Raw genomic sequence first — 71811 nt, forward strand, 5'->3', positions numbered from 1 at the left:
AACATGAAGAGCCTGAAAAGGTGTGAAATATATGAAGAGCTTCAAAAGGTGTCAGAAATGAGAGAGCATGAAACGGTCTGAAAAATAGGAGGAGGATGAAGGAATGTTCAAAAACATGAAGAGCCTTAAAAGGTGTGCAAAAAATGAAGCGCTTCAAAAGGTGTGAAAAATATGAAAAGCTTCAAAAGCTGTCAAAAAAGAGGTGAGCATGAAACGGTCTGAGAAATTGGAGCAGCATGAAGCGGTGTTGAAAAACATGAAGAGACTGAAAAGGGTTGAAAAATATGAAGCGTTTCAAAAGATGTGAAAAATATGAAGAGCTTCAAAAGCTCTCAAAAATTAAATGAGCATGAAACGGTCTGAAAAATAGGAGGAGCATGAAACGGTGTTCAAAAACATGAAGAGCCTGAAAAGGTGTGAAAAATATGAGAGCTTCAAAAGGTGTGAAATACATGAGAAGCATGAAACGGTCTGAAAAATAGAAGGAGAATGAAGCTGTGTTGAAAAGCATGAAGAGACTGAAAAGGTGTGAAAAATATGAGGAGCTTCAAAAGGTGTCAAATTATGAGGAGCATGAAAAGGTCTGAAAAATAGGAGGAACATAAAACGGTGTTCAAAAACATGAAGGGCCTGAAAAGGTGTGAAATATATGAAGAGATTCAAAAGGTGTCAAAAATATGAGGAGCATGAAACGGTCTGAAAAATATGAGGATCATGAAGCGGGTGTGAAAAACATGAAAAGCCTGAAAAGGTGTGAAAAATATGAAGAGCTTCAAAAGGTGTCAAATATATGAGGAGCATGAAACGGTCTGAAAAAAAGGAGGAGCATGAAACGTTGTTCAAAAGATGAAGAGCCTGAATAGGTGTGAAAAGTATGAAGAGCTTCAAAAGGTGTGAAATATATGAGGAGCATGAAACGGTCTGAAAAATAGAAGGAGCATCAAGCTGTGTTGAAAAATATGAAGAGCCTGAAAAGGTGTGAAAAATATGAAGAGCTTCAAAACGTGTCAAAAATATGAGGAACATGAAAGAGTCTGAAAAATAGGAGGAGCATGAAGCGGTGTTGAAAAACATGAAGAGACTGAAAACGTGTGAATAATATGAAGAGCTTCAAAAGGTTTGGAAAATATGAAGAGATTCAAAAGGTGTGAAAAATATGAAGAGCTTCAGAAGGTGTCAAAAATGAGATGAGCATGAAACGGTTTGAAAAATAGGAGGAGCATGAATCCGTGTTGAAAACATAAAGAGCATGAAAAGGTGTGAAAAATACGAAGAGCTTCAAAAGGTGTCAAAAATATGAGGCGCATGAAACGGTCTGAAAAATAGGAGGAGCATGAAGCGGTGTTGAAAAACATGAAGATCCTGAAAAGGTGTGAAAAATATGAAGAGCTTCAAAAGGTGTGAAAAATATGAGGAGCATGAAACGGTCTGAAAAATAGGAGGAGCATGAAACGGTGTTCAAAAAAATGAAGAGCCTGAAAAGGTGTGAAAAATATGAAGAGCTTCAAGAGGTGTCAAAAATATGAGGAGCCTGATACGGTCTGAAAAATAGGAGGAGCATGAAGCGGTGTTCAAAAAAATGAAGAGACTGAAAATGTGTGAAAAATATGAGGAGCTTCAAAAGGTGTCAAATTATGAGGAGCATGAAAAGGTCTGAAAAATAGGAGGAACATAAAACGGTGTTCAAAAACATGAAGGGCCTGAAAACGTGTGAAATATATGAAGAGATTAAAAAGGTGTCAAAAATATGAGGAGCATGAAACGGTCTGAAAATTGGAGGAGCATGAAGCGGTGTTGAAAAACATGAAGAGCCTGAAAAGTTGTGAAATACATGAAGAGCTTCAAAAGGTGTCAAAAATATGAGGAGCATGAAACAGTCGGAAAAATAGGAGGAGCATGAAGCGGTTGTGAAAAACATGAAACGCCTGAAAAAGTGTGAAATATATGAAGAGCTTCAAAAGGTGTGAAAAATACGAGGAGCTTCAAAAGGTGTCAAAAATATGAGGCGCATGAAACGGTCTGAAAAATAGGAGGAGCATGAAGCGGTGTTGAAAAACTAGAAGAGCCTGAAAACGTGTGAAAAATATGAAGAGCTTCAAAAGGTGTCAAAAATATGAGGAGCATGAGACGGTCTGAAAAATAGGAGGAGCATGACGGGGTTCAAAAACATGAAGAGCCTGAAAAGGTGTGAAAAATATGAAGTTTTCAAAAGATGTGAAAAATATGAAGAGCTTCAAAAGCTCTCAAAAATTAAATGAGCATGAAACGGTCTGAAAAATAGGAGGAGCATGAAACGGTGTTCAAACACATGAAGACCCTGAAAAGGTGTGAAAAATATGAGAGCTTCAAAATGTGTGAAATTCATGAGAAGCATGAAACGGTTTGAAAAATAGAAGGAGAATGAAGCTGTGTTGAAAAACATGAAGAGACTGAAAAGGTGTAAAAAATATGAAGAGCTTCAAAAGTTTTCAAAAAAATGAGGAGAATGAAACGGTCTGAAAAATAGGAGGATCATGAAGCGGTGCTGAGAAACATGAAGAGACTGAAATGATGTGAAAAATATGAAGAGCTTCAAAAGGTGTCAAAAATATGGGGACCATGAAAAGGTCTGAAAAAAAAGAGGAGCATGAAGTGGTGTTGAAAAACATGAAGAGCCTGAAAAAGTGTGAAAAATATGAAGAGCTTCAAAAGGTGTCAAAAATAAAAGGAGCATGAAATGGTCTGAAAAAGAGGAGGAGCATGAAGCGGTGTTGAAAAACATGAAGAGCCTGAAAAGCTGTGAAAAATATGAAGAGCTTCAAAAGGTGTGAAAAATATGAAGAGCTTCAAAAGGTGTGAAAAATATGAAGAGCTTCAAAAGGTGTGAAAAATGAGATGAGCATGAAAAGGTCTGAAAAAGAGGAAGAGCATGAAGTGGTGATGAAAAACATGAAGAGCCTGAATAAGTGTGAAATATATGAAGAGCTTCAAAAGGTGTGAAAAATATGGGGAGCTTCAAAAGGTGTCAAAAATATGAGGAGCATGAAACGGTCTGAAAAATAGGAGGAGCATGAAACGGTGTTCAAAAACATGAAGAGCCTGAAAAGGTGTGAAATATATGAAGAGCTTCAAAAAGTGTGAAAAATATGAGGAGCATGAAACGGTCTGAAAAAATGTAGGAGCATGAAGCGGTGTTGAAAAATATGAAGAGCCTGAAAAGGTGGGAAAAATATGAAGAGCTTCAAAAGGTGTCAGAAATGATAGAAGCATGAAACGGTCTGAAAAATAGGACGAGCAAGAAGGGGTGTTGAAAAACATGAAGAGCCTGAAAACGTTTGAGAAATATGAAGAGATTCAAAAGGTGTGAAAAATATGAAGAGCTTCAAAAGGTTTAAAAAATGAGATGAGCATGAAACAGTCCGAAAAATAGGAGGAGCCTGAATTGTGTTCAAAACATGAAGAGCTTAAAAAGGTGTGAAAAATATAAAGAGCTTCAAAAGGTGTGAAATACATGAGGAGCATGAAACGGTTTGAAAAATAGGAGGAGCATGAAGTGGTGTTGAAAAACATGAAGAGCCTGAAAATGTGTGAAATATATGAAGAGCTTCAAAAGGTGTCAGAAATGAGAGGAGCATGAAACGGTATGAAAAATAGGAGAAGCATGAAGTGGCTTTGAAAAACATGAAGAGCCTGAAAAGATGTGAAATATATGAAGAGCTTCAAAAGGTGTCAAAAATATGAGGAGCATGAAAAGGTCTGAAAAATAGGAGGAGCATGAAACGGTGTTCAAAAATATGAAGAGCCTGAAAAGGTGTGAAAAATATGAAGAGCTTCAAAACGTGTCAAAAATATGAGGAGCATTAAACGGTCTGAAAAATAGGAGAAGCAAGAAGCGGTGTTGAAAAAGATTAAGAGCCTGAAAACGTTTGAAAAATATGAAGAGCTTCAAAAGGTGTGGAAAATATGAAGAGCTTGAAAATGTGTCAAAATTGAGATGAGTATGAAACGGTCTGAAAAATAGGAGGAGCATGAAGTGGTGTTGAAAAACATGAAGAGCCTGAAAATGTGTGAAATATATGAAGAGCTTCAAAATGTGTCAGAAATGAGAGAAGCATGAAACGGTCTGAAAAATAGGATGAGCAAGAAGGGGTGATGAAAAACATGAAGAGCCTGAAAACGTTTGAGAAATATGAAGAGCTTCAAAAGGTGTGAAAAATATGAAGAGCTTCAAAAGATGTTAAAAACCAGATGAGCATGACACAGTTTGAAAAATAGGAGGAGCATGAAACCGTGTTCAAAAACATGAAGAGCCTAAAAAGGTTGAAAAATATGAAGAGCTTCAAAAGGTGTGAAAAATACGAGGAGCATAAAACGGTCTGAAAAATAGGAGGAGCATGAAGTTGTGTTGAAAAACAAGAAGAGCCTGAAAACGTGTGATATATATGAAGAGCTTCAAAAGGTGTCAAAAATATGAGGAGCATGAAACGGTCTGAAAAATAGGAGGACCACAAGTGGTGTTCAAAAACATGAAGAGCCTGAAAATGTGTGAAATATATGAAGAGCTTCAAAATGTGTCAGAAATGAGAGAAGCATGAAACGGTCTGAAAAATAGGATGAGCAAGAAGGGGTGATGAAAAACATGAAGAGCCTGAAAACGTTTGAGAAATATGAAGAGCTTCAAAAGGTGTGAAAAATATGAAGAGCTTCAAAAGATGTTAAAAATGAGATGAGCATGAGACAGTTTGAAAAATAGGAGGAGCATGAAACCGTGTTCAAAAACATGAAGAGCCTGAAAAGCTGTGAAAATATGAAGAGCTTCACATGGTGTTAAAAATATGAGGAGCATAAAACGGTCTGAAATATAGGAGTAGAATGAAGCGGTGTTGAAAAACCTGAAGAGCCTGAAGAGGTGTGAAAAATATGAAGAGCTTCAAAAGGTGTGAAAAATATGAGTAGCCTGAAACGGTCTGAAAAATAGGAGGAGAATGAAACGGTGATGAAGAACATGAAGAGCATGAAAAGCTGTCAAAAATATGAAGATCATCAAAGGGTCTGAAAAATAGGAGGAGAATGAAGCGGTGTTCAAAAACATGAAGAGCTTGAAAAGGTGTGAAAAATATGAGGAGCATGAAACGGTCTAAAAAATAGGAGGAGGATGAATTGGTGTTGAAAAACATGAAGAGCATGAAAAGGCGTGCAAAATATGAAGAGCCTCAAAAGGTGTTAAAAATATGAGGAGCATGAAATGGTGTTCAAAAACATGAAAATGTGTGAAAAATATGAGGAGCTTCAAAAGTTGTCAAAAATATGCGTAGCCTGAAACAGTCTGAAAAATAGGAGGAGAATGAAACGCTGATGAAGAACATGAAGGGCATGAAAAGGTGTGAGAAATATGACGAGCTTCAAAAGATATCCAAAATATGAGGAGCATGAAACGGTTTGAAAAATAGAAGGAGCATGATGTGGTGTTGAAAACATGAAGTGCATAAAAATGTGTGAAAAATATGAAGAGCTTCAAAAGATATCAAATGTATGAGGAGCATGTAACGGTCTGAATATTAGGAGGAGCATGAGGTGGTGTTCAAAAACATGAAGAGCCTGAAAAGGTGTGAAAAATATGAAGAGCTTCAAAAGATGTCACAAATATGAGGAGCATGAAACGGTCTGAAAGATATGAGGAGCATGAATCGGTGTTCAAAAACATGAAGAGCCTGAAAAGCTGTGAAAAATATGAAGAGCATCAAGAGGTGTCAAAATATGAGGAGCATGAAATGGTATAAAAAATAAGAGGAGCATGAAACGGTGTTGAAAAACATGAAGAGCCTGAAGTGTGAAAAATATGAAGAGCTTCAAAAGGTGTCAAAAATATGAGGAGCATGAAACGGTCTGAAAAATAGGAGGAGAATAAAGCGGTATTGAAAAACATGAAGAGCCTGAAAAGGTGTCAAAAATATGAAGAGCTTCAAAAGGTGTCAAAAATATGAGGAGCATGAAACAGTCTGAAAAATAGGAGGAGCAGAAGCAGATTTGAAAAACATGAAGAGCCTGAAAAGGTGTGATAATTATGAAGAGGTTCAAAAGGTGTCAAAATATGAGAAGCATGAAACGGTCTGAAAAATAGGAGGAGCATGAAGCAGTGTTGAAAAACATGAAGAGTCTGAAAAGGTGTGAAAAATATGAAGAGCTTCAAAGGTGTCAAAAACATGAGGAGCATGAAACGGTCTGAAAAATAGGAGGAGCATGAAGCGGTGTTGAAAAACATGAAGAGCCTGAAAAGGTGTGAAAAATATGAAGAGCTTCAAAAGGTGTCAAAAATGAGATGAGCATGAAACGGTCTGAAAAATAGGACGGGCATGAAGTTGTGTTGAAAAAAAAAGAAGAGCCTGAAAAGGTGTGAAAAACATGAAGAGCTTCAAAAGGTGTCAAAAATATGAGGAGAATGAAACGGTCTGAAAAATAGGAGAAGCAGGAAGTCGTGTTGAAAAACATGAAGAGCCTGAAAACGTGTGAAAAATATGAAGAGCTTCAAAAGGTGTGAAAAATATGAAGAGCTTCAAAAGGTGTCAAAACTATGAGGAGCATGAAACCGTCTGAAAAATAGGAGGAGCATGAAGTTGTGTTGAAAAAAAAAGAAGAGCCTGAAAAGGTGTGAAAAACATGAAGAGCTTCAAAAGGTGTCAAAAATATGAGGAGAATGAAACGGTCTGAAAAATAGGAGAAGCAGGAAGTCGTGTTGTAAAACATGAAGAGTCTGAAATCGTGTGAAAAATATGAAGAGCTTCAAAAATGTGAAAAATATGAAGAGCTTCAAAAAATGTGAAAAATATGCAAAGCTTCAAAAGGTGTCAAAAATGAGATGAGCATGAAACGGTCCGAAAAAAAAGAGGAGCATGAAGTCGTGTTTAAAAATATGAAGAGCCTGAAAAGGTGTGAAAAATATGAAGATCTTCAAAAGGTGTGAAAAATATGAGGAGCATGATACGGTCTGAAAAATAGGAGGAGCATGAAGCGGTGTTCAAAAACATGAAGAGCCTGAAAAGGTCTGAGAAATATGAAGACCTTCAAAAGGTGTGAAAATAATGAGGAGTCTGAAACGGTCTGAAAAATAGGAGGAGAATGAAGAGGTGTTCAAAAACATGAAGAGCCTGAAAAGCTGTGAAAAATATGCAAAGCTTCAAAAGGTGTCAAAACTGAGATGAGCATGAAACGGTCTGAAAAATAGGAGGAGCATGAAGCGGTGTTGAAAAACGTGAAGAGCCTGAAAAGATGTGAAAAATATGAAGAGCTTCAAAATGTGTGAAATAAATGAGGAGCATGAAACGGTCAGAAAAATAGCAGGAGCATGAAGCGGTGTTCAAAAATATGAAGAGCCTGAAAAGGTGTGAAATATATAAAGAGATTCAAAAGGTGTCAAAAATATGAGGAGCATGAAACGTTCTGAAAAATAGGAGAAGGATGAAGCGGTGTTGAAAAACATGAAGAGCCTGAAAAGGTGTGAAATATATGAAGAGCTTGAAAAGGTGTCAAAAATATGAGGAGAATGAAACGGTCTGCAAAATAAGAGGAGCATGAAATGGTGTTCAAAAACATGAAGAGCCTGAAAAGGTGTGAAAAATATGAAGAGATTCAAAAGGTGTGGAATACATGAGGAGGATTAAACCGTCTGAAACATAGGAGGAGCATGAAGCAGTGTTGAAAAACATGAAAAGCCTGAAAAGATGTGAAAAATATGAAGAGCTTCAAAATGTGTGAAACAAATGAGGAGCATGAAACGGTCAGAAAAATAACAGGAGCATGAAGCGGTGTTGAAAACATGAAGAGTCTGAAAACGTGTGAAAAGTATGAAGAGCTTCAAAAATGTGAAAAATATGAAGAGCTTCGAAAGGTGTGAAAAATATGAAGAGCTTCAAAAGGTGTCAAAAAAGAGATGAGCATGAAAAGGTCTGAAAAATACGAGGAGCATGAAGCGGTGTTGAAAATCATGAAGAGCCTGAAAAGGTATGAAAAATATGAAGAGCTTCATAAGGTGTGAAATATATGAAGAGCTTCAAAAGGTGTCAAAATGTGATGAGCATGAAACGATTTGAAAAAAAGGAGGATCATGAATTGGTGTTGAAAAAAAATGAAGAGCATGAAAAGGTGTGAAATATCTGAAGAGCTTCAAAATGTGTCAAATATATGAGGAGAATGAAACGGTCTGAAAAATAGGCGGAGCATGAAGCGGTGATCAAAAACATGAAGAGCCTGAAAAGGTGTGAATAATATGAAGAGCTTCTAAAGGTGTCAAAAATATCAGGAGCATGAAACGGCCTGAAAAACAGGCGGAGCATGAAGCGGTCTTGAAAATCATCAAGAGACTGAAAAGTTTGAAATATATGAAGAGCTTCAAAAGGTGTGAAAAATATGAGGAGCATGAAACGGTCTGAAAAATAGGAGGAGCATGAAGCGGTGTTTAAAAACATGAAGAGCCTGAAAAGTTGTGAAAAATATGAAGAGCTTCAAAATGTGTCAAAAATATGAGGAGCATGAAACGGTCTGAAAAATAGGAGGAGCATGAAGCGGTGTTGAAAAACATGAAGAGCCTGAAAAGGTGTGAAAAATATGAAGAGCTTCAAAAGGTGTGAAAAATATGAGGAGCATGATACGGTCTGAAAAATAGGAGGAGCATGAAGCGGTGTTCAAAAACATGAACAGCCTGAAAAGGTGTGGAAAATATGTGTAGCTTAAAAAGGTATTAAATACATGAGGAGCATGAAACCATCTGAAAAATAAGAGGAGCATGAAGCAGTGTTCAAAAACATGAAGAGCCTGAAAAGGTGTGAAAAATATGACGAGCTTCAAAATGTGTGAAATACATGAGGAGCATGAAAAGGTCTGAAAAATAGGAGGAGCATGAAGTGGTGTTCAAAAACATGAAGAGCCTGAAAAGGTGTGAAAAATATGAAGAGACTCAATACGTGTCAAAAATATGAGGAGTATGAAACGGTCGGAAAAATAGCAGGAGCATGAGCGGTGTTGAAAAATATGAAGAGTCTGAAAACCTGTGAAAATTATGAAGAGCTTCAAAAATGTGAAACATATGAAGAGCTTCAACAGGTGTGAAAAATATGAAGAGCTTCAAAAGGTGTCAAAAAAGAGATGAGCATGAAAAGGTCTGAAAAATACGAGGAGCATGAAGCGGTGTTGAAAATCATGAAGAGCCTGAAAGGTATGAAAAATATGAAGAGCTTCATAAGGAGAGAAATATATGAAGAGCTTCAAAAGGTGTCAAAATGAGATGAGCATGAAACGATTTGAAAAATAGGAGGAGCATGAATTGGTGTTGAAAAAAATGAAGAGCCTGAAAAGGTGTGAAATATCTGAAGAGCTTCAAAAGGTGTCAAAGATATGAGGAGAATGAAACGGTCTGAAAAATAGGAGGAGCCTGAAGCTGTGTTCAAAAACATGAAGAGCCTGAAAAGATGTGAATAATATGAAGAGCTTCTAAAGGTGTCAAAAATATGAGGAGCAAGAAACGGCCTGAAAAATAGGCGGAGCATGAAGCGGTGTTGAAAAACATCAAGATCCTGAAAAGTGTGAAAAATATGAAGAGCTTCAAAAGGTGTTGAAAAATATGAGGAGCATGAAATGTTCTGAAAAATAGGCGGAGCATGTAGCGGTGTTTAAAAACATGAAGAGCCTGAAAAGTTGTGAAAAATATGAAGAGCTTCAAAAGGTGTCAAAAATATGAGGAGAATGAAACGGTCTGAAAAATACGAGGAGCATGAAGCGGTGTTGAAAAACATGAAGAGTCTGAAAAGTTGTGAAATATATGAAGAGCTTCAAAATGTGTGAAATACATGAGGAGCATGAAACGGTCTGAAAAATAGGAGAAGCATGAAGTGGTGTGGAAAAACATGAAGAGCCTGAAAAGGTGTGAAAAGTATGAAGAGCTTCAAAAGGTGTGAAATATATGACGAGCATGAAACTCTCTGAAAAATAGGAGGAGCATGAAGTGCTGTACAAAAACATGAAGAGCCTGAAAAGGTGAGAAAAATATGAAGAGCTTCAAAATGGGTGAAAAATATGAGGAGCATGATACGGTCGAAAAAATAGGAGGAGCATGAAGCGGAGTTCAAAAACATGAAGAGCCTGAAAAGTTGTGAATAATATGAAAAGCTTCAAAAGGTGTCAAAAATGAGAAGAGCATGAAATGGTCTGAAAATTAGGAGGAGCATGAAGCGATGTTGAAAAATATGAAGAGACTGAAAAAGTGTGAGACATATGAAGAGCTTCAAAAGGTGTCAACAATATGAGGAGCATGAAACGGTCTTAAAAATAGGAGGAGGATGAAGCGGTGTTCAAAAACTTGAAGAGGATGAAAAGGTGTGAAAAATATGAAGAGCTTTAAAAGGTGTCAAAAATATGAGGAGCACGAAACGGTCTGAAAATTAGGAGGATTATGAAACGGTGTTCAAAAACATGAAGAGCCTGAAAAGCTGTGAAAAATATGAAGAGCCTCAAAACGTGTCAAAAATATGAGGAGTATGAAACGGTATGATAAATAGCAGGAGCATGTACCGGTGTTGTAAAACATGAAGAGTCTGAAATCGTGTGAAAAATATGAAGAGCTTCAAAAATGTGAAAAAAAAGAAAAGCTTCAAAAGATGTGAAAAATGCAAAGCTTCAAAAAGTGTAAAAAATGAGATGAGCATGAAACGGTCCGAAAAAAAAGAGGAGCATGAAGTCGTGTTCAAAAACATGAAGAGCCTGAAAAGGTGTGAAAAATATGAAGAGCTTCAAAATGTGTGAAAAATATGAGGAGCATGATACGGTCTGAAAAATAGGAGGAGCATGAGGCGGTGTTCAAAAACATGAAGAGCCTGAAAAGGTGTGAGAAATATGAAGACCTTCAAAAGGTGTGAAAATTATGAGGAGTCTGAAAAGGTCTGAAACATAGGAGGAGCATGAAGTGGTGGTCAAAAACATGAAGAGCCTGAAAAGCTGTGAAAAATATGCAAAGCTTCAAAAGGTGTCAAAACTGAGATGAGCATGAAACGGTCTGAAAAATAGGAGGAGCATGAAGCGGTGTTGAAAAACATGAAGAGCCTGAAAAGGTGTGAGAAATATGAAGAGCTTCAAAAGGTGTGAAAATTATGAGGAGCCTGATACGGTCTGAAAAATAGGAGGAGCATGAAGCGGTGTTCAAAAACATGAAGAGCCTGAAAAGGTGTGAAAAATATGAAGAGCTTCAAAAGGTGTGAAAAACATGAAGAGCTTCAAAAGGTGTCAAAAAGAGATGAGCATGAAACGGTCTGAAAAATAGGAGGAGCATGAAGTCGTGTTGAAAAAAATGAAAAGTCTGAAAAGGTGTGAAAAATATGAAGAGCTTCACAAGGTGTCAAAAATATGAGGAGCATGAAACGGTCTGAAAAATCGGAGGAGCATGAAGGGTTGTTGAAAAATATGAAGAGCCTGAAAATGTGTGAAAAATATGAAGAGCTTCAGAAGGTGTCAAAAATATGAGGAGCATTAAACGCTCTGAAAAATAGGAGTAGCATGAAGTGGTGTTCAAAAACAGGAAGAGCCTGAAAAGTTGTTAAAAAAATGAATAGCTTCAAAAGGTGTCAAAAATATGAGGAGCATGAAACGGTCTGAAAAATAGGAGGATTATGAAACGGTGTTCAAAAACATGAAGAGCCTGAAAAGATGTGAAAAATATGAAGAGCATCAAAAGTTGTCAAAAATATGAGGAGCATGAAACGGTCTGAAAAATAGGAGGAGCAAAAAAAGTTGTTGAAAAACATGAAGAGCGTGAAAAAGTGTGAAAAATATGAAGAGCTTCAAAAGATGTGAAAAATATGAAGAGCTTCAAAAATTGTCAAAAATGAGATGAGCATGAAACCGTCTGAAAAATAGGAGGAGCATGAAGCGGTGTTGAAAAACATGAAGAACCTGAAAAGGTGTGAGAAATATGAAGAGCTTCAAATGGTGTCAAAAATATGAGGAGCATGTAACGGTCTGAAAAATACGAGGAGCATGAAGTGGTGTTGAAAAACATGAAAAGCCTGAAAAGGTGAGAAATATATGAAGAGCTTCAAAAGGTGTCAAAAATATGAGGAGCATGAAACGGTCTGAAAAATAGGAGGAGCATGAAGCGGTGTTGAAAATCATGAAGAGCCTGAAAAGGTGTGAAAAATATGAAGAGCTTCTAAAGGTGTGAAATACATGAGAAGGATGAAACGGGCTGAAAAATAAGAGAAGCATGAAGTGGTGTGGAAAAACATGAAGAGCCTGAAAAGGTGTGAAAAATATGAAGAGCTTCAAAAGGTGTGAAATACATGAGGAGCATGAAACTCTCTGAAAAATAGAAGGAGCATGAAGTGGTGTTCAAAAACATGAAGAGCCTGAAAAGGTGTGAAAAATATGAAGAGCTTCAAAAGGTGTCAAAAATGAGATGAGCATGAAACGGTCTGAAAAATAGGAGGTTCATTAAGCGGTGTTGAAAAACATGAAGAGCCTGAAAAGGTTTGAGAAATATGAAGAGCTTCAAAAGGTGTCAAAAATATGAGGAGCATGAAACGTTCTGAAAAATCAGAGGTGAATGAAGCGGTGTTGAAAAACATGAAGAGCCTGAAAAGGTGTGAGAAATATGAAGAGCTTCAAAAGATGTCAAAAATGAGATGAGCATGAAATGATATGAAAAATAGGAGGAGCATCAAGTGGTGTTGAAAATCATGAAGAGGCTGAAAAGGTGTGAAATATATGCAGAGCTTCAAAAGGTGTCAAAAATATGAGGAGAATGAAACCGTCTGAAAAATACGAGGAGCATGAAGTGTTGTTGAAAAACATGAAGAGTCTGAAAAGTTGTGAAAAATATGAAGAGCTTCAAAAGGTGTCAAAAATACGAGGAGCATGAAATGGTCCATAAAATAGGAGGATCATGAAGCGGTGTTGAAAAACATGAAGAGCCTGAAAAGTTGTGAAAAATATGAAGAGCTTCAAAAGCTGTCAAAAATATGAGGAGCATGAAACGGTCTGAAAAACAGGAGGAGCATGAAGCGGTGTTGAAAAACATGAAGAGCCTGAAAACGTGTGAAAAATATTAAGAGTTTCAAAAGGTTTGGAAAATACGAAGAGCTTCAAAAGGTGTCAAAAATGAGATCTGCATGAAACGGTGTGAAAAATAGGAGGAGCATGAAGTGGTGTTGAAAAAAATGAAGAGCCTGAAAAGGTGTGAATTATACGAAGAGCTTAAAAGGTGTCAAAAATATGAGGAGCATGAAACGGTCTGAAAAATAGGAGGAGCATGAAGCGGTGTTGAAAAACATGAGGAGCCTGAAAAGGTGTGAAAAATATGAAGAGCTTTAAAAGGTGTCAAAATATGAGGAGCATGAAACGGCCTGAAAAATAAGAGGAGAATGAAACTGTGTTCAAAAACATGAAGAGCCTGAAAAGGTGTGAAAAATGTGAACAGTTTCTAAAGGTGTGAAATACATGAGGAGGATGAAATGGGCTGAAAAATAGGAGAAGCAAGAAGTGGTGTGGAAAACCATGAAGAGCCTGAAAAGGTGGGAAAAATATGAAGAGCTTCAAAATGTGTGAAATACATGAGGAGCATGAAACTCTCTGAAAAAGAAAAGGAGCATGAAGTGGGGTTCAAAAACATGAAGAGCCTGAAAAGGTGTGAAAAATATGAAGAGCTTCAAAAGGTGTGAAAAATATCAGGAGCATGATATGCTTTGAAAAATAGGATTAGCATGAAGCGGTGTTCAAAAACATGAAGAGCCTGAAAATACGTGAAAAATATGAAAAGCTTCAAAAGGTGTCAAAAATGAGATGAGCATGAAACGGTCTGAAAAATAGGAGGTGCATTAAGTGGTGTTGAAAAACATGAAGAGCCTGAAAAGGTTTGAGAAATATGAAGAGCTTCAAAAGGTGTCAAAAATATGAGGAGCATGAAACGGTCTGAAAAATAGGAGGAGCATGAAGCGGTGTTCAAAAACATGAAGAGCCTGAAAAGGTGTGAAAAATATGAAGAGCTTCAAAAGGTGTGAAAAATATGAGGAGCATGATACGGTCTGAAAAATAGGAGGAGCATGAAGCGGTGTTCAAAAACATGAACAGCCTGAAAAGGTGTGGAAAATATGTGTAGCTTAAAAAGGTATTAAATACATGAGGAGCATGAAACCATCTGAAAAATAAGAGGAGCATGAAGCAGTGTTCAAAAACATGAAGAGCCTGAAAAGGTGTGAAAAATATGACGAGCTTCAAAATGTGTGAAATACATGAGGAGCATGAAAAGGTCTGAAAAATAGGAGGAGCATGAAGTGGTGTTCAAAAACATGAAGAGCCTGAAAAGGTGTGAAAAATATGAAGAGACTCAATACGTGTCAAAAATATGAGGAGTATGAAACGGTCGGAAAAATAGCAGGAGCATGAGCGGTGTTGAAAAATATGAAGAGTCTGAAAACCTGTGAAAATTATGAAGAGCTTCAAAAATGTGAAACATATGAAGAGCTTCAACAGGTGTGAAAAATATGAAGAGCTTCAAAAGGTGTCAAAAAAGAGATGAGCATGAAAAGGTCTGAAAAATACGAGGAGCATGAAGCGGTGTTGAAAATCATGAAGAGCCTGAAAGGTATGAAAAATATGAAGAGCTTCATAAGGAGAGAAATATATGAAGAGCTTCAAAAGGTGTCAAAATGAGATGAGCATGAAACGATTTGAAAAATAGGAGGAGCATGAATTGGTGTTGAAAAAAATGAAGAGCCTGAAAAGGTGTGAAATATCTGAAGAGCTTCAAAAGGTGTCAAAGATATGAGGAGAATGAAACGGTCTGAAAAATAGGAGGAGCCTGAAGCTGTGTTCAAAAACATGAAGAGCCTGAAAAGATGTGAATAATATGAAGAGCTTCTAAAGGTGTCAAAAATATGAGGAGCAAGAAACGGCCTGAAAAATAGGCGGAGCATGAAGCGGTGTTGAAAAACATCAAGATCCTGAAAAGTGTGAAAAATATGAAGAGCTTCAAAAGGTGTTGAAAAATATGAGGAGCATGAAATGTTCTGAAAAATAGGCGGAGCATGTAGCGGTGTTTAAAAACATGAAGAGCCTGAAAAGTTGTGAAAAATATGAAGAGCTTCAAAAGGTGTCAAAAATATGAGGAGAATGAAACGGTCTGAAAAATACGAGGAGCATGAAGCGGTGTTGAAAAACATGAAGAGTCTGAAAAGTTGTGAAATATATGAAGAGCTTCAAAATGTGTGAAATACATGAGGAGCATGAAACGGTCTGAAAAATAGGAGAAGCATGAAGTGGTGTGGAAAAACATGAAGAGCCTGAAAAGGTGTGAAAAGTATGAAGAGCTTCAAAAGGTGTGAAATATATGACGAGCATGAAACTCTCTGAAAAATAGGAGGAGCATGAAGTGCTGTACAAAAACATGAAGAGCCTGAAAAGGTGAGAAAAATATGAAGAGCTTCAAAAGGGGTGAAAAATATGAGGAGCATGATACGGTCGAAAAAATAGGAGGAGCATGAAGCGGAGTTCAAAAACATGAAGAGCCTGAAAAGTTGTGAATAATATGAAAAGCTTCAAAAGGTGTCAAAAATGAGAAGAGCATGAAATGGTCTGAAAATTAGGAGGAGCATGAAGCGATGTTGAAAAATATGAAGAGACTGAAAAAGTGTGAGACATATGAAGAGCTTCAAAAGGTGTCAACAATATGAGGAGCATGAAACGGTCTTAAAAATAGGAGGAGGATGAAGCGGTGTTCAAAAACTTGAAGAGGATGAAAAGGTGTGAAAAATATGAAGAGCTTTAAAAGGTGTCAAAAATATGAGGAGCACGAAACGGTCTGAAAATTAGGAGGATTATGAAACGGTGTTCAAAAACATGAAGAGCCTGAAAAGCTGTGAAAAATATGAAGAGCCTCAAAACGTGTCAAAAATATGAGGAGTATGAAACGGTATGATAAATAGCAGGAGCATGTACCGGTGTTGTAAAACATGAAGAGTCTGAAATCGTGTGAAAAATATGAAGAGCTTCAAAAATGTGAAAAAAAAGAAGAGCTTCAAAAGATGTGAAAAATGCAAAGCTTCAAAAAGTGTAAAAAATGAGATGAGCATGAAACGGTCCGAAAAAAAAGAGGAGCATGAAGTCGTGTTCAAAAACATGAAGAGCCTGAAAAGGTGTGAAAAATATGAAGAGCTTCAAAATGTGTGAAAAATATGAGGAGCATGATAAGGTCTGAAAAATAGGAGGAGCATGAAGCGGTGTTCAAAAACATGAAGAGCCTGAAAAGGTGTGAGAAATATGAAGACCTTCAAAAGGTGTGAAAATTATGAGGAGTCTGAAAAGGTCTGAAACATAGGAGGAGCATGAAGTGGTGGTCAAAAACATGAAGAGCCTGAAAAGCTGTGAAAAATATGCAAAGCTTCAAAAGGTGTCAAAACTGAGATGAGCATGAAACGGTCTGAAAAATAGGAGGAGCATGAAGCGGTGTTGAAAAACATGAAGAGCCTGAAAAGGTGTGAGAAATATGAAGAGCTTCAAAAGGTGTGAAAATTATGAGGAGCCTGATACGGTCTGAAAAATAGGAGGAGCATGAAGCGGTGTTCAAAAACATGAAGAGCCTGAAAAGGTGTGAAAAATATGAAGAGCTTCAAAAGGTGTGAAAAACATGAAGAGCTTCAAAAGGTGTCAAAAAGAGATGAGCATGAAACGGTCTGAAAAATAGGAGGAGCATGAAGTCGTGTTGAAAAAAATGAAAAGTCTGAAAAGGTGTGAAAAATATGAAGAGCTTCACAAGGTGTCAAAAATATGAGGAGCATGAAACGGTCTGAAAAATCGGAGGAGCATGAAGGGTTGTTGAAAAACATGAAGAGCCTGAAAATGTGTGAAAAATATGAAGAGCTTCAGAAGGTGTCAAAAATATGAGGAGCATTAAACGCTCTGAAAAATAGGAGTAGCATGAAGCGGTGTTCAAAAACAGGAAGAGCCTGAAAAGTTGTTAAAAAAATGAATAGCTTCAAAAGGTGTCAAAAATATGAGGAGCATGAAACGGTCTGAAAAATAGGAGGATTATGAAACGGTGTTCAAAAACATGAAGAGCCTGAAAAGATGTGAAAAATATGAAGAGCATCAAAAGTTGTCAAAAATATGAGGAGCATGAAACGGTCTGAAAAATAGGAGGAGCAAAAAAAGTTGTTGAAAAACATGAAGAGCGTGAAAAAGTGTGAAAAATATGAAGAGCTTCAAAAGATGTGAAAAATATGAAGAGCTTCAAAAATTGTCAAAAATGAGATGAGCATGAAACCGTCTGAAAAATAGGAGGAGCATGAAGCGGTGTTGAAAAACATGAAGAACCTGAAAAGGTGTGAGAAATATGAAGAGCTTCAAATGGTGTCAAAAATATGAGGAGCATGTAACGGTCTGAAAAATACGAGGAGCATGAAGTGGTGTTGAAAAACATGAAAAGCCTGAAAAGGTGAGAAATATATGAAGAGCTTCAAAAGGTGTCAAAAATATGAGGAGCATGAAACGGTCTGAAAAATAGGAGGAGCATGAAGCGGTGTTGAAAATCATGAAGAGCCTGAAAAGGTGTGAAAAATATGAAGAGCTTCTAAAGGTGTGAAATACATGAGAAGGATGAAACGGGCTGAAAAATAAGAGAAGCATGAAGTGGTGTGGAAAAACATGAAGAGCCTGAAAAGGTGTGAAAAATATGAAGAGCTTCAAAAGGTGTGAAATACATGAGGAGCATGAAACTCTCTGAAAAATAGAAGGAGCATGAAGTGGTGTTCAAAAACATGAAGAGCCTGAAAAGGTGTGAAAAATATGAAGAGCTTCAAAAGGTGTCAAAAATGAGATGAGCATGAAACGGTCTGAAAAATAGGAGGTTCATTAAGCGGTGTTGAAAAACATGAAGAGCCTGAAAAGGTTTGAGAAATATGAAGAGCTTCAAAAGGTGTCAAAAATATGAGGAGCATGAAACGTTCTGAAAAATCAGAGGTGAATGAAGCGGTGTTGAAAAACATGAAGAGCCTGAAAAGGTGTGAGAAATATGAAGAGCTTCAAAAGATGTCAAAAATGAGATGAGCATGAAATGATATGAAAAATAGGAGGAGCATCAAGTGGTGTTGAAAATCATGAAGAGGCTGAAAAGGTGTGAAATATATGCAGAGCTTCAAAAGGTGTCAAAAATATGAGGAGAATGAAACCGTCTGAAAAATACGAGGAGCATGAAGTGTTGTTGAAAAACATGAAGAGTCTGAAAAGTTGTGAAAAATATGAAGAGCTTCAAAAGGTGTCAAAAATACGAGGAGCATGAAATGGTCCATAAAATAGGAGGATCATGAAGCGGTGTTGAAAAACATGAAGAGCCTGAAAAGTTGTGAAAAATATGAAGAGCTTCAAAAGCTGTCAAAAATATGAGGAGCATGAAACGGTCTGAAAAACAGGAGGAGCATGAAGCGGTGTTGAAAAACATGAAGAGCCTGAAAACGTGTGAAAAATATTAAGAGTTTCAAAAGGTTTGGAAAATACGAAGAGCTTCAAAAGGTGTCAAAAATGAGATCTGCATGAAACGGTGTGAAAAATAGGAGGAGCATGAAGTGGTGTTGAAAAAAATGAAGAGCCTGAAAAGGTGTGAATTATACGAAGAGCTTAAAAGGTGTCAAAAATATGAGGAGCATGAAACGGTCTGAAAAATAGGAGGAGCATGAAGCGGTGTTGAAAAACATGAGGAGCCTGAAAAGGTGTGAAAAATATGAAGAGCTTTAAAAGGTGTCAAAAATATGAGGAGCATGAAACGGCCTGAAAAATAAGAGGAGAATGAAACTGTGTTCAAAAACATGAAGAGCCTGAAAAGGTGTGAAAAATGTGAACAGTTTCTAAAGGTGTGAAATACATGAGGAGGATGAAATGGGCTGAAAAATAGGAGAAGCAAGAAGTGGTGTGGAAAACCATGAAGAGCCTGAAAAGGTGGGAAAAATATGAAGAGCTTCAAAATGTGTGAAATACATGAGGAGCATGAAACTCTCTGAAAAAGAAAAGGAGCATGAAGTGGGGTTCAAAAACATGAAGAGCCTGAAAAGGTGTGAAAAATATGAAGAGCTTCAAAAGGTGTGAAAAATATCAGGAGCATGATATGCTTTGAAAAATAGGATTAGCATGAAGCGGTGTTCAAAAACATGACGAGCCTGAAAATACGTGAAAAATATGAAAAGCTTCAAAAGGTGTCAAAAATGAGATGAGCATGAAACGGTCTGAAAAATAGGAGGTGCATTAAGTGGTGTTGAAAAACATGAAGAGCCTGAAAAGGTTTGAGAAATATGAAGAGCTTCAAAAGGTGTCAAAAATATGAGGAGCATGAAACGGTCTGAAAAATAGGAGGAGCATGAAGCGGTGTTCAAAAACATGAAGAGCCTGAAAAGGTGTGAAAAATATGAAGAGCTTCAAAATGTGTCAAAAATATGACGAGGATGAAACCCTCTTAAAAATAGGAGGAGGATGAAGCGGTGTTCAAAAACATGAAGAGCCTGAAAATGTGTGCAAAATATAAAGAGCTTCAAAAGGAGTGAAATACATGAGGAGCATGAAAATGTGTTCAAAAACATGCAGAGACTTAAAAGGTGTGAAAAATATGAAGAGCTTCAAAAGGTGTCAAAAATATGAGGAGAATGAAACCGTCTGAAAAATACGAGGAGCATGAAGTGTTGTTGAAAAACATGAAAATCCTGAAAAGGTGTGAAAAATATGAAGAGCTTCAAAAGGTGTCAAAAATGAGATGAGCATGAAACGGTCTGAATAATAGGAGGAGCATGAAGCGGTGTTGAAAAACATGAAGAGCCTGAAAATGAGTGAGAAATATGAAAAGCTTCAAAAGGGGTCAAAAATATGAGGAGCATGAAACGGTCTGAAAAATAGGAGGAGCATGAAGTGGTGTTGAAAAACATGAAGAGCATGAAAAATTGTGAAAAATATGAAGAGCTTCAAAAGGTGTCAAATATATGAGGAGTATGAAACGGTCTGAAAAATAGGAGGAGCATGAAGCGGTGTTCAAAAAAATGAAGAGCCTGAAAAGGTGTGAAAAATATGAAGAGCTTCAAAAGATGTCAAAAATGAGATGAGCATGAAACGGTCTGAAAAATAGGAGGAGCAGAAAGTGGTGTTGAAAATCATGAAGAGCCTGAAAAGGTGTGAAATATATGAAGAGCTTCAAAAGGTGTCAAAAATATGAGGAGAATGAAACCGTCTGAAAAATACGAGGAGCATGAAGTGTTGTTGAAAAACATGAAAATCCTGAAAAGGTGTGAAAAATATGAAGAGCTTCAAAAGGTGTCAAAAATGAGATGAGCATGAAACGGTCTGAATAATAGGAGGAGCATGAAGCGGTGTTGAAAATCATGAAGAGCCTGAAAATGAGTGAGAAATATGAAAAGCTTCAAAAGGGGTCAAAAATATGAGGAGCATGAAACGGTCTGAAAAATAGGAGGAGCATGAAGTGGTGTTGAAAAACATGAAGAGCATGAAAAATTGTGAAAAATATGAAGAGCTTCAAAAGGTGTCAAATATATGAGGAGTATGAAACGGTCTGAAAAATAGGAGGAGCATGGGCGGTGTTCAAAAAAATGAAGAGCCTGAAAAGGTGTGAAAAATATGAAGAGCTTCAAAAGGTGTCAAAAATATGAGGAGCATGAAACGGTCTGAAAAATAGGACGAGCATGAAGCGGTGTTCAAAAACATGAAGAGCCTGAAAAGGTGTGAAAATAATGAAGAGCTTCAAAATATGTCAAAAATATGACGAGCATGAAACCCTCTTAAAAATAGGAGGAGGATGAATCGGTGTTCAAAAACATGAAGAGCCTGAAAAGGTGTGCAAAATATGAAGAGCTTCAAAAGGTGTGAAATACATGAGGAGCATGAAACGGTGTTCAAAAACATGCAGAGACTGAAAAGGTGTGAAAAATAAGAAGAGCTTCAAAAAGTGTCAAAAATTAGATGAGCATGAAACGGTCTGAAAAATAGGATGAGCATAAGCGATGTTCAAAAACATGCACAGCATGAAAAGGTGTGAAAAATGTGAAGAGCTTCAAAAGGTGTGAAAAATATGACAAGCTTCAAAAGGTGTCAAAATTATGAGGAGCATGAAACGGTCTGAAAAATAGGAGGAACATGAAACGGTGATCAAAAACATGAAGAGCCTGAAAAGGTGTGAAAAATATAAAGAGATTCAAGAGGTGTGAAATACATGAGGAGCATGAAACGGGCTGAAAAAGAGGAGAAGCATGAAGTGGTGTGGAAAAACATGAAGAGCCTGAAAAGGTGTGAAAAATATGAAAAGCTTCAAAAGGTGTCAAAATTATGAGGAGCATGAAACGGTCTGCAAAATAGGAGGAGCATGAAACGGTCTGAAAAAGAGTAGGAGCACGAAGTGGTGTTCAAAAACATGAAGAGCCTGAAAAGGTGTGAAAAATATGAAGAGCTTCAAAAGGTGTGAAAAATATGAAGAGCTTCAAAAGGTGTGAAAAATATGAAGAGCTTCAAAAGGTGTGAAAAATATGAAGAGCTTAAAATTGTGTCAAAATGAGATGAGCATTAAACGGTCTGAAAAAAAGGAGGAGCATGAAGCGGTTTTCAAAAACATGAAGAGTCTGAAAAGGTGTGAAAAATATGAAGAGCTTCAAAAGGTGTAAAAAATATGGGGAGCATGAAACGGTCTGCAAAAAAGGAGGAGCATGAAGTGTTGTTGAAAATCTTGAACAGCCAGAAAATGTGTGAAAAATATGAAAAGCTTCAAAAGGTGGTAAAAATATGCAGAGCATGAAACGGTCTGAAAAATCGGAGGAGCATGAACCGGTGTTCAAAAACATGAAGAGCCTGAAAAGATATGAGAAATATGAAGAGCTTCAAAATGTGTCAAAATATGAGGAGCATGAAACGGTCTGAAAAAGAGGAGGAGCATGAATCGGTGTTGAAAAACATGAAGAGCCTAAAAAGTTGTGAAAAATATGAAGAGCTTCAAAAGGTGTCAAAAATATGAGGAGCATGAAACGGTCTGAAAAATAGGAGGAGCATGAAGCGTTGTTGAAAAACATGAAGAGCCTGAAAAGTTGTGAAAAATATGAAGAGCTTCAAAAGGTGTGAAAAATATGAAGAGCTTCAAATGTGTCAAAAATGAGATGAGCATGAAAAGGTCTGAAAAATAAAAGGAGCATGAAGTGGTGTTGAAAAAAAAGAAGAAGGCTGAAAAGGTGTGAAATATATGAAGACCATCAAAAGGTGTCAAAAATATGAGGAGAATGAAACGTTCTGAATAATAGGAGGAGCATGAAGCGGTGTTGAAAAACATGAAGAGCCTGAAAACGTGTGAAAAATATGGAGAGCTTCAAAAGGTGTGAAAAATATGAAGAGCTTCAAATGTGTCAAAAATGAGATAAGCATGAAACGGTCTGAAAAATAAGAGGAGCATGAAGTGGAGTTGAAAAAAAAAGAAGAGCCTGAGAAGATGTGAATATATGAAGACATTCAAAAGGTGTCAAAAATATGAGGAGAATGAAACGGTCTGAATAATAGGAGGAGCATTAAGCGGTGTTGAAAAACATGAAGAGCCTGAAAAGGTGTGAAAAATATGAAGAGCTTTAAAGCTGTGAAAAATATGAGGAGCATGAAACCGTCTGAAAAACAGAAGCAGCATAAAACGGTGTTGAAAAACATGAAGAGCCTGCAAACGTGAGAAAAATATGAAGAGCTTCAGAAATGTGAAAAATATGAAGAGCTTCAAAAGGTGTGAAATATATGAAGAGCATGAAACGGTCTGAAAAATAGGAGGAGCATGAAACGGTGTTCAAATATATGAAGAGCCTGAAAATGTGCGAATAAAATGAAGAGCTTCAAAAGGTGTGAAAAATATGAGGAGCATGAAACTGTCTAAAAAATAGGAGGAGCATGAAGTGGTGTTCAAAAACATGAAGAGCCTGAAAAGATGTGAAAAATATGAGGAGCTTCAAAAGGTGTCAAAAATACGAGGAGCATGAAACGGTCTGAAAAATAGGAGGAGCATGAAGCGTTGTTCAAAAACGTGAAGAGCCTGAAAAGGTGTGAAAAATATGAAGAGCTTCAAAAGGTGTCAAAAATATGAGGAGTATGAAACGGTCTGCAAAATAGGAGGATCATGTAGTGGTGTTCAAAATCCTGATGAGCATGAAAAGGTATGAAAAATATGAAGATCTTCAAAAGGTGTCAAATATGATGAGCATGAAACGGTCTGAAAAATAGGAGGAGCATGGAACAGTGATCAAAAACATGAAGAGCCTGAAAAGGTGTGAAAAATATGAAGAGCTTCAAAAGGTGTGAAATACATGAGGAGCATGAAACGGGCTGAAAAATAGGAGAAGCATGAAGTGGTGTGGAAAAACATGAAGATCCTGAAAAGGTGTGAAAAATATGAAGAGCTTCAAAAGGTGTGAAATACATGAGGAGCATGAAACTCTTTGAAAATTAGGAGGAGCATGAAGCAGTGTTCAAAAACATGAAGAGCCTGAAATGTTGTGAAAAATATGAAAAGCTTCAAAATTTGTCAAAAATGAGATGAGCTTGAAACAGTCTGAAAAATAGGAAGAGCATGAAGCGGTGTTGAAAAACATGAAGAGCTGAAAACGTGTGAAAAATATGAAGAGCTTCAAAAGGTTTCAAAAATATGAGGAGCAAAGAACGGTCTGAAAACAAGGAGAAGCATGAAGCGTGTTCAAATACATGAAAAGCCTGAAAAGGTGTGAAAAATATGAAGAGCTTCAAAAGGTGTTAAAAATATGAGGAGCATGAAACGGTCTGAAAAATAGGAGGAGCATGAAGCGGTGTTGAAAAACATGAAGAGCCTGAAAACGTGTGAAAAATATGAAGAGCTTCAAAAGGTTTCAAATATATGAGGAGCAAAGAACGGTCTGAAAACAAGGAGAAGCATGAAGCGGTGTTCAAAAACATGAAGAGCCTGAAAAGTTGTGAAAAATATGAAGAGCTTCAAAAGGTTTGAAATACATGAGGAGCATTAAACGGTCTGAAAAATAGGAGGAGCATGAAGAGGTGTTCAAAAACATGAAGAGCCTGAAAAGTTGTGAAAAATATGAAGAGCTTCAATAGGTGTGAAAAATATGAGGAGCATGAAACGGTCTGAAAAATAGGAAGAGCATGAAGCGGTGTTCAAAAACATGAAGAGCCTGAAAAGTGTAGAATAAGAAGAGCTTCAAAAGGTGTCAAAAATATGAGGAGCATGAAACGGTCTGAAAAATAGGAGGAAGATGAAGTGGTGTTGAAAAACCTGAAGAGGCTGAAAAGGTGTGAAAAATATGAAGAGCTTCAAAAGATGTTCAAAAATATGAGGAACATGAAACCGTCTGAAAAATAGGAGGATTATGAAACGGTGTTCAAAAACATGAAGAGCCTGAAAAGGTGTGAAAAATATGAAGAGTTTCAAAAGGTGTGAAATATATGAGGTGCATGAAACGGTCTGAAAAATATTAGGAGCATGAATCAGTGTTGAAAAACAAGAAGAGCCTGAAAAGGTGTGATAAATATGAAGAGTTTCAAAAGGTGTGAAATATATGAGGTGCATGAAACGGTCTGAAAAATATTAGGAGCATGAAGCGGTGTTGAAAAACATGAAGAGCATGAAAAGGTGTGAAAAATATGAAGAGCTTCAAAAGGTGTCAAAAATATGAGGAGCATGAAACGGTCTGAAAAATAGGAGGAGCATGAAACGGTGATTAAAACATGACGAGCCTGAAAAGGTGTGAAAAATATGAAGTGCTTCAAAAGGTGTCAAAAATATGAGGAGCATGAAACGGTCTGAAAAATAGGAGGAACATGAAACGGTGATTAAAACATGACGAGCCTGAAAAGGTATGAAAAATATGAAGAGCTTCAAAAGGTGTGAAATACATGAGGAGCATGAAACGGCCTGAAAATTAGGAGAAGCATGAAATGGTGTCGAAAAACATGAAGAGCCTGAAAAGGTGTGAAAAATATGAAGAGCTTCAAAAGGTGTCAAAATTATGAAGAGCATGAAATGTTCTGAAAAATAGGAGGATCATGAAGCAGTGTTCAAAAACATCAAGAGCCTGAAAAGGTGTGAAAAACATGAAGAGCCTCAAAACGTGTCAAAAATATGAGGAGCATGAAACGGTCTGAAAAATAGGAGGAGCATGAAGCGGTGTTGAAAAACATGAAGAGCCTGAAAACGTGTGAAAAATATGAAGAGCTTCAAAAGGTGTGAAATATATGAAGAGCTTCCAAAGGTGTCAAAAATGAGATGAGCATGAAAAGGTCTGAAAAATAGGAGGAGCATGAAGTGGTTGTGAAAATCATGAAGTGCCTGAAAAGGTGTGAAATATATGAAGAGCTTCAAAAGTTGTGAAAAAATGAGGAGGTTCAAAAGGTGTCAAAAATATGAGGAGCATGAAGCGGTCTGAAAAATAGGAGGAGCATGAAACGGTGTTGAAAAACATGAAGAGCCTGAAAAGGTGTGAAAAATAGGAAGAGCTTCACAAGGTGTCAAATATATGAGGAGCATGAAATGGTCTGAAAAATAGGAGGAGCATGAAGCAGTCGTCAAAAACATGAAGAACTTGAAAAGTTTTGTAAAATATGAAGAGCTTCAAAAGGTGTGAAAAACATGAGGAACATGAAACGGTCTGAAAAATAGGAGCAGCATGAAACAGTGTTGAAGGACATGAAGAGCTTCAAAAGTGTCAAAAATATGAGGAGCATGAAACGGTCTGAAAAATAAGAGGATCATGAAACGGTCTGAAAAATAGGAGCAGCATGAAACGGTGTTGAAAGACATGAAGAGCTTCAAAAGGTGTCAAAAATATGAGGAGAATGAAACGGTTTGAAAAATAGGAGAAGCAGGAAACGGTCTGAAAAATAGAGGCAGCATGGAATGGTGTGGAAAAACATGAAGAGCTTCAAAAGTTGTGAAAAAATGAGGAGGTTCAAAAGGTGTCAAAAATACGAGGAGCATGAAACGGTCTGAAAAATAGGAGGGGCTTGAAACAGTGTTCCAAAACATGAAGAGACTGAAAAGATGTGAAAAATATGAACAGCTTCAAAAGCTGTGAAAAATATGAGGAGAATGAAACAGTTTGAAAAATAGGAGAAGCATGAAACAGTGTTGAAAACATGAAGAGCATGACAAGTGTGAAAAATATAAAGAGCATTAAAAGGTGTCAAAAATATGAGAAGCATGAAACGGTCTGAAAAAAAGGAGGAGCATGAAGCGGTGTTGAAAACATGAAAAGCCTGAAAATGTGTGAAAAATATGAAGAGCTTTCAAAGGTGTGAAAAATATGAATAGCTTCGAAATGTGTCAATAATGAGAGGAGCATGAAACGGTGTGAAAAATAGGAGGAGCATGAAGCGGTGTGCAAAAACATGAAGAGCCTGAAAAGGTGTGAAAAATATGAAGAGCTTCAAAAGGTGTCAAAAATATGAGGAGCATGAAACGGTCTGAAATATAGGAGGAGCATGAAACGGTGTTGAAAACATGAAGAGCCTGAAAAGGTGTGAAAAATATGAAGAGCTTCAAAAGATGTCAAAAATATGAGGAGCATGAAGCGGTCCGAAAAATAGGATGAGCATGAAGCGGTGTTGAAAACATTAAGAGCCTGAAAAGGTGGGAAATATATAAAGAGCTTGAAAAGGTGTCAAAAATATGAGGAATATGAAACGTTGTGAAAAATAGGAGAAGCATGAAGTGATGTTGAGAAACCTGAAGAGACTGAAAAGGTGTGAAAAATATGAAGAGCTAGAAAAGATGTGAAATATATGAGGAGCATGAATGATCTGAAAAATAGGAGGAGCATGAAACGGTGTTCAAAAACATGAAGAGCCTGAAAAGGTGTGAAAATTATGAAGACCTTCAAAATGTGTCAAAAAAAAAGGAGGAGCATGGAATGGTGTTCAAAAACATGAAGAGCCTGAAAAGGTGTGAAAAATATGAACAGCTTCAAAAGGTGTCAAAAATATGAGGAGCATGAAACGGTCTGAAAAATAGGAGGAACATGAAGCACCGTTGAAAAACATGAAGAGCCTGAAAAGGTGTGAAAAATATGAACAGCTTCAAAAGGTGTCAAAAATATGAGGAGCATGAAACAGTCTGAAAAATAGGAGGAGCATGAAGCGGTGTTGAGAAACATGAAGAGCCTGAAAAGGTGTGAAAATTATGAAGAGCTTCCAAAGGTGTGAAAAATATGAATAGCTTCGAAATGTGTCAATAATGAGAGCAGCATGAAATGGTGTGAAAAATAGGAGGAGCATGAAGCGGTGTGCAAAAAGATGAAGAGCCTGAAAATGTGTGAAATATATGAAGAGCTTCAAAAGGTGTCAAAAATATGAGGAGAAAGAAACGGTCTGAAAAATAGGAGGAGCATGAAGTGGTGTTGACAAACATGAAGAGCTGAAAAGCTGTGAAAAATATGAAGAGCTTTAAAAGGTCTCTAATATATGAGGAGCATGAAATTTTCTGAAAAATAGGAGGAGCATGAAACGTTGTTCAAAACATGAAGAGCCTGAAAAGGTGTGAAAAATATAAAGAGCTTCAAAACATGTCAAACATTGAGGAGCATGAAACGATCTGAAAAATAGGAAGAGCATGATGCAGTGTTGAAAAACATGAAGAGGCTGAAAACGTGTGAAAAATATGAAGTGCTCCAAAGATGTCAAAAATATGAGGAGCATGAAGCGGTCCGAAAAATAGGATGAGCATGAAGCGGTGTTGAAAACATTAAGAGCCAGAAAAGGTGTGAAATATATGAAGAGCTTGAAAAGGTGTCAAAAATATGAGGAGCATGAAACGGTGTGAAAAATAGAAGAAGCATGAAGTGATGTTGAGAAACATGAAGAGCCTGAAAAGGTGTGAAAAAAATGAAGAGCTACAAAAGGTGTCAAATACATGAGGAGCATGAAACGATCTGAAAAATAGGAGGAGCATGAAGTAGTGTTGAAAAACATGAAGAGCCTGAAAAAGTGTGAAAATTATGAAGAGCTTCAAAATGTGTCAAAAAAAAAGGAGGAGCATGAAGCGGTGTTTAAAAACAAGAAGTGCCTGAAAAGGTGTGAAATATACGAAGAGCTTCAAAAGGTGTCAAAAATATGAGGAGCATGAAACGGTCTGAAAAATAGGAGGAGCATGAAGTAGTGTTGAAAAACATGAAGAGCCTGAAAAAGTGTGAAAAATATGAAGAGCTTTAAAAGGTCTCAAATATATGAGGAGCATGTAACTTTCTGAAAAATAGGAGGAGCATGAAACGGTGTTCAAAACAAGAAGAGCCTGAAAAGGTGTGAAAAATATGAAGAGCTTCAAAACTTGTCAAACATTGAGGAGCATGAAACTATCTGAAAAATAGGAAGAGCATGATGCCGTGTTGAAAAACATGAAGAGCCTGAAAAGGTGTGAAATATATGATGAGCTTCAAAAGGTGTCAAAAATATGAGGAGCATGAAACGGTCTGAAAAATAGGAGGAGCATGAACCGTTGTTGAAAAACATGAAGAGCCTGAAAAGTTGTGAAAAATATGAAGAGCTTCAAAAGGTGTGAAAAATATGAAGAGCTTCAAATGTGTCAAAAATGAGATGAGCATGAAACGGTCTGAAAAATAAGAGGAGCATGAAGTGGTGTTGAAAAAAAAGAAGAGGCTGAAAAGGTGTGAAATATATAAAGACCTTTAAAAGGTGTCAAATATATGAGGAGAATGACACGTTCTGAATAATAGGAGGAGCATGAAGCGGTGTTGAAAAACATGAAGAGCCTGAAAACGTGTGAAAAATATGAAGAGCTTCAAAAGGTGTGAAAAATATGAAGAGCTTCAAATGTGTCAAAAATGAGATGAGCATGAAACGGTCTGAAAAATAAGAGGAGCATGAAGTGGAGTTGAAAAAAAAGAAGAGCCTGAAAAGGTGTGAAATATATGAAGACCTTCCAAAGGTGTCAAAAATATGAGGAGTATGAAACGGTCTGAAAAATAGGAGGAGCATGAAGCGGTGTTGAAAAACATGAAGAGCCTGAAAAGGTGTGAAAAATATGAAGAGATTCAAAAGGTGTCAAAAATATGAGGAGCATGAAACGGTGTTGAAAAACATGAAGAGCCTGAAAAGGTGTGGAAAATATGAACAGCTTCAAAAAGTGTCAAAAATATGAGGAGCATGAAACGGTCTGAAAAATAGGAGGTGCATGAAGCGGTGTTGAAAAACATGAAGAGCATGAAAACGTGTGAAAAACATGAAGAGCTTCAAAAGGTGTGAAAAATATGAAGAGCTTCAAAAGGTGTGAAATATATGAAGAGCTTCAAAATGTGTCAAAAATATGAGGAGCATGAAATGGTCTGAAAAATAGGAGGAGGATGAAGCGGTGTTGGAAAACATGAAGAGCCTGAAAAGGTGTGAAAAATATGAAGAGCTTCAGAAATGTGAAAAATATGAAGAGCTTCAAAAGGTGTGAAATATATGAAGAGCATGAAGCGGTCTGAAAAATAGGAGGAGCATGAAACGGTGTTCAAATACATGAAGAGCCTGAAAATGTGCGAATAAAATGAAGAGCTTCAAAAGGTGTGAAAAACATGAGGAGCATGAAACTGTCTAAAAAATAGGAGGAGCATGAAGTGGTTTTCAAAAACATGAAGAGCCTGAAAAGATGTGAAAAATATGAGGAGCTTCAAAAGGTGTCAAAAATACGAGGAGCATGAAATGGTCTGAAAAATAGGAGGAGCATGAAGCTTTGTTGAAAAACATGAAGAGCCTGAAAAGCTGTGAACAATTTGAAGAGCTTCAAAAGGTGTCAAATATATGAGGAGCATGAAATGGTCTGAAAAATAGGAGGAGCATGAAGCGTTGTTGAAAAACATTAAGAGTGTGAAAAGGTTTTCAAAAACATGAAGAGCCTGAAAAGGTGTGAAAAATATGAAGAGCTTCAAAACGTGTGAAAAATAATAGGAGCATGAAACAGTTGGAAAAATAGGAAAAGAATAAAGCGGTGTTCAAAAACATGAAGAGCCTGAAAATTTGTGAAATATATGAAGAGCTTCAAAAAGTGTCAAAAATATGAGGAGCATGAAACGGTCTGAAAAAACCGAGGAGCATGAAGCGGTGTTGAAAACTTGAAGAGCCTAAAAAGGTGCAAAAAATATGAAGAGCTTCAAAAGGTGTCAAAATATGAGGAGCAGGAAACGGTCTGAAAAATATGAGGAGCATGAAGCGGTGTTGAAACACATGAAGAGTCTAAAAAGATGTGAAAAATATGAAGAGCTTCAAAATGTGTCAAAAATAGGAGGAGGATGAAACGTTGTTAAAAAAACATGAAGAGCCTGAAAAGGTGTGAAATATATGAAGAGCTTCAAAAGGTGTGAAAAATATGAAGAGCTTCAAAAGGTGTGAAATACATGAGGAGCATGAAACTCTCTGAATAATAGGAGGAGCATGAAGTTGTGTTCAAAACATGAAGAGCCTGAAAAGGTGTGAAAAATATGAAGAGCTTCAAAACGTGTCAAAAACATGAGGAGCATGAAACGGTCTGAAAAATAGGAGGAGCACGACGTGTTGTTGAAAAACGTGAATAGCCTGAAAAGGTGAGAATATATGAAGAGCTTCAAAAGGTGTCAAAACTATGAGGAGCATGAAACGGTCTGAAAAATAGGAGGACCATGAAGCGGTGTTGAAAAAAATGAAGATCCTGAAAAAGTGTGAAAAATATGAAGAGCTTCAAAAGGTGTCAAAAATATAGGAGAATGAAACGGTCTGAAAAATTGGAGGAGCATGAAACGGTGTTGAAAACATGAAGAGATGAAAAGGTGTGAAAAACATGAAGAGGTTCTAAAGGTGTCAAAAATATGAGGAGCATGAAACAGTCTTTAAAATAGGATGAGAATGAGACGGTTTGAAAAAGATGAAGAGCATGAAAAGGTGTGAAAAACATGAAGAGCTTCAAAAGGTGTAAAAAATATGAGAGGCATGAAACGACTGAAAAATAGGAGGAGCATGATGCGGTGGTCAAAAACATGAAGAGCCTGAAAAGGTCTGAAAAATATAAAGAGCTTCAAAAGGTGTCAAAAATATTAGGAGCATGAAACAGTATGAAACATAGGATGAGCATGAAACTTTTTTGAAAAAGATGAAGAGAATGAAAAGGTGTGAAAAATATGAAGAGCTTCAAAAGGTGTCAAAAATGAGATGAGCATGAAACGGTCTGGAAAATACGAGGAGAATAAAGCTGTGTTCAAAAACATGAAGAGCCTGAAAAGGTGTGGAAAATATGAAGAGCTTCAAAAACGTGAAAATATGAAGAGCTTCAAAAGGTGTCAATAATACGAGGAGCATGAAACGGTCTGAAAAATAGGAGGAGCATGAAGCGGTGGTGAAAAACATGAAGAGTCTGAAAACGTGTGAAAAATATTAAGAGCTTCAAAATGTGAAAAATTTGAAGAGCTTCAAAAGGTGTGAAAAATATGAGGAGCATGAAACGGTCTGAAAAATAGCAGGAGCATGAAGCGGTGTTGAAAAACATGAAAAGTCTGAAAACTTGTAAAATTATGAAGAGCTTCAAAAATGTGAAAATATGAAGAGCTTCAAAAGGTGTCAATAATATGAGAAGCATGAAACGGTCTGAAATATAGGAGGAGCATGAAGCGGTGTTGAAAAACATGAAGAGCTTGAAAAGGTGTGAAAAATATGAAGAGCTTCAAAAGGTGTCAAAAATATGAGGAGCATGAAACAGTCTGAAAATTAGGAGGAGCATGAAACGGTGTTCAAAAACATGAAGAGCCTGAAAAGGTGTGAAAAATATGAAGAGCTTCAAAAGGTGTCAAAAATTAGATGAGCAAGAAAAGGTCTGAAAAATAGGAGGATCATGAAACGGTGATCAAAAACATGAAGAGCCTGAAAAGTTGTGAAAAATATGAAAAGCTTCAAAAATGTGAAAAATATTAAGAGCTTCAAAAAGTGTGAAAAATATGAGGAGTATGAATCGTTCTGAAAAATAGAAGGAGCATGAAGCGGTGGTGAAAAACATGAAGAGTCTGAAAATGTGTGAAAAATATGAAGAGCTTCAAAAATGTGAAAAATATGAAGAGCTTTAAAAGGTGTGAAAAATATGAGGAGCATGACACGGTCTGAAAAATAGGAGGAGCATGAAGTGTTGTTCAAAAAATGAAGAGCCTGAAAAGGTGTGAAAAATATCAAGAGCTTCAAAAGGTGTGAAAAATATGAGGAGCATGAGCCAGTCTGAAAAATAGGAGGAGCATGAAGCGGTGTTGAAAAACATGAAAAGCCTGAAAAGGGGTGAAAAATATGAAGAGCTTCAAAAGGTGTCAAAAATAAGAGGAGCATGAAACGGTCTGAAAAATAAGAGTCGCAAGAAGCGGTGTTCAAAAACATGAAGAGCCTGAAAACGTGTGAAAAATTTGAAGAGCTTCAAAAGCTGTGAAAAATATGAAGAGCTTCAAAACGTGTCAAAAATGAGATGAGCATGAAACGGTCTGAAAAATAGGAGGAGCAAGAAGCGTTTTTGAAAAACATGAAGAGCCTGAAAAGGTGTGAAAAATATGAAAAGCTTCAAAAGATGTCAAAAATATGAGGAGCATGAAGCGGTCTGAAATATAGGAGGATCATGAAGCGGTGTTCAAAGACATGAAGTGCCTGAAAAGGTGTGAAAAATATGAAGAGCTTCAAAAGGTGTGAAAAATATGAGGAGCATGAAACGGTCTGCAAACCTGGAGGAGCATGAAGCGGTGTTGAAAAACATGAAAAGCCTGAAAAGGTGTGAAAAATATGAAGAGCTTCAAAAGGTGTCAAAAATATGAGGAGCATAAACGGTCTGAAAAATAGGAGTCACAAGAAGCGGTGTTGAAAACATGAAGAGCCTGAAAACGTGTGAAAAATATGAAGAGCTTCAAAAGCTGTGAAAAATATGAAGAGCTTCAAAACGTGTCAGAAATGAGATGAGTATGAAACGGTCTGAAAAATAGGAGGAGCAAGAAGCGTTTTTGAAAAACATGAAGAGACTGAAATGGTGTGAAAAATATGAAAAGCTTCAAAAGATGTAAAAAATATGAGGAGCATGAAACGGTCTGAAATATAGCAGGAGCATGAAGCGGTGTTCAAAAACATGAAGAGCCTGAAAAGGTGAGAAAAATATGAAGAGCTTCAAAAGGTGTCAAAAATATGAGGAGCATGAAACGGTCTGAAAAATAGGAGGAGTATGAAGTGGTGTTCAAAAAATGAAGAGCCTGAAAAGGAGTGATATATATGAAGAGTTTCAAAAGGTGTCAAAAATATGAGGAGCATGAAACGGTCTGAAAAATACGAGCAGCATGATGTGGTCTTGAAAAACATGAAGAACCTGAAAGGTGTGAAGAATATGAAAAGCTTTACAAGGTGTCAAAAATAGGAGGAGCATGATACGGTTTGAAAAATAGGAGAAGCATGAAGTGGTATTGAAAACATGAATAGCCTGGAAAGGTGTGAAATATATGAAGAGCTTCAAAAGGTGTGAAAAATATGAAAAGCTTCAAAAGGTGTCAAAAATTAGATGAGCAAGAAAAGGTCTGAAAAATAGGAGGAGCATCAAGTGGTGTTGAAAAAATGAAGAGCCTGAAAAGGTGTGAAATATATGAAGAGCTTCAAAAGGTGTGAAAAATATGAAGAGCGTCAAAAGTGTCAAAAATATGAGGAGCATGAAAAGGTCTGAAAAATAGGAGGAGCATGAAAGTTGTTCAAAAACATGAAGTGCCTGAAAAGGTGTGAAAAATGTGAAGAGCTTCAAAAACGTGAAAATATGAAGAGCTTCAAAAGGTGTCAATAATACGAGGAGCATGAAACGGTCTGAAAAATAGGAGGAGCATGAAGCGGTGGTGAAAAACATGAAGAGTCTGAAAACGTGTGAAAAATATGAAGAGCTTCAAAAATGTGAAAAATTTGAAGAGCTACAAAAGGTGTGAAAAATATGAGGAGCATGAAACGGTCTGAAAAAGAGCAGGAGCATGAAGCGGTGTTGAAAAACATGAAGAGTCTGAAAACTTGTAAAATTATGAAGAGCTTCAAAAATGTGAAACTATGAAGAGCTTCAAAAGGTGTCAATAATATGAGGAGCATGAAACGGTCTGAAAAATAGGAGGAGCATGAAACGGTGTTCAAAAACATGAAGAGCCTGAAAAGGTGTGAAAAATGTGACGAGCTTCTAAATGTGTCAAAAATATGAGGAGCTTGAAACGGTCTGAAAAATAGGAGGAGCATGAAGCGGTGTTGAAAAACATTAAGAGCCTGAAAAGGTGTGAAAAATATGAAGAGGTTCAAAAGGTGTCAAAAATATGAGGAGCATGAAACAGTCTGAAAAATAGGAGGAGAATGAAACAGTGTTCAAAAACATGAAGAGCCTGAAATGGTGTGAAAAATATGACGAGCTTCTAAATGTGTCAAAAATATGAGGAGCTTGAAACAGTCTGAAAAATAGGAGGAGCATGAAGTGGTGTTGAAAAACATGAAGAACAGGAAAATTGTGAAAAATATGAAGAGCTTCAAAAGGTGTCAAAAATATGAGGAGCATGAAACGGTCTTAAAAATAGGAGGTTCATGAAGCGGTGTTGAAAAACATGAAGAACCTGAAAAGGTGTTAAAAAAGTTAAGAGCTTCAAAAGGTGTCAAAAATATGAGGAGCATGAAACGGGCTGAAAAATAGGAGAAGCATGAAACGGTGATCAAAAACATGAAGAGCCTGAAAAGTTGTGAAAAATATGAAGAGCTTCAAAAGGTGTCAAAAATATGAGGAGCATGAATCGGTCTGAAAAATAGGAGGAGCAAGAAGCGGTGTTGAAAAAGATGAAGAGCCTGAAAACGTGTGAAAATATGAAGAGCTTCAAAAGGTGTGAAAAATATGAAAAGCTTCAAAAGGTGTCAAAAATGAGATGAGCATGAAACGGTCTGAAAAATAGGAGGAGCAAGAAGCGGTGTTCAAAAACATGAAGAGCCTGAAAAGTTGTGAAATATATGAAGAGCTTCAAAAGGTGTGAAATACATGAGGAGCATGAAACTCTCTGAAAAATAGGAGGAGCAAGAATTGGTGTTCAAAACATGAAGAGCCTGAAAAGGTGTGAAAAATATGAAGAGCTTCTAAAGGTGTCAAAAATATGAGGAGCACGAAACGGTCTGAAAAACAGGAGGAGCATGAAGCGGTGTTGAAAAACATGAAGAGCCTGAAAAGGTGTGAGATATATGAAGAGCTTCAAAAGGTGTCAAAAATATGAGGAGCATGAAACGGTCTGCAAAACACGAGGAGCATGAAGTGGTGTTGAAAAACATGAAGAGCATGAAAACGTGTGATAAATATGAAGATCTTCAAAAGGTGTCAAAAATATGAGGAGCATGAAACGGTCTGAAAATTAGGAGGAGCATGAAACGGTGCTCAAAAACATGAAGAGCCTGAAAAGGTGTGAAAAATATGAAGAGCCTAAAAACGTGTCAAAAATATTAGGAGAATGAAACGGTCTGAAAAAATGAGGAGCATGAAGTGGTGTTGAAAAATATGAAAAGCCTGAAAACATGTGAAAAATATGAAAATCTTCAAAAATGTGCAAAATATGAAGAGCTTCAAAAGGTGTGAAAAATATGAGGAGCATGAAACGGTCTGAAAAATAACAGGAGCATGCAGCGTTTTTGAAAAACATTAAGAGCCTGAAAAGGTGTGAGAAATATGAAGAGCATCAAAATGTGTCAAAAATACGAGGAGCATGAAACGGTATGAAAAATAGGAGGAGCATGAAACGGTGATCAAAAACATGAAGTGCCTGAAAACGTGTGAAAAATATGAAGAGCTTCAAAAGGTGTGAAATATATGAAGAATTTCAAAAGGTGTCAAAAATGAGATGAGCATGTAACGGTCTGAAAAATAAGAGCAGCATAAAATGGTGTTGAAAAAAATGAAGAGCCTGAAAAGGTGTGAAAAATATGAAGAGCTTCAAAATGTGTCAAAAATATGAGGAGCTTGAAACGGTCTGAAAAATAGGAGGAGCATGAAGTGGTGTTGAAAAACATGAAGATCCTGAAAATTTTGAAAAATAGGAAGAGCTTCAAAAGGTGTCAAAAATATGAGGAGCATGAAACGGTCTGAAAAATAGGAGGATCATGAAGCGGTGTTGGAAAACTTGAAGAACCTGAAAAGGTGTGAAAAATGTGAAGAGCTTTAAAAGGTGTCAAAAATATGAGAAGCATGAAACGGGCTGAAAAATAGGAGAAGCATGAAACGGTGATCAAAATCATGAAGAGCCTGAAAAGTTGTGAAAAATATGCAGAGCTTCAAAAGGTGTCAAAAATGAGATGAGCATGAAACGGTCTGAAAAATAGGAGGAGCATGAAGCAGTGTTGCAAAACATGAAGAGCCTAAAAAGTTGTGAAAAATATGAAGAGCTTCAAAAGGTGTGAAAAATATGAGGAGCATGACACGGTCTGAAAAATTGGAGGAGCATGAAGCGTTGTAGAAAAAAATGAAGAGTCTGAAAAGGTGTTAAATATATGAAGAGCTTCAAAAGTTGTCAAAAATATGAGGAGCATGATACGGTCTGAAAAAGAGGAGGAACATGAAGCAGTGTTGAAAAACATGAAGAGGCTGAAAAGGTGTGAAATATATGAAGAGCTTCAAAAATATGAAAAATTTGAGGAGCTTCAAAAGGTGTGAAAAATATGAGGAACATGAAACGATCTGAAAAATAGGAGGAGCATGAAACGGTTTTCAAAACATGAAGAGCCTGAAAAGGTGTGAAATACATGAAGAGATTCAAAAAGTGTGAAAAATATGAAGAGCTTCAAAAGGTGTCAAAAATAAGATGAGCATGAAACGGTCTGAAAAACAGGAGGAGCATGAAGCGTTGTAGAAAAAAATGAAGAGTCTGAAAAGGTGTTAAATATATGAAGAGTTTCAAAAGTTGTCAAAAATATGAGGAGCATGATACGGTCTGAAAAAGAGGAGGAACATGAAGCGGTGTTGAAAAACATGAAGAGCCTGAAAAAGTGTGAAAAATATGAAGAGCTTCAAAAGGTACCAAAAATATGACGAGCATGAAATGGTCTGAAAAATAGAAGGAGCATGAAACGGTGTTCAAACATGAAGAGCCTGAAAAGGTGTGAAAAATATGAAGGGCTTCAAAAGGTGTGAACAATATGAAGAGCTTCAAAAGGTGTGAATAATATGAGGAGCATGAAACGGTCTGAAAAATAAGAGGAGCATGAAGCCGTGTTGAAAATCATGAAGAGCCTGAAAAGGTGTGTAAAATATGAAGAGCTTCAAAAGGTGTCAAAAATATGAGGAGCATGAAACCGTCTGAATTATAGGAGGAGCATGAAGCGGTGTTCATAAACATGAAGAGCCTGAAAAGGTGTGAAAAATATGAAGAGCTTCAAAAGCTGTGAAAAATATGAAGAGCATCAAAAGCTGTCAAAAATGAGATGAGCATGAAACGGTCTGAAAAATAGGAGGAGCATGAAGTAGTGTTGAAAAACATGAAGAGCCTGAAAAAGTGTGAAAAATATGAAGAGCTTCAAAAGGTATGAAATACATGAGGAGCATGAAACGGTCTGAAAAATAGAAGGAGCATGAAGCTGTGTTGAATAACATTAAGAGCCTGAAAAGATGTGAAAAATATGAAGAGCTTCAAAAGGTGTCAAAAATTTGAGGAGTATGAAACGGTCTGAAAAATAGGAGCAGCATGAAACGCTGTTCAAAAACATGAAGAGCCTGAAAACGTGTGAAAAATATGAAGAGCTTCAAACGGTGTGAAATACATGAGGAGCATGAAACGGTCTGAAAAATAGGAGGAGCATGAAGCGGTGTTCAAAAATATGAAGAGCCTGAAAATTTGTGAAAACTATGAAGAGCTTCAGAAGGTGTCAAAAATGAGATGAGCATGAAACGTCTGAAAAATAGGAGGAGCATGAAGTGGTGTTGAAAAACATTAAGAGCCTGAAAATGTGTGAAATATATGCAGAGCTTGAAAACATTTCAGAAATGAGAGGAGCATGAAACTGTCTGAAAAACAGGAGGAGCATGAAGCAGTGTTGAAAAACATGAAGAGCCTGAAAAGGTGTGAAAAATATGAAGAGCTTTAAAAGGTGTGAAAAATATGAAGAGCTTCAAAAGCTGTCAAAAATGAGATGAGCATGAAACGGTCTGAGAAATAGGAGAAGCATGAAGTGGTGTTGAAAAACATGAAGAGCCTGAAAAAGGGTGAAATATATGAAGAGCTTCAAAAGGTGTGAAATATATGAAGAGCTTCGAAAGGTGTCAAAAATATGAGGAGCATGAAACGGTCTGAAAATAGGAGGAGCATGAAGCGGTGTTGAAAAACTTGAAGAGCCTGAAAAGTTGTGAAATATATTAAGAGCTTCAAAAGGTGTCAAAAATATGAGGAGCATGAAAAGGTCTGAAAAATAGGAGGAGCATGAAGTGGGGTTGAAAATCATGAAGAGCTGAAAAGGTGTGTAAAATATGAAGAGCTTCAAAAGGAGTGAAATACATGAGGAGCATGAAACCGTCTGAATTATAGGAGGAGCATGAAGCGGTGTTCATAAACATGAAGAGCCTGAAAAAGTGTGAAATATATGAAGAGCTTCAAAAGGTGTGAAAAATATTAGGAGCTTCAAAAGCTGTCAAAAATGAGATGAGCATGAAGCGATCTGAAAAATAGGAGGAGCATGAGGTACTGTTGAAAAACATGAAGAGCCTGAAAAGTTGTGAAAAATATGAAGAGCTTCAAAAGGTGTCAAATATATGAGGAGCAAGAAACGGTCTGAAAAATAGGAGGAGCATGAAGCGGTGTTCAAAAAAATGAAGAGCCTGAAAAGGTCTGAAAAATATGAAGAGCTTCAAAAGGTGTGAAATACAATAGGAGCATGAAACGGTCAAAAAAGTAGGAGGAGCATGAAGCAGTGTTGAAAAAAATGAAGAGCCTGAAAAGGTGTTAAAAATATGAATAGCTTCAAAAGGTGTGAAAAATATGAGGAGCATGAAACGGTCTGAAATATAGGAGGAGGATTGTAGCGGTGTTCAAAAACATTAAGAGCATGAAAAGGTGTGAAAAATATGAACAGCTTCAAAAGGTGTGAAACACATGAGGAGCATGAAACTGTGTGAAGAATAGGAGGAGCATGAAGCAGTGTTGAAAAACATGAAGAGCATGAAAAGCTGTGAAAAATATGAAGAGCTTCAAAAGGTGTCAAAAATATGGGAGCATGAAACGGTCTGAAAAATAGGAGGACCATGAAGCGGTGTTGAAAAACATGAAGAGCCTGAAAAGGTGTGAAAAATATGAAGAGCTTCAAAAGGTGTCAAAAATATGAGAAGCATGAAACGGTCTGAAAAATAGGAGCAGCATGAAACGGTGTTCAAAAAAATGAAGAGCCTGAAAACGTGTGAAAAATATGAAGAGCCTCAAAAGGTGTGAAAAATATGAAGAGCTTCAAAAGCTGTCAAAAATGAGATGAGCATGAAGCGGTCTGAAAAATAGGAGGAGCATGAAGTCGTGTTGAAGAACATGAAGAGCCTGAAAAGGTGTGAAAAATATGAAGAGCTTCAAAAGGTGTCAAAAATATGAGAAGCATGAAACGGTCTGAAAAATAGGAGGAGCATGAAGCGGTTTTGAAAAACATGAAGAGCCTGAAAATTTGTGAAATATATGAAGAGCTTCAAAAGGTGTGAAAAATATGAGGAGCGTGAAACGGTCTGAAAAATAAGAAGAGAATAAGCCGTGTTGAAAAACATGTAGAGCCTGAAAAGGTGTGAAAAATATGAAGAGCTTCAAAAGGTGTGAAAAATTTGAAGAGCTTCAAAAGGTGTGAAAAATATGAGGAGCATGAAACGGTCTGAAGAATAGGAGGAGGATTGTAGCGGTGTTCAAAAACATTAAGAGCATGAAAAGTGTGAAAAATATGAACAGCTTCAAAAGATGTGAAACACATGAAGAGCATGAAACTGTCGGAAGAAAAGGAGGAGCATGAAGCAGTGTTTAAAAACATGAAGAGCCTGAAAAGCTGTGAAAAATATGAAGAGCTTCAAAAGGTGTGAAAAATATGAGGAGCATGAAACGGTCTGAAAAATAGGAGAGGCTGAAACGTTGTGGAAATACATGAAGAGCCTAAAAATGTGTGAAAAATATGAAGAGCTTCAAAAGGAGTGAAATACATGAGTAGCATGAAACAGTCTGAAAAATAGGAGGAGCATGAAGCGGTGTTGAAAAACATGAAGAGCCTGAAAAGGTGTGAAAAATATGAGGAGCTTCAAAAGGTGTGAAAAATAAGAGGAGCATGAAACGGTCTGAAAAATAGGAGTAGCATGAAGCTGTGTTCAAAAACATGAAGAGCCTGAAAAGGTGTGAAAAATATGAGGAGGATGAAACGGTCTGAAAATTAGGAGGAGCATGAAGCGGTGTTCAAAAAAAAAAGAGCCTGAAAAGGTGTTAAAAATATGAAGAGCTTCAAAAGGTGTAAAAAATATGAGGAGCATGAAACGGTCTGAAATAGAGAAGCAGCATGAAACGGTGTTGAAAAACATGAAGGCCCTCAAAAGGTATGAAAAATATGAAGAGCTTCAAAAGGTGTCAAACATATGAAGAGCATGAAACCGTCTGAAAAATAGGAGGATCATGAAGCAGTGTTCAAAAACATGAAGAGCCTGAAAATGTGTGAAAAATATTCAGAGCTTCAAAATGTGTCAAATATATGAGGAGCATGAAAAGGTCTGAAAAATAGGAGGAGGATGAAACGGTGATTAAAAACATGAAGAGCCTGAAAAGGTGTGAAAAATATGAACAGCTTCAAAATGTGTAAAAAATGAGATGAGCATGAAGCGGTCTGAAAAAAGGAGGAGCATGAAGTGGTGTTGAAAAACATGAAGAGCCTGAAAAGGTGTGAAATATATGAAGAGTTTCAAAAGATGTCAAAAATATGAGGAGCATGAAACGGTCTGAAAAATAGGAGGAGCATCAAACTGTGCTGAAAAACATGAAGAGCCTGAAAAGGTGTGAAAAATATGATGAGCTTCAAAACGTGTCAAAAATATGAGTAGCATGAAACGGTCTGAAAAATGGGAGGAGCATGAAACTGTGCTGAAAATCATGAAGAGCATGAAAACGTGTGAAAAATATGAAGAGCTTCAAAAGGGAAGAATGATATTGAGAGCATGAATAGGAGTCAAAAAGAGATGAGCATGAAACGTTCTGAAAAATAGGAGGAGCATGAAGTGGTGGTCAAAAAAATGAAGACACTGAAAAGGTTTGAAATATATGAAGAGCTTCAAAAGGTGTCAAAAATATGAGGAGCATGAAACGGTCTGAAAAATAGGAGGAGCATGACGTGGTGGTGAAAAACATGAAGAGCCTGAAAAGGTGTGAAATATCTGAAGAGCTTCAAAGGTGTGAAATATATGAAGAGCTTCAAAGGTGTGAAATATATGAAGAGCTTCAAAAGGTGTCAAAAATATGAGGAGCATGAAAAGGTCTGAAAAATAGGAGGAACATGAAGTGGTGTTCAAAAACATGTACAGCTTGAAAAGGTGTGCAAAATATGAAGAGCCTTAAAAAGTGTCAAATATATGAGGAGCATGAAACGGTCTGAAAAATAGGAGGAGTATGAAGCGGTGTTGAAAAACGTGAAGAGCCTGAAAACGTGTGAAAAATATGAAGAGCTTCAAAACGTGTGAAAATATGAAGAGCTTCCAAAGGTGTCAAAAATGAGATGAGCATGAAACGGTCTGAAAAATAGGAGGACTATGAAGTGGTGGTGAAAAATATGAAGAGCCTGAAAAGGTGTGAAATATATGAAGAGCTTCAAAAGCTTTCAAAAATATGAGGAGCATGAAACGCTCTGAAAAATAGGAGGAGCATGAAGCGGTGTTCAAAAATATGAAGAGTCTGAAAAGGTGTGAAAATTATGAAGAGCTTCAAAAGGTGTCAAAAATATGAGGAGCATGAAACGGTCTGAAAATTAGGAGGAGCAAGAAACGGTGTTCAAAAACATGAAAAGCCTGAAAAGGTGTGAAAAATAGGAAGAGCTTCAAAAGATGTGAAATATGTCAGGAATATGAAACGGCGTGAAAAATAGGAGGAGCATGAAGCTGTGTTCAAAAGCATGAGAGATTGAAAAAGTGTGAAATATATGAAGAGCTTCAAAAGGTGTGAAATACATGAGGAGCATGAAACAGTTTGAAAAATAGGCGGAACATGAAGCGGTGTTCAAAAACATGAAGAGCCTGAAAAGGTGTGAAAAATATGAAGAGCTTCAAAATGTGTCAAAAATATGAGGACAATGAAACGGTCTGAAAAATAGGAGGAGCATGAAACGTTGTTCAAAAACATGAAGAGCCTAAAAAGGTGTGAAAATTACTAAGAGCTTCGAGGGGTGTGAAAGATATGAGGAGCATGAAAAGGTCTGAAAAATAGGAGGAGCATGAAGTGGTGTGGAAAAACATGAAGAGCCTGAAAACGTGTGAAAAATATGAGGAGATTCAAAAGGTGTGAAAAATATGAAGAGCTTCAAAAGTTCTCAAAAATGAGATGAGCATGAAGCGGTCTGAAAAATTGGAGGAGCATGAAGTGTTGTTGAAAAACATGAAGAGCCTGAAAAGGTGTGAAATATATGAAGAGCTTCAAAAGGTGTCAAAATATGAGGAGCATGAACCGGTCTGAAAAATCCGAGGAGCATGAAGTGTTGTTGAGAAACATGAAGATCCTTAAAACGTGTGAAATATATGAAGAGCTACAAAAAGTGTCAAAAATATGAGGAGCATGAACAGGTCTGAAAATTAGGAGGAGCATGAAGTGGTGTTGAAAAACATGAAGAGACTGAAAAGGTGTGAAAAATACGAAGAGCTTCAAAAGGTGTGAAAAAATGAGGAGCATTAAGCAGTCTGAAAAATAGGAGGAGCATGAAGTGGTGTTGAAAAACATGAAGTGCCTGAAAAGTTGTGAAATATATGAAGAGCTTCAAAAGGTGTGAAAAATATGAGGAGCTTCAAAAGGTGTCAAAAATATGAGGAGCCTGAAACGGTCTGAAAAATAGGAGCAGCATGAAGCAGTGTTCAAAAACATGAAGAGCCTGAAAAGATGTGAAAAATATGAAGAGCTTGAAAAGATGTGAAATACATGTGGAGCATGAAACGGTCTGAAAAATACAAGAAGCATGAATCGGTGTTCAAAAACATGAAGAGCCTGAAAAGGTGTTGAAAAATATGAAGAGCTTCGAAAGGTGTCAAATATATGAGGAGCATGAAACGGTCTGAAAATAGGAGGAGCATGAAGCGGTGTTGAAAAACTTGAAGAGCCTGAAAAGTTGTGAAATATATTAAGAGCTTCAAAAGGTGTCAAAAATATGAGGAGCATGAAAAGGTCTGAAAAATAGGAGGAGCATGAAGTGGGGTTGAAAATCATGAAGAGCTGAAAAGGTGTGTAAAATATGAAGAGCTTCAAAAGGAGTGAAATACATGAGGAGCATGAAACCGTCTGAATTATAGGAGGAGCATGAAGCGGTGTTCATAAACATGAAGAGCCTGAAGTGTGAAATATATGAAGAGCTTCAAAAGGTGTGAAAAATATTAGGAGCTTCAAAAGCTGTCAAAAATGAGATGAGCATGAAGCGATCTGAAAAATAGGAGGAGCATGAGGTACTGTTGAAAAACATGAAGAGCCTGAAAAGTTGTGAAAAATATGAAGAGCTTCAAAAGGTGTCAAATATATGAGGAGCAAGAAACGGTCTGAAAAATAGGAGGAGCATGAAGCGGTGTTCAAAAAAATGAAGAGCCTGAAAAGGTCTGAAAAATATGAAGAGCTTCAAAAGGTGTGAAATACAATAGGAGCATGAAACGGTCTGAAAAGTAGGAGGAGCATGAAGCAGTGTTGAAAAACATGAAGAGCCTGAAAAGGTGTTAAAAATATGAATAGCTTCAAAAGGTGTGAAAAATATGAGGAGCATGAAACGGTCTGAAATATAGGAGGAGGATTGTAGCGGTGTTCAAAAACATTAAGAGCATGAAAAGGTGTGAAAAATATGAACAGCTTCAAAAGGTGTGAAACACATGAGGAGCATGAAACTGTCTGAAGAATAGGAGGAGCATGAAGCAGTGTTGAAAAACATGAAGAGCATGAAAAGCTGTGAAAAATATGAAGAGCTTCAAAAGGTGTCAAAAATATGGGAGCATGAAACGGTCTGAAAAATAGGAGGACCATGAAGCGGTGTTGAAAAACATGAAGAGCCTGAAAAGGTGTGAAAAATATGAAGAGCTTCAAAAGGTGTCAAAAATATGAGAAGCATGAAACGGTCTGAAAAATAGGAGCAGCATGAAACGGTGTTCAAAAAAATGAAGAGCCTGAAAACGTGTGAAAAATATGAAGAGCCTCAAAAGGTGTGAAAAATATGAAGAGCTTCAAAAGCTGTCAAAAATGAGATGGCATGAAGCGGTCTGAAAAATAGGAGGAGCATGAAGTCGTGTTGAAGAACATGAAGAGCCTGAAAAGGTGTGAAAAATATGAAGAGCTTCAAAAGGTGTCAAAAATATGAGAAGCATGAAACGGTCTGAAAAATAGGAGGAGCATGAAGCGGTTTTGAAAAACATGAAGAGCCTGAAAATTTGTGAAAAATATGAAGAGCTTCAAAAGGTGTGAAAAATATGAGGAGCGTGAAACGGTCTGAAAAATAAGAAGAGAATGAAGCCGTGTTGAAAAACATGTAGAGCCTGAAAAGGTGTGAAAAATATGAAGAGCTTCAAAAGGTGTGAAAAATTTGAAGAGCTTCAAAAGGTGTGAAAAATATGAGGAGCATGAAACGGTCTGAAGAATAGGAGGAGGATTGTAGCGGTGTTCAAAAACATTAAGAGCATGAAAAGTGTGAAAAATATGAACAGCTTCAAAAGATGTGAAACACATGAAGAGCATGAAACTGTCGGAAGAAAAGGAGGAGCATGAAGCAGTGTTTAAAAACATGAAGAGCCTGAAAAGCTGTGAAAAATATGAAGAGCTTCAAAAGGTGTGAAAAATATGAGGAGCATGAAACGGTCTGAAAAATAGGAGAGGCTGAAACGTTGTGGAAATACATGAAGAGCCTAAAAATGTGTGAAAAATATGAAGAGCTTCAAAAGGAGTGAAATACATGAGTAGCATGAAACGGTCTGAAAAATAGGAGGAGCATGAAGCGGTGTTGAAAAACATGAAGAGCCTGAAAAGGTGTGAAAAATATGAGGAGCTTCAAAAGGTGTGAAAAATAAGAGGAGCATGAAACGGTCTGAAAAATAGGAGTAGCATGAAGCTGTGTTCAAAAACAAGAAGAGCCTGAAAAGGTGTGAAAAATATGAGGAGGATGAAACGGTCTGAAAATTAGGAGGAGCATGAAGCGGTGTTCAAAAAAAAAAGAGCCTGAAAAGGTGTTAAAAATATGAAGAGCTTCAAAAGGTGTAAAAAATATGAGGAGCATGAAACAGTCTGAAATAGAGAAGCAGCATGAAACGGTGTTGAAAAACATGAAGGCCCTCAAAAGGTATGAAAAATATGAAGAGCTTCAAAAGGTGTCAAACATATGAAGAGCATGAAACCGTCTGAAAAATAGGAGGATCATGAAGCAGTGTTCAAAAACATGAAGAGCCTGAAAATGTGTGAAAAATATTCACAGCTTCAAAATGTGTCAAATATATGAGGAGCATGAAAAGGTCTGAAAAATAGGAGGAGGATGAAACGGTGATTAAAAATATGAAGAGCCTGAAAAGGTGTGAAAAATATGAACAGCTTCAAAATGTGTAAAAAATGAGATGAGCATGAAGCGGTCTGAAAAAAGGAGGAGCATGAAGTGGTGTTGAAAAACATGAAGAGCCTGAAAAGGTGTGAAATATATGAAGAGTTTCAAAAGATGTCAAAAATATGAGGAGCATGAAACGGTCTGAAAAATAGGAGGAGCACCAAACTGTGCTGAAAAACATGAAGAGCCTGAAAAGGTGTGAAAAATATGATGAGCTTCAAAACGTGTCAAAAATATGAGTAGCATGAAACGGTCTGAAAAATGGGAGGAGCATGAAACTGTGCTGAAAATCATGAAGAGCATGAAAACGTGTGAAAAATATGAAGAGCTTCAAAAGGGAAGAATGATATTAAGAGCATGAATAGGAGTCAAAAAGAGATGAGCATGAAACGTTCTGAAAAATAGGAGGAGCATGAAGTGGTGGTCAAAAAAATGAAGACACTGAAAAGGTTTGAAATATATGAAGAGCTTCAAAAGGTGTCAAAAATATGAGGAGCATGAAACGGTCTGAAAAATAGGAGGAGCATGACGTGGTGGAGAAAAACATGAAGAGCCTGAAAAGGTGTGAAATATCTGAAGAGCTTCAAAGGTGTGAAATATATGAAGAGCTTCAAAGGTGTGAAATATATGAAGAGCTTCAAAAGGTGTCAAAAATATGAGGAGCATGAATAGGTCTGAAAAATAGGAGGAACATGAAGTGGTGTTCAAAAACATGTACAGCTTGAAAAGGTGTGCAAAATATGAAGAGCCTTAAAAAGTGTCAAATATATGAGGAGCATGAAACGGTCTGAAAAATAGGAGGAGTATGAAGCGGTGTTGAAAAACGTGAAGAGCCTGAAAACGTGTGAAAAATATGAAGAGCTTCAAAACGTGTGAAAATATGAAGAGCTTCCAAAGGTGTCAAAAATGAGATGAGCATGAAACGGTCTGAAAAATAGGAGGACTATGAAGTGGTGGTGAAAAATATGAAGAGCCTGAAAAGGTGTGAAATATATGAAGAGCTTCAAAAGCTTTCAAAAATATGAGGAGCATGAAACGCTCTGAAAAATAGGAGGAGCATGAAGCGGTGTTCAAAAATATGAAGAGTCTGAAAAGGTGTGAAAATTATGAAGAGCTTCAAAAGGTGTCAAAAATATGAGGAGCATGAAACGGTCTGAAAATTAGGAGGAGCAAGAAACGGTGTTCAAAAACATGAAAAGCCTGAAAAGGTGTGAAAAATAGGAAGAGCTTCAAAAGATGTGAAATATGTCAGGAATATGAAACGGCGTGAAAAATAGGAGGAGCATGAAGCTGTGTTCAAAAGCATGAGAGATTGAAAAAGTGTGAAATATATGAAGAGCTTCAAAAGGTGTGAAATACAATAGGAGCATGAAACGGTCTGAAAAGTAGGAGGAGCATGAAGCAGTGTTGAAAAACATGAAGAGCCTGAAAAGGTGTTAAAAATATGAATAGCTTCAAAAGGTGTGAAAAATATGAGGAGCATGAAACGGTCTGAAATATAGGAGGAGGATTATAGCGGTGTTCAAAAACATTAAGAGCATGAAAAGGTGTGAAAAATATGAACAGCTTCAAAAGGTGTGAAACACATGAGGAGCATGAAACTGTGTGAAGAATAGGAGGAGCATGAAGCAGTGTTGAAAAACATGAAGAGCATGAAAAGCTGTGAAAAATATGAAGAGCTTCAAAAGGTGTCAAAAATATGGGAGCATGAAACGGTCTGAAAAATAGGAGGAACATGAAGCGGTGTTGAAAAACATGAAGAGCCTGAAAAGGTGCGAAAAATATGAAGAGCTTCAAAAGGTGTCAAAAATATGAGAAGCATGAAACGGTCTGAAAAATAGGAGCAGCATGAAACGGTGTTCAAAAAAATGAAGAGCCTGAAAACGTGTGAAATATATGAAGAGCCTCAAAAGGTGTGAAAAATATGAAGAGCTTCAAAAGCTGTCAAAAATGAGATGAGCATGAAGCGGTCTGAAAAATAGGAGGAGCATGAAATCGTGTTGAAGAACATGAAGAGCCTGAAAAGGTGTGAAAAATATGAAGAGCTTCAAAAGGTGTCAACAAATATGAGGAGCATGAAACGGTCTTAAAAATAGGAGGAGCATGAAGTGGTGTTGAAAAACATGAAGAGCCTGAAATGGTGTGAAATATATGAGGGGCTTCAAAAGTTGTCAAAAATAAGAAGAGCATGAAACCGTTTGAAAAATAGAAGAGCATGAAGTGGTGTTGAAAAACTTGAAGAGCCTGAAAAGGTGTGATAAATATGAAGAGCTTCAAAAGGTGTCAAAAATATGAGGAGCATGAAACGGTCTGAAAAATAGGAGGAGCATGAAGCAATGTTGAAAAACATGAAGAGTCTGAAAAGGTGTGAAAAATATGAAGAGCTTCAAAATGTGACAAAAATATGAGGAGCTTGAAACGTTCTGAAAAATAGGAGGAGCATGATGCGGTGTTCAAAAACATGAAGAACCTGAAAAGGTGTGAAAAATATGAAGAGCTTCAAACGGTGTCAAAAATATGAGGAGCATGAAACGGTCTGAAAAAGAGGAGGAGCAAGAAGTGGTGCTGAAAAACATGAAGAGCCTAAAAGGTGTGAAAAATATGAAGAGCTTCAAACGGTGTCAAAAATATGGGGAGCATGAAACGGTCTGAAAAGTAGGAGGAGAATGAAGCGGTGTTGAAAAACATGAAGAGCTTCAAAAGTTGTGAAAAATATGAAGAGTTTCAAAAATGTGAAAAATATGAAGAGCTTCAAAAGGTGTCAATAATAAGAGGTTCATGAAACAGTCTGAAAAATAGGAGGAGCATGAAACTGTCTGAAAAATAGGAGGAGCATGAAGCGGTCTTGAAAAAGATGAAGAGCCTGAAAAGGTGTGAAATATATGAAGAGCTTCAAAAAGTGTGAAAAATATGAAGAGCTTCAAAAGGTGTCAAAAATGAGATGAGCATGAAACGGTCTGAAAAATAGGTGGAGCATGAAGTGGTGTTGAAAAACATGAAGAGCCTCAAAAGGTGTGAAATACTTGAGGAGCATGAATCGGTCTGAAAAATAGGAGGAGCATGAAGCGGTGTTGAAAAACATGAAGAGCCTCAAAAGGTGTGAAAAATATGAAGAGCTTCAAAAAGTGTCAAAAATGAGATGAGCATGAAATGGTCTGAAAAGAAGGAGGAGCAAGAAGTGGTGTTGAAAAACATGAAGAGCCTGAAAACGTGTGAAATATATGAAGAGATTCAAAAGGTATCAAAAATATGAGGAGTACGTAACGGTTTGGAAAATAGGACGAGCTGAAGTGGTGTTGAAAAACATGAGGAGCCTGAAAAGATGTGAAAAATACGAAGAGCTTCAAAAGGTGTGAAAAATATGAAGAGCTTCAAAACTTGTGAAAAATATGAAGAGCTTCAAAAGATGTGAAATACATGAGGAGCATGAAACGCTCTGAAAAACAGGAGGAGTATGAAGCGGTGTTCAAAAACATGAAGAGCATGAAAAGGTGTGAAAAATATGAAGAGCTTCAAAAGGTGTCAAATATATGAGGAGCATGAAACGGTCTGAAAAATAGGAGGAGCATGAAGCGGTGTTCAAAAAAATGAAGAGCCAGAAAAGGTGTGAAAAATATGAAGAGCTTCAAAAGGTGTCACAAATATGAGGAGCATGAAACGGTCTGAAAAATAGGAGGAGCATAAAACGGTGTTCAAAAACATGAAGTGCCTGAAAAGGTGTGAAATATATGAAGAGCCTCAAAACGTGTCAAAAATAAGAGGAGCATGAAACCGTCTGAAAAATAGGAGGAGCTTGAAGCGGTGTTGAAAAACATGAAGAGACTTAAAACGTCTGAAATATATGAAGAGCTTCAAAAAGTGTGAAAAATATAAAGAGATTCAAAGGTGTCAAAATTATGATGAGCAAGAAACGGTCTGAAAATAGGAGGAGCATGAAACGGTGTTCAAAAACATGAAGAGGCTGAAAAGGTGTGAAATATATGAAGAGCCTCAAAACGTGTCAAAAATAAGAGGAGCATGAAACGGTCTGAAAAATAGGAAGAGCATGAAGCCGTGTTAAAAAACATGAAGAGCCTGGAAGGGTGTAAAAAATATGAAGAGCTTCAAAAGGTGTCAAAAATACGAGGAACATGAAACGGTCTGAAAATAGGAGGAGCATGAAGTGGTGTTGAAAATCATGAAGAACCTGAAAAGGTGTGTAAAATATGAAGAGCCGCAAAATGTGTGAAATACATGAGGAGCATGAAACGGTCTGAAAAATAGGAGGAGCATGAAGCGGTGTTCAAAAATATGAAGAGCCTGAAAATTTGTGAAAACTATGAAGCGCTTCAGAAGGTGGCAAAAATGAGATGAGCATGAAACGGTCTGAAAAATAGGAGGAGCATGAAGTGGTGTTGAAAAGCATTAAGAGCCTGAAAATGTGTGAAATATATGAAGAGCTTCAAAAGATTTCAGAAATGAGAGGAGCATGAAACGGTCTGAAAAATAGGAGGAGCATGAAGCGGTGTTGAAAAACATGAAGAGCCTGAAAAGGTGTGAAAAATATGAATAGTTTCAAAAGATGTGAAAAATATGAAGAACTTCAAAAGCTGTCAAAAATGAGATGAGCATGAAACGGTCTGAGAAATAGGAGGAGCATGAAGCTGTGTTCAAAAACATGAAGAGACTGAAAAGGTGTGAAAAATATGAAGAGCTTCAAAGGTGTGAAAAATATGAGGAGCATGAAACGGTCTGAAAAATAAAAGCAGCATGAAACGGTCTGAAAAACATGAAGAGCCTGAAAACGTGTGAAAAATATGAAGAGCTTCAAAAGGTGTGAAAAATATGAAGAGCTTCAAAAGGTGTTAAAAATGAGATGAGCATGAAATGGTCTGAAAAGAAGGAGGAGCAAGAAGTGGTGTTGAAAAACATGAAGAGCCTGAAAAGGTGTGAAATATATGAAGAGATTCAAAAGGTATCAAAAATATGAGGAGTACGTAACGGTTTGGAAAATAGGACGAGCATGAAGTGGTGTTGAAAAACATGAAGAGCCTGAAAAGGTGTGAAATATATGAACAGATTCAAAAAGTGTGAAAAATATGAGGAGCATGAAACAGTCACAAGAATAGGAGGATGATTGTAGCGATGTTCAAAAACATGAAGAGCATGAAAAGGTGTGAAAAATATTAACAGATTCAAAAGGTGTGAAATACAAGAGGAGAATGAAACAGCCTGAAAAATAGGAGGAGCATGAAGCGGTGTTGAAAAACATGACGAAACAGAAAAGGTGTGAAAAATATGAAGAGCTTAAAAAGGTGTCAAAAATATGAGGAGCATGAAACTGTCTGAAAAATAGGAGGACCATGAAACGGTGTTCAAAAACATGAAGAGCCTGAAAAGGTGTGAAAAATATGAATAGCTTCAAATGGTGTGAAATACATGACGAGCATGAAACTGTCTGAAAAATAGGAGGAGCATGAAGCGGTGTTGAAAAACATGAAGAGCATGAAAAGCTGTGAAAAATATGAAGAGCTTCAAAAGGTGTCAAAATATGTGAGCATGAAACGGTCTGAAAAATAGGAGGACCATGAAGCAGTGTTGAAAAACATGAAGAGCCTGAAAAGGTGTGAAAAATATGAAGAACTTCAAAAGCTGTCAAAAATATGAGGAGCATGAAACGGTCTGAAAAATCGGAGGAACATGAAACGGTGTTCAAAAACATGAAGAGCCTGAAAACGTGTGAAAAATATGAAGAGCTTCAAAAGGTGTGACACATATGAGGAGCATGAAACGGTCTGAAAAATAGGAGGAGCATGAAGCGGTGTTGAAAAACATGAAGAGCCTGAAAAGGTGTGACAAATTGAAGAGCTTCAAAAGGTGTGAAAATATGAGGAGCATGAAACTGTCTGAAGCATAGGAGGAGGATTGTAGCGATGTTCAAAAACATGAAGAGCATGAAAATATGTGAAAAATATGAAGAGCTTCAAAAGGTGTGAAATACAAGAGGAGCATTAAACGGCCTGAAAAATAGGAGGAACATGAAGCGGTGTTCAAAAAAATGAAGAGCCTTAAATGCTGTGAAAAATATGAAGAGCTTCAAAAGGTGTGAAAATTATGAAAAGCTTCATAAGGTGTGAAATATATGAGGAGCATGAAACGGTCTGAAAAATAGGTGGATCAAAAATCGGTCTTGAAAAACATGAAAAGCGTGAAAACGTGTGAAAAATATGAAGAGCTTCAAAAGGTGTGAAAAATATGAAGAGCTTCAAAACGTGTCAAAAATATGAGGAGCATGAAACGGTCTGAAAAATAGGAGGATCAAGAAGCGGTGTTGAAAAACATGAAGAGCCTGAAAAGGTGTGAAAAATATGAAGAGCTTCAAAAGGTGTGAAAATTATGAAGAGCTTCAAAAGGTGTAAAATATATGAGGAGCATGAAACGGTCTGAAAAATAGGAGGAGCATGAAGAGGTGTTCAAAAAAATGAAGAGCCTTAAATGGTGTGAAAAATATGAAGAGCTTCAAAAAGTGTCAAAAATATGAAGAGCTTCAAAAGATGTGTAATACATGAGGAGCATGAAACGCTCTGAAAAACAGGAGGAGCATGAAGCGGTGTTCAAAAACATGAAGAGCCTGAAAAGGTGTGAAAAATATGAAGAGCTTCAAAAGGTGTCAAATATATGAGGAGCATGAAACGGTCTGAAAAATAGGAGGAGCATGAAGCATTGTTCAAATATATGAAGAGCCTGAAAAGGTGTGAAATATATGAAGAGATTCAAAAGGTGTCAAAAATATTAGGAGCATGAAACGGTCTGAAAAATAGGAGGAGCATGAAATCGTGTTCAAAATCATGAAGAGCCTGAAAAGGTGTGAAAAATATGAAGAGCTTCAAAAGGTGTTAAAAATAGGAGGAGCATGAAGCGGTGTTCAAAAACATGAAGAGCCTGAAAATGTGTGTAAAATATGAAGAGCTTCAAAACGTGTCAAAAATATGAGGAGCATGAAACGGTCTGAAAAATAGGTGGATCAAGAATCGGTCTTGAAATACATGAAGAGCGTGAAAACGTGTGAAAAATATGAAGAGCTTCAAAAGGTGTGAAACATATGAAGAGCTTCAAAAGGTGTGAAAAATATGAAGAGCTTAAAATGGTGTCAAAAATGAAATGAGCATGAAACGGTCTGAAAAATAGATGGAGCATTAGGTGGTGTTGAAAAACAGGAAGAGCCTGAAAAGTTGCGAAAAATATGAAGACCTTCAAAAGGTGTCAAAACTATGAGGAGAATGAAAGGGTCTGAAAAATAGGAGGAGCATGAAACGGTGTTCAAAAACATGAAGAGCCTGAAAAGCTGTGAACAATATGAAGAGCCTCAAGGTGTGAAATACTTGAGGAGCATGAATCCGTCTGAAATATAGGAGGAGCATGAAGCGGTGTTGAAAAACATGAAGAGCCTGAAAAGGTGTGAAAAATATGAAGAGCTTCAAAAGGTGTCAAAACTATGAGGAGTATGAAACGGTCTGAAAAATAGGAGCAGCATGAAACGGTGTTCAAAAACATGAAGAGCCTGAAAAGGTGTTAAAAATATGAAGAGCTTCAAAAGTTGTCAAAAATATGAGGAGCATGAAATGATCTGAAAAATAGGAGGAGCATGAAGCCGTGTTCAAAAACATGAAGAGCCTGAAATGGTGTGAAAAACATGAAGAGCCTAAAAGGTGTGAAAAATATGAAAAGCTTCAAAAGATGTCACAAATATGAGGAGCATGAAACGGTCTGAAAAATTGGAGGATCATGAAGCGGTGTTCAAAAACATGAAGAGCCTGAAAAAGTTTGAAAAATATGAAGAGCTTCAAAGGTGTGAAAAATATGAAGAGCTTCAAAAGCTTTCAAAAATGAGATGAGCATGAAACGGTCTGAAAAATAGGAGGAGCATGAAGTCGTGTTGAAAAACATGAAGAGCCTGAATAAGTGTGAAATATATGAAGAGATTCAAAAGTTGTGAAAATTATGAAGAGCTTCAAAAGGTGACAACAATATGAGGAGAATGAAACGGTCTGAAAAATAGGAGGATCATGAAGCGTTGTTTAAAAACATGAAGAGCCTGTAAAGGTGTGAAAAATATGAAGAGCTTGAAAATGTGTCAAAAATATGAGGAGCATGAAAAGTTTTGAAAAATAGGAGGACCATGAAGCGGTGTTGAAAAACATGAAGAGCCTGAAAAGGGGTGAAAAATATGAAGAGCATCAAAAGGTTTCAAAAATATGTGGAGCATGAAACGGTCTGAAATATAGGAGGAGCATGAAACGGTGTTCAAAAACATGAAGAGCCTGAAAAGGTGTGAAAAATATGAAGAGCTTCAAAAGGTGTGAAAAATATGAAGAGCTTCAAAAGGTGTGAAAAATATGAAGAGCTTCAAAAGGTGTCAAAAATATGAGGAGCATGAAACGGTCTGAAAAATAGGAGAAGCATGAAGTGGTGTGGAAAAAGATGAAGAGCCTGAAAAAGTGTGAAAATATGAAGAGCTTCAAAAGGTGTGAAATACATGAGGAGCATGAAACTCTCTGAAAAATAGGAGGAGCATGAAGTGGTGTTCAAAAACATGAAGAGCCTGATAATTTGTGAAAAATATGAAGAGATTCAAAAGGTGTGAGAAATATGAGGAGCATGAAACGGTCTGAACAATAGGAGGAGTATGAAGCGGTGTTCAGAAACATGAAGTGCCTGAAAAGTTGTGAAAAATATGAAAAGCTTCAAAAGGTGTCAAAAATATGAGGAGCATGAAACGGTCTGAAAAATAGGAGGAGCATGAAGTGGTGTTGAAAAACATGAAGAGCCTGAAAAGGTGTGAGAAATATGAAGAGCTTCAAAAATGTGAAAAATATGAAGAGCTTCAAAAGGTGTCAAAAATGAGATGAGCATGAAACGGTCTGAAAAATAGGAGGAGCATGAAGTGGTGTTGAAAAACATGAAGAGCCTGAAAAGGTGTGAAAAATATGAAGAGCTCCAAAAGGTGTGTAAAATACAAAGAGCTTCAAAAGGGGTCAAAAATATGATGAGCATGAAACGGTCTGAAAAATAGGAGGAGCATGAAGCGGTGTTAAAAAACATGAAGAGCATGAAAACACGTGAAAAATATGAAGAGCTTCAAAAGGTGTGAGAAATATGAAGAGCTTCAAAAGGTGTCAAAATGAGATGAGCATGAAACGGTCTGAAAAATAGGAGGAGCATGAAGCAGTGTTCAAAAACTTGAAGAGCCTGAAAAGGTGTGAAAAATATGAAGAGCTTCAAAAGGTGTGAAAAATGACAGGAGCATGAAACAATCTCAAAAATAGGAGGAGCATGAAGCTGTGCTCAAAAACATGACGAACCGGAAAAGGTGTGAAAAATATGAAGAGCTTCAAAAGGTGTGAAAAATGAGAGGAACATTTAACAGTCTGAAAAATAGGAGGAGCAGGAAGCGGTATTCAAAAACTTGAAGAGCCTGAAAAGGTGTGAAAAATATGAAGAGCTTCAAAAGGGGTCAAAAATATGAGGAGCATGAAAAGGTCTCAAAAATAGGAGGAGCATGAAGCGGTGTTCAAAAACTTGAACAGCCTGAAAAGGTGTGAAAAATATGAAGAGCTTCAAAAGGTGTCAAAAATATGAGGAACATGAAAAGGCCTGAAAATTAGGAGAAGCATGAAGCGGTGTTCAAAATCATGAAGAGCCTTAAAAGGTGTGAAAAATATTAAAAGCTTCAAAAGCTGTCAAAAACATGAGGAGCATGAAACGGTCTGAAAATTACGAGGGGCATGAAACGGTGTTCAAAAACATGAAGAGCATGAAAAGGTGTGAAAAATATGAAGAGCTTCAAAAATTGTCAAAAATATGAGGAGCATGATACGGACTAAAAAATAAGAGGAGCTTGAAACGGTGTTCAAAAACATGAAGAGCCTGGAAAGGTGTGAAAAATATGAAGAGCCTCAAAACGTGTCAAATATATGAGGAGCATGAAACGGTCTGAAAAATAGGAGGAACATGAAGCGGTGTTGAAAAACATGAAGAGCCTGAAAACGTGTGAAAAATATGAAGAGTTTCAAAAGGTATGAAAAATATGAAGAGCTTCAAAAGGTGTAAAAAATGAGATGAGCATGAAACGGTCTGAAAAATAGGAGGAGCATGAAACGGTCTGAAAAATTGGAGGAGCATGAAACGGTGTTCAAAAACATGAAGAGCCTGAAAAGTAGTGAAAAATATGAAGAGCTTCAAAAAGTGTGAAATACATGAGGAGCATGAAACGGTCTGAAAAATAGGAGGACCATGAAGCGGTGTTGAAAAACATGAAGAGCCTGAAAAGGTGTGAAAAATATGAAGAGCTTCAAAAGGTGTCAAAAATATGAAGAGCTCAAATGGTGTCAAAAATGAGAGTAGCATGAAAAGGTCTGAAAAATAGGAGAAGCATGAAGTTGTCTTGAAAAACATGAAGAGCCTGAAAAGGTGTCAAATATATTAAGAGCTTCAAAAGTTGTAAAAAATATGAGGTGCATGAAACGGTCAGAAAAATAGGAGCAGCATGAAGCGGTGTTGAAAAACATGAAGAGCCTGAAAAGGTTTGAAAAATATGATGAGCTTCAAAAGGTGTGAAAAATATTAGGAGCATGAAACGGTCTGAAAAATAGGAGGAGCAAGAAGCTGTGTTCAAAAACATGAGAGGCTGAAAATGTGTGAAATATATGAAGAGCTTCAAAAGGTGTGAAATACATAAGGATCATGAAACGGTCTGAACAATAGGAGGAGCATGAAGGGGTGTTCAAAAACATGAAGAGCCTGAAAAGGTGTGAAAAATATGAAGAGCTTCAAAAGGTGTCAAAAATATGAGGAGCACTAAACGGTCTGAAAAATAGGAGGACCATGAAGCGGTGTTGAAAAACGTGAATAGCCTGAAAAGGTGTGAAAAATATTAAGAGCTTCAAAAGGTTTCAACAATATGAGGAGCCTGAAACGGACTCAAAATAGGAGGAGCATGAAACGGTCTGAAAAATAGGAGGAGCATGAAACGGTGATGAACATCATGAAGAACAAGAAAGGTGTGAAAAATATGAAGAGCTTTAAAAGGTGTCAAAAATATGAGGAGCATGAAACGGTCTGAAAAATAGGAGGAGCATGAGACGATGTTGAACATCATGAAAAGCACAAAAAGGTGTGAAATATATGAAGAGCTTCAAAAGGTGTCAAAAATATGAGGAGCATGAAACGGCCTGAAAATAGGAGGAGAATGAAGCGGTGTTTAAAAACATGAAGAGCCTGAAAAGGTGTGAAATATATGAAGAGCTGCAAAACGTGTCAAAAATATGAAGAGCATGAAAAGATCTGAAAAATATGAGAAGCATGAAACGGTGTTCAAAAACATGAAGAGCCTGAAAAGGTGTGAAAAATATGAAGACCTTCAAAAGGTGTCAAAAATATGAAGAGCATGAATCGGTCTGAAAAATCGGTGGAGCATGAATTGATGTTCCAAAACATTAAAGATTGAAAAGGTGTGAAAAATATGAAGAGCTTCAAATCGTGTCAAAAATGTGAGAAGCATGAAATGGTCTCAAAAATAGGAGGAGCAAGAAGCGGTGTTGAAAAAAAAGAAGAGCCTGAAAACGTGTGAAAAATATGAAGAGCTTCAAAAGGTGTGAAAAATATGAAAAACTTCAAAAGGTGTCAAAAATGACATAAGCATGTAACGGTCTGAAAAATAGGACGAGCATGAAGTGGTGTTCCGAAACATGAAGAGCCTGAAAAGGAGTGAAATATATGAAGAGCTTCAAAGGTGTCAAAAATATGAGGAGCATGAAACGGTCTGAAAAATAGGAGGAGCATGAAATCGTGTTCATATACATGAAGAGACTGAAAAGGTGTGAAAAATATGAAGAGGCTCAAAAGGTGTGAAATACATGAGGAACATGAAACGGTCTGAAAAATAGAGGAGCATGAAGGTGTGTTCAAAAATATGAAGAGCCTGAAAAGGTGTGAAAAATATGAAGAACTTCAAAAGGTGTCAAAAATATGAAGAACATGAAAAGGCCTGAAAATTAGGAGAAGCATGAAGCGGTGTTCAAAATCATGAAGAGCCTTAAAAGGTGTGAAAAATATTAAAAGCTTCAAAAGCTGTCAAAAACATGAGGAGAATGAAACGGTCTGAAAATTAGGAGGGGAATGAAACGGTGTTCAAAAACATGAAGAGCATGAAAAGGTGTGAAAAATATGAAGAGCTTCCAAAATTGTCAAAAATATGAGGAGCATGAAACGCTCTGAAAATTAGGAGGGGCATGAAACGGTGTTCAAAACATGAAGAGCCTGAAAAGGTGTGAAAAATATGATGAGCTTCAGTATGTGTCAAAAATATGAGGAGCAGGACACGGTCTGAAAAATAGGAAGAGTATGAAACGGTGTTCCAAAACATGAAGAGCCTGAAAATGTGTGAAAAATATGCATAGCTTCAAAACGTGTCAAAAATATGAGGAGCATGAAACGGTCTGACAAATAGAAGGAGCATGAAGGGGTGTTGAAAAACATGAAGAGCCTGAAAAGGTGTGAAAAATATGAAGAGCTTCTAAAGGTGTCAAAAATATGAGGAGCATGAAACGGTCTGAAAAATAGGAGCAGCATGAAATGGTGTTCAAAAACTTGAAGAGCCTGAAAAGGTGTGAAACATATGAAGAGCTTCAAAAGGTGTGAAATAAATGAGGAGCATGAAACGTTCTGAAAAATAGGAGGAGCATGAAGCGGTATTCAAAAATATAAAGAGCCTGAAAAGATGTGAAAAATGTGAAGAGCTTCAAAGGTGTTAAATACAGGAGGAGCATGAAACGATCTGAAAAATAGGACGAGCATGAAGCGGTGTGGAAAAACATGAGGAACCTGAAAAGGTGTGAAAAATATGTAGAGCTTCAAAAGGTGCCAAATATATGAGGAGCATGAAACGGTCTGAAAAAGAGGAGGAGCATTAAACGGTGTTTAAAAACATGAAGTGCCTGAAAAGGTGTGAAAAATATGAAGAGCTTCAAAAGGTGTGAAATACATGAGGAGCATGAAACGGTCTGAAAAATAGGAGGAGCATGAAGCGGTGTTCAAACACATGAAAAGCCTGAAAAGGTGTGAAAAATATGAAGAGCTTCAAAAGGTGTGAAAAATATGAAGAGCTTCAAAAGGGGTCAAAAATGATATGATACTGAAACGGTTTGAAAAATAGAAGGAGCATGAAGTGGTGTTGTAAAACATGAAGAGCCTGAGGAGTGTGAAATATATGATGAGGTTCAAAAGGTGTGAAAAATATGAAGAGCTTCAAAAGCTGTCAAAAATGAGATGAACATGAAACTGTCTGAAAATAGGAGGGGCATGAAGTGCTGTTGAAAAACATGAAGAGCCTGAAAAGGTGTGAAATATATGAAGAGATTCAAAAAGTGTCAAAAATATGAGGAGCATGAAACGATCTGAAAAATAGGAGGAGCATGAAGCGGTGTTGAAAAACTGAAGAGCCTGAAAAAGTGTGAAAAATATGCAGAGCTTCAAATGGTGTGAAAATATGAAGAGCTTCAAAAGGTGTGAAATATATGAGGAGCATGAAACGGTCTGAAAAATAAGAGGAGCATGAAACGGTTTGAAAAATAGAAGGAGCATGAAGTGGTGTTGTAAAACATGAAGAGCCTGAGGAGTGTGAAATATATGATGAGGTTCAAAAGGTGTGAAAAATATGAAGAGCTTCAAAAGCTGTCAAAAATGAGATGAACATGAAACTGTCTGAAAATAGGAGGGGCATGAAGTGCTGTTGAAAAACATGAAGAGCCTGAAAAGGTGTGAAATATATGAAGAGCTTCAAAAGCTGTCAAAAATGAGATGAACATGAAACTGTCTGAAAATAGGAGGGGCATGAAGTGCTGTTGAAAAACATGAAGAGCCTGGAAAGTTGTGAAATATATGAGGAGCTTCAAAAGGTGTAAAAAATATGAGGAGCATGAAACAGTGTTAAAAACAGGAGGAGCTTGAAGCTGTGTTTGAAAAACTGAAGAGCCTGAAAAGATGTGAAAAATATGAAGAGCTTCAACAGGTGTCAAAAATATGAGAAGCATGAAACGACTGAAAAATAGGAGGAGCATGAAGCGGTGTAGTAAAATATGAAGAGCTTGAAAAGGTGTGACAAATATGAAGAGCTTCAAAGGCGTCAAAAATATGAGGAGCATGAAACAGCCTGAAAAATTGGACGAGCATGAAATGGTTTTGAAAAAGATGAAGAGCATGAAAAGGTGTGAAAAATATGAAGAGCTTCAAGAGGTGTCAAAAACACGAGAAGCATGAAACTGTCTGTAAAATAGGAGGAGCATGAAGAGGTGTTGAAAAAAATGAAGAGCCTTAAAAAGTATGAAAAATATGAAGAGCTTCAAAAGGTGTCCAAAATATGAGGAGCATGAAACGGTCTACAAAATAAAAGGAGCATGAAGCGGTGTTCAAAAAAATGAAGGCCTGAAAAGCTGTGAAATATACGAAGAGCTTCCAAAATTGTCAAAAATATGAGGAGCATGAAACGGCCTGAAAAATAGAAGGAGCATGAAACTGTCAGAAAAATAGGAGGAGCATGAAACGGTGTTAAAAAACATGAAGAGCATGAAAATGTGTGAAAAATAGGAGGAGCTTCAAAAGGTGTCAAAATATGAGGAGCATGAAACGGTCTGAAAAATAGGAGGAGCATGAAGTGTTGTTCAAAAACATGAAGAGCCTGAAAAGGTGTGAAAAATATGAAGAGCATCAAAAGCTGTCAAAAATGAGATGAGCATGAAACGGTCTGAAAAATAGGAGGAGCATGAAGTGGTGTTGAAAAACATGACGAGCCTGAAAAGTTGTGAAAAATATGAAGAGCTTCAAAAGGTTTCAAAAATATGAGGAGCATGAAACGGTCTGAAAAATAGAAGGAGCATGAAGCGGTCGGAAAAATAGGAGGAGCATGAAGCGGTGTTCAAAAACATGAAGAGCCAGAAAAGTTGTGAAAAATGTGAAGAGTTTAAAAGGTGTCAAAATATGAGGAGCATGAAACGTTCTGAAAAATATGAGGAGCATGAAGCTGTGCTCAAAAACATGAATAGCCTGAAAAGGTGTGAAATATATGAAGAGCTTCAAAAGGTGTAAAAAATGAGATCAGCATGAAACGGTCTGAAAAATAGGAGGAGCATGAAACGGTCTGAAAAATAGGAGGAGCATGAAACGGTGTCCAAAAACATGAAGAGCCTGAAAGGTTTGAAAAATATGAAGAGCTTCAAAGGCTGTCAAGTATATGAGGAGCATGAAACGGTCTGAAAAATAGGAGGAGCATGAAACTGTCTGAAAAATAGGAGGAGCATGAAAAGGTGTTGAAAAACATGAAGAGCCTTAAAAGGTATGAAATATAGAAGGAGCTTCAAAAGGTGTCAAAAATATGAGGAGCATTAAACGGTCTGAAAAATAGGAGGAGCATGAAACGGTGTTGAAAAACATGAAGAACCTGAAAAGGTGTGAAAAATATGAAGAGCTTCAAAAGGTGTGAAAAATGACAGGAGCATGAAACAATCTCAAAAATAGGAGGAGCATGAAGCTGTGCTCAAAAACATGACGAACCGGAAAAGGTGTGAAAAATATGAAGAGCTTCAAAAGGTGTGAAAAATGAGAGGAACATTTAACAGTCTGAAAAATAGGAGGAGCAGGAAGCGGTATTCAAAAACTTGAAGAGCCTGAAAAGGTGTGAAAAATATGAAGAGCTTCAAAAGGGGTCAAAAATATGAGGAGCATGAAAAGGTCTCAAAAATAGGAGGAGCATGAAGCGGTGTTCAAAAACTTGAACAGCCTGAAAAGGTGTGAAAAATATGAAGAGCTTCAAAAGGTGTCAAAAATATGAGGAACATGAAAAGGCCTGAAAATTAGGAGAAGCATGAAGCGGTGTTCAAAATCATGAAGAGCCTTAAAAGGTGTGAAAAATATTAAAAGCTTCAAAAGCTGTCAAAAACATGAGGAGCATGAAACGGTCTGAAAATTACGAGGGGCATGAAACGGTGTTCAAAAACATGAAGAGCATGAAAAGGTGTGAAAAATACGAAGAGCTTCAAAAATTGTCAAAAATATGAGGAGCATGATACGGACTAAAAAATAAGAGGAGCTTGAAACGGTGTTCAAAAACATGAAGAGCCTGGAAAGGTGTGAAAAATATGAAGAGCCTCAAAACGTGTCAAATATATGAGGAGCATGAAACGGTCTGAAAAATAGGAGGAACATGAAGCGGTGTTGAAAAACATGAAGAGCCTGAAAACGTGTGAAAAATATGAAGAGTTTCAAAAGGTATGAAAAATATGAAGAGCTTCAAAAGGTGTAAAAAATGAGATGAGCATGAAACGGTCTGAAAAATAGGAGGAGCATGAAACGGTCTGAAAAATTGGAGGAGCATGAAACGGTGTTCAAAAACATGAAGAGCCTGAAAAGTAGTGAAAAATATGAAGAGCTTCAAAAAGTGTGAAATACATGAGGAGCATGAAACGGTCTGAAAAATAGGAGGACCATGAAGCGGTGTTGAAAAACATGAAGAGCCTGAAAAGGTGTGAAAAATATGAAGAGCTTCAAAAGGTGTCAAAAATATGAAGAGCTCAAATGGTGTCAAAAATGAGAGTAGCATGAAAAGGTCTGAAAAATAGGAGAAGCATGAAGTTGTCTTGAAAAACATGAAGAGCCTGAAAAGGTGTCAAATATATTAAGAGCTTCAAAAGTTGTAAAAAATATGAGGTGCATGAAACGGTCAGAAAAATAGGAGCAGCATGAAGCGGTGTTGAAAAACATGAAGAGCCTGAAAAGGTTTGAAAAATATGATGAGCTTCAAAAGGTGTGAAAAATATTAGGAGCATGAAACGGTCTGAAAAATAGGAGGAGCAAGAAGCTGTGTTCAAAAACATGAGAGGCTGAAAATGTGTGAAATATATGAAGAGCTTCAAAAGGTGTGAAATACATAAGGATCATGAAACGGTCTGAACAATAGGAGGAGCATGAAGGGGTGTTCAAAAACATGAAGAGCCTGAAAAGGTGTGAAAAATATGAAGAGCTTCAAAAGGTGTCAAAAATATGAGGAGCACTAAACGGTCTGAAAAATAGGAGGACCATGAAGCGGTGTTGAAAAACGTGAATAGCCTGAAAAGGTGTGAAAAATATTAAGAGCTTCAAAAGGTTTCAACAATATGAGGAGCCTGAAACGGACTCAAAATAGGAGGAGCATGAAACGGTCTGAAAAATAGGAGGAGCATGAAACGGTGATGAACATCATGAAGAACAAGAAAGGTGTGAAAAATATGAAGAGCTTTAAAAGGTGTCAAAAATATGAGGAGCATGAAACGGTCTGAAAAATAGGAGGAGCATGAGACGATGTTGAACATCATGAAAAGCACAAAAAGGTGTGAAATATATGAAGAGCTTCAAAAGGTGTCAAAAATATGAGGAGCATGAAACGGCCTGAAAATAGGAGGAGAATGAAGCGGTGTTTAAAAACATGAAGAGCCTGAAAAGGTGTGAAATATATGAAGAGCTGCAAAACGTGTCAAAAATATGAAGAGCATGAAAAGATCTGAAAAATATGAGAAGCATGAAACGGTGTTCAAAAACATGAAGAGCGTGAAAAGGTGTGAAAAATATGAAGACCTTCAAAAGGTGTCAAAAATATGAAGAGCATGAATCGGTCTGAAAAATCGGTGGAGCATGAATTGATGTTCCAAAACATTAAAGATTGAAAAGGTGTGAAAAATATGAAGAGCTTCAAATCGTGTCAAAAATGTGAGAAGCATGAAATGGTCTCAAAAATAGGAGGAGCAAGAAGCGGTGTTGAAAAAAAAGAAGAGCCTGAAAACGTGTGAAAAATATGAAGAGCTTCAAAAGGTGTGAAAAATATGAAAAACTTCAAAAGGTGTCAAAAATGACATAAGCATGTAACGGTCTGAAAAATAGGACGAGCATGAAGTGGTGTTCCGAAACATGAAGAGCCTGAAAAGGAGTGAAATATATGAAGAGCTTCAAAGGTGTCAAAAATATGAGGAGCATGAAACGGTCTGAAAAATAGGAGGAGCATGAAATCGTGTTCATATACATGAAGAGACTGAAAAGGTGTGAAAAATATGAAGAGGCTCAAAAGGTGTGAAATACATGAGGAACATGAAACGGTCTGAAAAATAGAGGAGCATGAAGGTGTGTTCAAAAATATGAAGAGCCTGAAAAGGTGTGAAAAATATGAAGAACTTCAAAAGGTGTCAAAAATATGAAGAACATGAAAAGGCCTGAAAATTAGGAGAAGCATGAAGCGGTGTTCAAAATCATGAAGAGCCTTAAAAGGTGTGAAAAATATTAAAAGCTTCAAAAGCTGTCAAAAACATGAGGAGAATGAAACGGTCTGAAAATTAGGAGGGGAATGAAACGGTGTTCAAAAACATGAAGAGCATGAAAAGGTGTGAAAAATATGAAGAGCTTCCAAAATTGTCAAAAATATGAGGAGCATGAAACGCTCTGAAAATTAGGAGGGGCATGAAACGGTGTTCAAAACATGAAGAGCCTGAAAAGGTGTGAAAAATATGATGAGCTTCAGTATGTGTCAAAAATATGAGGAGCAGGACACGGTCTGAAAAATAGGAAGAGTATGAAACGGTGTTCCAAAACATGAAGAGCCTGAAAATGTGTGAAAAATATGCATAGCTTCAAAACGTGTCAAAAATATGAGGAGCATGAAACGGTCTGACAAATAGAAGGAGCATGAAGGGGTGTTGAAAAACATGAAGAGCCTGAAAAGGTGTGAAAAATATGAAGAGCTTCTAAAGGTGTCAAAAATATGAGGAGCATGAAACGGTCTGAAAAATAGGAGCAGCATGAAATGGTGTTCAAAAACTTGAAGAGCCTGAAAAGGTGTGAAACATATGAAGAGCTTCAAAAGGTGTGAAATAAATGAGGAGCATGAAACGTTCTGAAAAATAGGAGGAGCATGAAGCGGTATTCAAAAATATAAAGAGCCTGAAAAGATGTGAAAAATGTGAAGAGCTTCAAAGGTGTTAAATACAGGAGGAGCATGAAACGATCTGAAAAATAGGACGAGCATGAAGCGGTGTGGAAAAACATGAGGAACCTGAAAAGGTGTGAAAAATATGTAGAGCTTCAAAAGGTGCCAAATATATGAGGAGCATGAAACGGTCTGAAAAAGAGGAGGAGCATTAAACGGTGTTTAAAAACATGAAGTGCCTGAAAAGGTGTGAAAAATATGAAGAGCTTCAAAAGGTGTGAAATACATGAGGAGCATGAAACGGTCTGAAAAATAGGAGGAGCATGAAGCGGTGTTCAAACACATGAAAAGCCTGAAAAGGTGTGAAAAATATGAAGAGCTTCAAAAGGTGTGAAAAATATGAAGAGCTTCAAAAGGGGTCAAAAATGATATGATACTGAAACGGTTTGAAAAATAGAAGGAGCATGAAGTGGTGTTGTAAAACATGAAGAGCCTGAGGAGTGTGAAATATATGATGAGGTTCAAAAGGTGTGAAAAATATGAAGAGCTTCAAAAGCTGTCAAAAATGAGATGAACATGAAACTGTCTGAAAATAGGAGGGGCATGAAGTGCTGTTGAAAAACATGAAGAGCCTGAAAAGGTGTGAAATATATGAAGAGATTCAAAAAGTGTCAAAAATATGAGGAGCATGAAACGATCTGAAAAATAGGAGGAGCATGAAGCGGTGTTGAAAAACTGAAGAGCCTGAAAAAGTGTGAAAAATATGCAGAGCTTCAAATGGTGTGAAAATATGAAGAGCTTCAAAAGGTGTGAAATATATGAGGAGCATGAAACGGTCTGAAAAATAGGAAGAGCATGAAGCGGTGTTCAAAACCATGAAGAGCCTGAAAAGGTGTGAAAAATATGAAGAGCTTCAAAAGGTGTCAAAAATATGAGGAGCATGAAACAGACTGAAAAATAGGAGGAGCATGAAGCGCTGTTCAAAAACATGAAGAGTCTGAAAATGTGTGAAAAACATGAAGTGTTTCAAAAGGTGTTAAAAATATGAGGAGCATGAAACGGTCTGAAAAATAGGAGGAGCATGAAACGGTGTTGAAAAACATGAGGAGCCTGAAAATGTGTGAAAAATATGAAGAGCTTCACAAGGTGTGAAATACATGAGGAGCATGAAGCGGTCTGAAAAATAGGAGGAGCATGATGCAGTTTTGAAAAACATGAAGGGCCTGAAACCGTGTGAAATATATGAAGAGCTTCAAAAGGTGTGAAAAATGAGATGAGCATGAAACGGTCTGAAAAATAGGAGAAGCATGAAACGGTGTTCAAAAACATGAAGAGCCTGAAAAGGTGTGAAATATAGGAAGAGCCTCAAAACGTGTCAAAATTATGAGGAGCATGAAACAGTCTGAAAAATAAGAGGAGCATGAAACGGTCTGAAAAATAAGAAGAGAATGACGCGGTGTTGAAAAACATGAAGAGCCTGAAAAGGTGTGACAAATATAAAGAATTTCAAAAGGTGTCAATAATAAGCGTTGCATGAAACAGTCTGAAAAACAGGAGGAGCATGAAGCCGTGTTCAAAAACATGAAGAGCATGAAAAGGTGTGAAAAATATGAAGAGTTTCAAAAGGTGTCAAAACTATGAGGAGCATGAAAAGGCCTGAAAAATAGGAGGAGCATGAAACGGTCTGAAAAGTAGGAGGAGCATGAAGCGGTGTTGAAAAACCTGAAGAGCCTGAAAAGGCGTGAAATATATGAAGAGCTTCAAAAGGTGTGAAAAATATGAAGAGCTTCAAAGGCGTCAAAAATATGAGGAGCATGAAACAGCCTGAAAAATTGGACGAGCATGAAATGGTTTTGAAAAAGATGAAGAGCATGAAAAGGTGTGAAAAATATGAAGAGCTTCAAAAGGTGTCAAAATTATGAGAAGAATGAAACGACTGAAAAATAGGAGGAGCATGAAGAGGTGTAGAAAAACATGAAGAGCCTGGAAAGTTGTGAAATATATGAGGAGCTTCAAAAGGTGTAAAAAATATGAGGAGCATGAAACAGTGTTAAAAACAGGAGGAGCTTGAAGCTGTGTTTGAAAAACTGAAGAGCCTGAAAAGATGTGAAAAATATGAAGAGCTTCAACAGGTGTCAAAAATATGAGAAGCATGAAACGACTGAAAAATAGGAGGAGCATGAAGCGGTGTAGTAAAATATGAAGAGCTTGAAAAGGTGTGACAAATATGAAGAGCTTCAACGGCGTCAAAAATATGAGGAGCATGAAACAGCCTGAAAAATTGGACGAGCATGAAATGGTTTTGAAAAAGATGAAGAGCATGAAAAGGTGTGAAAAATATGAAGAGCTTCAAGAGGTGTCAAAAACACGAGAAGCATGAAACTGTCTGTAAAATAGGAGGAGCATGAAGAGGTGTTGAAAAAAATGAAGAGCCTTAAAAAGTATGAAAAATATGAAGAGCTTCAAAAGGTGTCCAAAATATGAGGAGCATGAAACGGTCTACAAAATAAAAGGAGCATGAAGCGGTGTTCAAAAAAATGAAGGCCTGAAAAGCTGTGAAATATATGAAGAGCTTCCAAAATTGTCAAAAATATGAGGAGCATGAAACGGCCTGAAAAATAGAAGGAGCATGAAACTGTCAGAAAAATAGGAGGAGCATGAAACGGTGTTGAAAAACATGAAGAGCATGAAAATGTGTGAAAAATAGGAGGAGCTTCAAAAGGTGTCAAAATATGAGGAGCATGAAACGGTCTGAAAAATAGGAGGAGCATGAAGTGTTGTTCAAAAACATGAAGAGCCTGAAAAGGTGTGAAAAATATGAAGAGCATCAAAAGCTGTCAAAAATGAGATGAGCATGAAACGGTCTGAAAAATAGGAGGAGCATGAAGTGGTGTTGAAAAACATGACGAGCCTGAAAAGTTGTGAAAAATATGAAGAGCTTCAAAAGGTTTCAAAAATATGAGGAGCATGAAACGGTCTGAAAAATAGGAGGAGCATGAAATCGTGTTCATATACATGAAGAGACTGAAAAGCTGTGAAAAATATGAAGAGCTTCAAAAGGTGTGAAATACATGAGGAACATGAAACGGTCTGAAAAATAGGAGGAGCATGAAGGTGTGTTCAAAAATATGAAGAGCCTTAAAAGGTGTGAAAAATATTAAAAGCTTCAAAAGCTGTCAAAAACATGAGGAGCATGAAACGGTCTGAAAATTAGGAGGGGCATGAAACGGTGTTCAAAAACATGAAGAGCATGAAAAGGTGTGAAAAATATGAAGAGCTTCCAAAATTGTCAAAAATATGAGGAGCATGAAACGGTCTGAAAAATAGATGGAGCATGAAGCGGTCGGAAAAATAGGAGGAGCATGAAGCGGTGTTCAAAAACATGAAGAGGCAGAAAAGTTGTGAAAAATGTGAAGAGTTTAAAAGGTGTCAAAATATGAGGAGCATGAAACGTTCTGAAAAATATGAGGAGCATGAAGCTGTGCTCAAAAACATGAATAGCCTGAAAAGGTGTGAAAAATATGAAGAGCTTCAAAAGGGGTGAAAAATGTGAGGAGCATGAAATGGTCTGAAAAATAGGAGGAGCATGAAGCGGTGTTCAAAAACTTGAAGAGCCTGAAAAGGTGTAAAAAATATGAAGAGCTTCAAAAATTGTCAAAAATATGAGGAGCATGATACGGACTAAAAAATAGGAGGAGCTTGAAACGGTGTTCAAAAACATGAAGAGCCTGGAAAGGTGTGAAAAATATGAAGAGCCTCAAAACGTGTCAAATATATGAGGAGCATGAAACGGTCTGAAAAATAGGAGGAACATGAAGCGGTGTTGTAAAACATGAAGAGCCTGAAAACGTGTGAAAAATATGAAGAGTTTCAAAAGGTATGAAAAATATGAAGAGCTTCAAAAGGTGTAAAAAATGAGATGAGCATGAAACGGTCTGAAAAATAGGAGGAGCATGAAACGGTCTGAAAAATTGGAGGAGCATGAAACGGTGTTCAAAAACATGAAGAGCCTGAAAAGTTGTGAAAAATATGAAGAGCTTCAAAGAGTGTGAAATACATGAGGAGCATGAAATGGTCTGAAAAATAGGAGGACCATGAAGTGGTGTTGAAAAACATGAAGAGCCTGAAAAGGTGTGAAAAAGATGAAGAGCTTCATAAGGTGTCAAAAATATGAAGAGCTCAAATGGTGTCAAAAATGAGAGTAGCATGAAAAGGTCTGAAAAATAGGAGAAGCATGAAGTTGTCTTGAAAAACATGAAGAGTCTGAAAAGGTGTCAAATATATTAAGAGCTTCAAAAGTTGTCAAAAATATGAGGTGCATGAAACGGTCAGAAAAATATGAGGAGCATGAAGCGGTGTTGAAAAACATGAAGAGCCTGAAAAGGTGTGAAAAATATGATGAGCTTCAAAAGGTGTAAAAAATATTAGGAGTATGAAACGGTTTGAAAAATAGGAGGAGCAAGAAGCTGTGTTCAAAAACATGAGAAGCTGAAAATGTGTGAAATATATAAAGAGCTTCAAAAGGTGTGAAATACATGAGGATCATGAAACGGTCTGAACAATAGGAGGAGCATGAAGGGGTGTTCAAAAACATGAAGAGCCTGAAAAGGTGTGAAAAATATGAAGAGCTTCAAAAGGTGTCAAAAATATGAGGAGCACTAAACGGTCTGACAAATAGGAGGACCATGAAGCGGTGTTGAAAAACATGAAGAGCCTGAAAAGGTGTGAAAAATATTATGAGCTTCAAAAGGTGTCAAAAATACTAGGAGCATTAAACGGTCTGAAAAATAGGAGGAGCATGAAACGGTGATGAACATCATGAAGAGCAAGAAAGGTGTGAAAAATATGAAGAGCTTTAAAAGGTGTCAAAAATATGAGGAGCATGAAACGGTCTGAAAAATAGGAGGAGCATGAAGCGATGTATAAAAACATAACAAGCCTGAAAGGTGTGAAGAATATGAAGAGCTTCAAAAGGTGTCACAAATATGAGGAGCATGAAAAGGTCTGAAAAATAGGAGGAGCTTGAAAAGGTGTTCAAAAACATGAAGAGCCTGAAAAGGTGTGAAAAATATGAAGAGCTTCAAAAGTTTCAAAAATATGAGCAGCATGACACGGTCTGAAAAATTGGAGGAACATGAAGCGGTGATCAATAACATGAAGAGCCTGAAAAGGTGTGAAAAATATGAAGAGCTTCAAAAGTTTCAAAAATATGAGCAGCATGACACGGTCTGAAAAATTGGAGGAACATGAAGCGGTGTTCAAAAACATGAAGAGCCTGAAAAGGTGTGAATAATATGAAGAGCTTCAAAAGTTGTGAAAAATAGGAGGAGCATGAAGCGGTGTTCAAAAACATGAAGAGCCTGAAAAGGTGTGAAAAATATGATGAGCTTCAGAATGTGTCAAAAATATGAGGAGCAGGACACGGTCTGAAAAATAGGAAGAGTATGAAATGGTGTTCAAAAACTTGAAGAGCCTGAAAAGGTGTGAAACATATGAAGAGCTTCAAAAGGTGTGAAATAAATGAGGAGCATGAAACGTTCTGAAAAATAGGAGGAGCATGAAGCGGTATTCAAAAATATAAAGAGCCTGAAATGGTGTGAAAAATGTGAAGAGCTTCAAAGGTGTGAAATACAGGATGAGCATGAAACGATCTGAAAAATAGGAAGAGCATGAAGCGGTGGGGAAAAACATGAGGAACCTGAAAAGGTGTGAAAAATATGTAGAGCTTCAAAAGGTGCCAAATATATGAGGAGCATGAAACGGTCTGAAAAAGAGGAGGAGCATTAAATGGTGTTCAAAAACATGAAGTGCCTGAAAAGGTGTGAAAAATATGAAGAGCTTCAAAAGGTGTCAAAAATATGAGGAGCATGAAACAGACTGAAAAACAGGAGGAGCATGAAGTGGTGTTGTAAAACATGAAGAGCCTGAGGAGTGTGAAATATATGATGAGGTTCAAAAGGTGTGAAAAATATGAAGAGCTTCAAAAGCTGTCAAAAATGAGATGAACATGAAACTGTCTTAAAATAGGAGGGGCATGAAGTGGTGTTGAAAAATATGAAGAGCCTGAAAAGGTGTGAAATATATGAAGAGATTCAAAAAGTGTCAAAAATATGAGGAGCATGAAACGATCTGACAAATAGGAGGAGCATGAAGCGGTGTTGAAAAACTGAAGAGCCTGAAAAAGTGTGAAAAACATGCAGAGCTTCAAAAGGTGTGAAAATATGAAGAGCTTCAAAAGGTGTGAAATATATGAGGAGCATGAAACGGTCTGAAAAATAGGAGGAGCATGAAGCGGTGTTCAAAATCATGAAGAGCCTGAAAAGGTGTGAAAAATATGAAGAGCTTCAAAAGGTGTCAAAAATATGAGGAGCATGAAACAGACTGAAAAATAGGAGGAGCATGAAGCGCTGTTCAAAAACATGAAGAGTCTGAAAATGTGTGAAAAATATGAAGAGCTTCAAAAGGTGTCAAAAATATGAGGAGCATGAAACAGACTGAAAAATAGGAGGAGCATGAAGCGCTGTTCAAAAACATGAAGAGTCTCAAAATGTGTGAAAAACATGAAGTGTTTGAAAAGGTGTCAAAAATATGAGGAGCATGAAACGGTCTGAAAAATAGGAGGAGCATGAAACGGTGTTGAAAAACATGAGGAGCCTGAAAATGTGTGAAAAATATGAAGAGCTTCACAAGGTGTGAAATACATGAGGAGCATGAAGCGGTCTCAAAAATAGGAGGAGCATGATGCAGTTTTGAAAATCATGAAGGGCCTGAAACCGTGTGAAATATATGAAGAGCTTCAAAAGGTGTGAAAAATGAGATGAGCATGAAACGGTCTGAAAAATAGGAGAAGCATGAAACGGTGTTCAAAAACATGAAGAGCCTGAAAAGGTGTGAATAATATGAAGAGCTTCAAAAAGTGTGAAAAATATGAAGATCTTCCAAAGGAGTCAAAAATGAGATGAGCATGAAACGGTCTGAAAAATAGGAGGAGCATGAAGTGGTGTTGAAAAACATGAAGTGCCTGAAAAGGTGTGAAATATATGAAGAGCTTCAATAGCTGTGAAAAATAA

The sequence above is a fragment of the Dama dama genome, chromosome 27 (genome assembly GCF_033118175.1).
Source record: "Dama dama isolate Ldn47 chromosome 27, ASM3311817v1, whole genome shotgun sequence".
In the NCBI taxonomy this organism is placed as follows: domain Eukaryota; kingdom Metazoa; phylum Chordata; class Mammalia; order Artiodactyla; family Cervidae; genus Dama; species Dama dama.